This window comes from Bubalus kerabau, chromosome 16 (assembly GCF_029407905.1).
Source record: "Bubalus kerabau isolate K-KA32 ecotype Philippines breed swamp buffalo chromosome 16, PCC_UOA_SB_1v2, whole genome shotgun sequence".
Taxonomy (NCBI): Eukaryota; Metazoa; Chordata; class Mammalia; order Artiodactyla; family Bovidae; genus Bubalus; species Bubalus kerabau.
This window is the reverse complement of record NC_073639.1, coordinates 67,692,641-67,753,588: the sequence shown is the minus strand read 5'-3', so window position 1 is coordinate 67,753,588 and position 60,948 is coordinate 67,692,641. Positions and strand designations below refer to the sequence as shown.

Here is a 60,948-nt window from a genome sequence, read left to right as displayed (position 1 = left end):
CAGACCTCTTCAGGTTGTACACAGACTGTGAACACCTGTGTGTCTGTGTCTATCCAGGGAGAAGGTGCACAGAGCCTTCATCCCAAGTCTCTGAATCTGGGGACTTCCTGGGTGGTCCAGTGGTTAAGACTTGTCTCTCCCCAATGCAGGGGACCCAGGTTCAATCCCTGCTCAGGGAACTAGACCTCGCATGCCACAGTGAAGATCAGAGATCCTGTGTGCTGCCACTGAGACCCAGCGCAGCCAAATAAATAAATGTTTAAAAGAAACTTATGAATCTGTGGATGGGTAAACACCAGGACACCCCCCAAAGTTCCTGGGTACCCCCCAACCTCCCAAATGCTATGTCCCCAGCCAGCACGTCTCCTGCTTCAGCTCACATCCAAGCACTGTCTCCCATGATGAACTCCCAGAGAAGAAAAGCGACAGGTCGAGGCAAATGAACCCCGCACCCTAGCTGGGCTGCAAAGGAGGCCTCGGTCCCCTCTGTAAGCAAGATCAGACCGGCCTGAAGGGAGGGATGAGGCACAAAGCCTCCCAGGCACTGATTTATATAGCGTTCATGTGGAATTTATTACACAAAGGATTTTATTCAATTAAACTTGAAACGCGTCTGGGTTCTTAAAGGTTCAGTAGTGATAACTGGGACAGAGGGATCATAAAACTGGATGGGTTGTCGGAGAAAGGTGTCAGGGCGGGGTAGGGAGGAGATGAGGGTGACATTGCAGCTGACGGGGGGGATTCAGTACCAGGGACGTTTGTCATTGGGATGTGTTACAAGTTCGGGCTGTGAAAATTACTCGGTGAAAAAAATGCACATTAACAATAGCCATGAAATATCAGTTAAGGGAAACTAGGTTGAGAAATGAGACAGCAGAATCTATTAGTGCCTGACATTGTTCTCTGCGGCCCAGGTCATGATCAAAATGACTGTCAAGTGGCGGCAGGGGGAGGGGCACCCGGCCAGGAGTCACAGGGCCACGTCCTGGGCCCACATCCTGGCATTGGACTCCCTGACACGAGTTGGTTCTCAAGTCTGTTTCCTCCACTGCTAGGAGGACACAGACGGTGCCTCCCTTGGGGCTGCTGGGTGATTTCAACAAGATGATGTCGGTGGAGCCCCCGGCCCGGGGCCTGGCATGTCAACCCTTCAGTGATGCCACCTGGTGGGCTTCTCGCCGCTGGTATATCCAACCACCTCCAGCTGTGGCACTAAATACATTCCTGAGAGCCAGACCAGGACCAGCAGGAGGCAGGTAGAGCACTTTCTTGGGTGCAAACTGTATGGAAATGCCTCCAAATCCAGGAAGCAAGAGAAATAATGCTTTCATGCCATAATTTTTTAAAAATCAAAATCATGCAAAAAAAACTATGATCGATAAGGTATCACAATTATAAATAAAAACTGCCTGCCCTTTCTCCCCCGACCCTTGTTACTGTGTGATGGAAACAATCATTTACGAGGGTTGACAGGGGCTGTAAACAGGCTCTGTTTACAATCATGTTTTGATTGTGGAGTTTTGTTAACTTTTCCCACTGGGTTCCAGACCCAGGAGGATCTTTTGAGGAGTGTTTGGGGGATGAACACATTCTTCCTTTTGCTTCTGGCTGCCACGTGGCTGTGTCAGGCACAGAACAAGCCTGCATCTGAACGTTTCTCGGGGATGTTTGTCTCTTCGAGTGTTTGTTTCTCAGAGATGTTCACAATGGAAGGGATGGTGTGGAGCGGTTGGGACTTGGGAACCTGGGGCTACCATCTGGCCTGTGACAGCCCTTCCCAGCAAGGGCTGGTGGGGCGTGGATTTGGCTACAGGCAAAAGGCCTTATTTCAAAGATTAGCCCTTGAGGACGCTATCTACTCAAACCACTTCTCTTGTCCTTTGTAGGATGGTCTACCATGGTAAGGAGTGCAGGACTGTTTATTATGTACAACCTGCTCCTTCTAGGATGATGCTGAGGTGCAGGAAAGATCAAGTGACTTGACGGATTCTAGGAGCTCCTGGAACATACCCCTCCCCAGCCCAGCCTGAGTGCCCACCCGCTCAGCCACAAACTGCCTTTAGCCTATTCTGTGCCATTCTCAGCTCTGTTCACACCAGCCAAGCCGCATGCTGCGCACCAGACCTGGTGCCAGCTGCTGGTCAGGGCCGCTTCCTGGAGGGATTTCGCTGTCACTCACGGTCGCCTGCACCTTACCCTTGCCCAAGTCCAGGAACAATAGGACCCAGAGGGGAGATGTGATGTTCCCTCCAGCGAAATGAGCAGGCAAGTTGGTTAAGAATGAAAGCAGGGGCAAGCACAAAACTCATCATTTTACTGTTTGCTGACTTGCTGGCAAGGATGGCTGGAGGGACCCGCCTTCCCGCCCTTCATGCTAATGACCGATGGCCGGATGGAGTTCACTGGACCTTTCCGCCCTGACTGTGCGAGCCTGCCCCTCCCAACTCGTTTCCTGCAATTAGCGGTGTGGAACCTTCAGGATCTCAGGGCTGCCGCCTCGCTCTTCATAAATATCTCCCTTCCCAAGGACACAGCTGGCGCGGGCCGTGTCGCTTCATAGCGGGAGGGAGCCGCGGTGACAACTGAAATAAAATACAGCCGTGGTCTGGATCTCAGAGGGATAAACCAGCCAAGTGCAACATCAGAGAAGTCGGTCTGGTCTGTGTCAGCCTCGCTGGAACCGTAAGAGCTTATTCTCTGAAGCTGAAGGCACTCCACCTCTGGCCCTGGACGCTGCCGCCCCGGGCAGGACATGCCCCCCTCAAAGCGGCAGTCTCCCTCTCTTGCGGGGGTCTCTGGCCCCTGATGCAGGGAGACTCCCTTTGAAAGAAGATTCCCCAGGTCACACCCCCGCCACGCACACACTTCAAGTCCAAGTGTTTCCGAGGCCTCGCCTGCCAGTCTGCAGCCATCCTCCGCCTGTGATGAGTGGCTCAGAGGTGACTAACCTCCAAATCCTGTCTGCCTTCCCCTTTATAAATGTGACATTTAAAGCCCCTTTGGCACAGGTAAATCACAATTACATTTCCAAAGCCCTCTGGTACCATTCCAAATCCTCGGACAGCCAGAGTTGCCAGTGGAAGGCCTCACGCGCGCTCTCTCTCTCTCTCTCTTTCTCACACACACACATACACACATACACGGTGCAAGCCTTTCCCACTTTTATTCTTTTTTTCTGCTTGGTTCCTCGATGAAGCAATCACTTTTTCTTTCCTGCAACACTGACTTCATTCCCACTTCCTCAAAGACCGAGGAGAGCCCAGGGGAGGAGGGTAGGATTCTCCACCAGCCACAGCTCCCAAAGGAAGGGACAGGGCTGTGAAGGAAGCCGGGTTTGCACAGAAGACCAGCTTCTGGTCCCTGTGGGTGAGATCTTCAGGGATCAGGATGCGAGGGCGAAGTCTTCCCTTCACCATTGTCACTTCCATTCTTTCCCAGAGCCTCAGGTGCGGTCCGACAGGTCATTTTTCTTGTATATCTTTTCTGGATTCCCTTCCTTCATGGCTGTGTATCTGGCTAATGTGAAGAGATAGTCGCTGAGTCTGGAGGGGCAGAAGCAGGCAAACAGAATGGACTGAAATGAGAGATCAATGCTAACCGGGTCCTCCCTAAATGAGCCTTCAAGGAGGAAATATCAATCACATGCCCCCAGGAGCATTGGGCAGGACAGCGGGTGCTCAGCCAACCCGGGCTTGATGGATGGCACGCGAGGCCAGCTTCCGTGCGAGCCTGGCACCCAGCTCTGGCGCCAGGGCTGGGGCGGTTTCCGCAGGAAGAGGCCGCTGGCCTGCCCGGCCTCACGGGGCTGGCGACTTTGGGCCCCGTCCCTGCTTTCTGCACCTTCCGACGACGAGGCCTGGTGCCTCCCAAACTGGGGCATGTACACAAGTCCCTCGGGGATCCTGGTGACACTCAGATCAGATTCTGATTGCAGAGGACCGGCTGGGCCAGGCCTGGATTTGGCAAGTGTAAGCGACGCCCAGGCGATGCTGGCACTGCTGACTGAGAAACTCACTTTGAGCTGAGGGGGCCTAGGGCCGGCTTCTCAACCTCAGCACAACTGAAGCGAATGAATGAGGGAGGCTAATGTGTGGTCGTCACTCCCCACAATGTGCCTGCGTTTTCTGGCAGGCTCTTCAGATCCCATCTGAGTACCTGTTTAAGAACTTGACCACGTTTGCATCGGTCTCACCCGTCTGGACAAGAGGCACCACGCTAGAAGAGGAGGAGGCACAGCGTTACGCTGGTGTTAGGGGCTCAACACGCTCGGGGCCCGGGGCTGCGTCCCGAGCCAGCATCTGCCTCCTGCCGCAGTCTGACCGGGCGTCCTCGCCAGCCTGTGCGCAGACGTTCTAAAGGGCGCTCACTGGGGATGAGGGCCAACGACATGGCAGCCCCTCCGGGGCCCATCACCTCTGCCGCATAACCCCTGCTGGGAGGTGCGCACCCCAAACCGAGGTCCCAGGTTTATGTCCCCTCCCCCAGGGGCTTTGTCACCTGGACACAGGTCTGGTGTCCTGAGGACCCTCCTCTGCTTGGCCAGTTCCCGCTGTCGGACCTTTCTTTGGACCGTCTCCACGTTTTTGCTACTATGAGCACTGCTGACGTGGACGGCTCTGGGCAAATGACTCTTTTCTCCTGAAGCTGAAGCTCTTCTGTGACCCAGCGTCCCTTTACAAACCACTTGGGTCCAAGAGCCTTTCATGAAAAGTGAAACTTTCATGACATGGGGCCATGGACAGTGCTCAGGTTTGGAGCAGACACACCTGGGCTCCAGCCTGGACTCTGCCATGGACCACCCAGGGGACCCTGGCCACGGTGTAACCTCTGAGCCCCCATTTCCTGACCCCGGCAGAGTGGGGACTGCCACCACCTCTCTTCCAAGCTTACCACAAGGAATCAATGAAATAATGAATACGAAGCTCCCAGCACGGCCTCGTCTGTTGTATACAGACATTTTATTGTCTTTATCGTCGTTTTTCTGTAAAGCTGGGTGGCAGCCTGGCCTATGGATCGTGTTAAATGGAGATTCTGCACAATCACTCTTTTATTTATTTCAATATTTATTTGACTGTGCTGGGTTTTAGATGGGCTCTTCAATCTTTGTTGTGGCATGCAGTATTTTTTTTTTTAATATTTATTTATTTTGCTGCTCTGGGTCTTAACTTGCAGCAGGTGGGATCTTTTTAGTGGTGGCACGTGAACTCTTAGTTGCGGCACGTGGGATCTAGTTCCCTGACCCGGAATCAAACCTGGGCCCCCTGTGTTGGGAACGTGAGTCTTAGCCACTGGACCCTCAGGGAAGTCCCTGCAATTGCTCCTTTAATGTTTCCTTAATAAGGCTGTCAGCAAGTTCTGGGAGGTTCCTTCCTCTCTGACTCTGAATTTGGGGACGGGGGCAGCAGGTGGCTGGCTGGTCTGGGCCCTTCTCCACCCAGCACCCAGAAGTCTCACCCCATGGCCTAGAGCCAGTCATCAGCTTTCAGGATAAAGGCAGAGCCCTTGGGTGCAGGAGACCCTGCCCGGCCTGGCCTCGGCTCAGCCTCCGGCCTCACTGTGCCCCACGCCCCTCACTCTGGACCAGACCTTCAGCCTCCTTTCTGTGCGTTCGGCGCAGGCTGCTGCCTCTGCCCTTGCTGCCCCTTCGCCCCGGGCACTCTGTCCACCATTCTCCCCCAGGCCCAGTCCGAGGCTGGGTCACTCTGGGGCCAAGCGCCCTCTATCACAGCTTTCATCGTGCTGTGGAGCTTTTCGATCTTTCTGCTCAGCAGAGGCCCCCTCCTGTTTAAATTAACCTGAAGAATGGGGAGCCTTCACTGAAGGCTGAATTTCACCCCACCTGAGTGGTATTATCATTATGATTAATCAACTAGACCCGCTGGGCCTCCCCTGCTCCCCAGTTGCTGAAGCTGTCCGCTTCAGCACCAGCTCTGATCTCACCAGGGACCACTGTGCTCCACCCACTCCCGGGGGCCCCGTACCGTCTCTCGGCTCGGCGACACACGGCCCGACAGAAGTGCAGCGCGGAGCTGCTCTTGCCTCCCGACTGAAAGAAGGAAGCGGGTGTTGGCTGGAGTGGGGATGGGGTTGAGGGGGCTGGGGGTGCCCACTGCAGACAGGAAGCTCGGACGGACTGACGGACATGCAGGCTCACCCTGCCCCTAACCCAGGGTAGTATTCTGCCTCCAGGGGCCCTACCGGGGCGTAGTCTCTGGGTGTTGTCACTCAGTCATGTCCGACTCTTTGTGACCCTATGGACTGCAGCCTGCCAGGCTCCTCTGTCCATGGGATTCTCTAGGCAAGAATACTGAAGTGGGTTGCCATGCTTTTCTCCAGGTGATCTTCCCGACCCAGGGATTGAACCCAGGTCTCCTGCACTGCAGGCAGATTCTTACTGTCTGAACCTCAAGGGAAGCTTCTGGGTACCCCTCTCTAAGGCGGGCAGGGGTGGGAATGGGACCAGTGAAGGTCTGGAGGGGACTCGGGGGCTGGGGGACAGCTTCTGTCACCGTTACACATTAAAGAGGGGGACTTCGTCACTGCTGGTGTGTTGGGGTCAACACATGCACCCACAGCCACCCTGCAGGCTGAGGCAGCCGGGTACCTACAGGCAGGATGAAAGCGGTGAGCGGGGGCAGCTGGCGAGAGTATCTGTCGATCCACTGCTCCAGCTCCAGGATGGGCCCCGCCTCGAACGTGGCGTGTTCTGCGGAGCCAAGGAGACCGGCACTGCGTGAGGCCACGGCCCCAGTATCACAGGAGCCTGCCTGTTCCTTTCCATCCAGGTGCCCCACAAACCACTCCACTGGCTCAGAGGCACCTTCCCTCTCAGGCTGCAAGGCCAGGCTGACAGGGGTCCCAGGTGCATCCCAGGAGAGGGTTCCCTGGGCCCCCACAGGGCCCTCTGAGCAGACACCCGGTGCATTCAGGGAGAGATTTACTTAAGTGAGCCTCCCTGGCTGAGGAGCGCGGAGTCGCCAGGGCAGAGCCAACATCCTGCAGGGAGCACTGGATCTGGGGGAGAAAAGGAGGGCGCAGATGAGAACCTCGTCATGCCCGTCACGCAAGGTCCCCTGCGTCCATGCGCAGAAGCTGCTGGGCTAGGGCTGGCAGATCGCTAAGGAGCCAGCATTTAAAGGCTATTAGCAAACTGTCTGAACCTGCAGAACATCTGCCCTGGTTGGCAAGGGACCTGGCTCCCTTGGGGACATCTGGGTGACGCAGACAGTGAGCATCAAAGGCCCGGGGTGGTTAGGAAGAATCCTCTTGCCCGAACTTCCTCTCCCACAGGCAGGGGCCCGGTGAGGTTTTTTTCTTTTCTCTAACCTGACGGCCTTGGTTTTCTAACCTAAAACACCTGGGCCGAGAGACCCAAGGTGGCAGTGCTTTTTATTTTGATCTATGTTCTTCTTCTTTTTCAATAATTTGTTTTTGGCTGTGCTGGGTCTTTGCTGCTGCGTGGGCTTTTCTCGAGCTGTGGCGAGTGGGGGCTACTCTCTAGTGGCGGGGTCTGGGCTTCTCATTGCCGTGGCTTCTCTTGTTGCGGAGCACGGGTTCTAGGGCTCCGGTTTCAGTAGTTGCGGCGCGCGGGCTCGAGAACGCAGGCTCAAGAAGTTGTGGTGCACAAGCTTAGTTGCTCTGTGGCATGTGGCACCTTCCCAGATCAGGGATCGAACCTGTGTCTCCGGCATCGGCAGACAGATTCTTTACCACTGAGCCACCAGGAAAGCCTGACAGTGCTTTTTAAACTGGACAGGACAGATCTGCCCTCTAATGAGAAGGCCACCATGGCAGAGTGCTGGAAGCAGGACAGAGCTCCTTGAGCCACCAGGCCGCAGACTGTGCTTCAGTTATATGACCATGTGGTGTCTCCATGGCTTCCGGCTTCTGGTGCAAAGTGACTTCACAGTCCCACCCTGCCGTTGGCCACATGCAGCGTTCATGCTGGGGCTGGAGAGAGGTGACCGCTGCCTGGGAATCAGACCCCAGCCCCGCTGGGATTCCTGGCTGCAGGGCCTCGGCCTGAGCCTTGCTTTTGTCCTCTGTAAGATGTGAAAGCTGGCCTCCACCTCACGGGCTTCTGCAGGGAACGCTGGGAACAGGCTGCCTGGCCTTCTATAGGCCCTGGGGCAGCCTAGGAGAATAAGTCACAGTCCATACCCTCAGGGCGCCCAGGCCATACGCCTGGTGATTCGTATCTGTGGTAGCTCAGATGGTAAAGCGTCTGCCTGCAATGTGGGAGGCCTGGGTTCGATCCCTGGGTTGGGAAGATCCCTGAGTCGGGAGGATCCTCTGGAGAAGGAACTGGCAATCCACTCCAGTATTCTTGCCTGGAAGATCCCATGGACAGTGGAGGTTGGCGGGCTACAGTCAATGGGGTCGCAAAGAGTTGGACACGACTGAGCGACTAACACTTTCACTTTCACTTCAGAGGCAGAAGCGCAGGAGCTGTGGGAGCCTGGGAGAGGCACCAGCTGGAGGCTGGGGTGGGTGACCTGAGCAGCGCTGGAGAAGATGATGTCGAAAGTGTCACTCAAAGTATGTGGCCTAAAGTAAGGGGGGCTCATCATGTCATTGCACCCCCCTGCCCCCAGGCAAACCCTGCTCAGAGGTGGGCACAGCAGACCAGAAACGACTGCTGTGGGTGCCAACACTTCCTCACAATGAGGCTGAAGACCAGCCTCCCTCACACAGGAGGTGCCGCGTTCATAAAGCGTTCCAGCTTTTAGGCCTCCCAACCTTGGGCAGCCCCTCATTGCCCTGCGTCTGCTCCCGGGGGCCCCCTTGTGCTCCAGTCTGGCCTGGAGAACTGAAGCGGGCCGAGGGCTGACCCTCCAGGGAGCAGCAGACTCAGGTCAGCATGTAGACTGAAACCTGGGGTGTCTTTCGTCCTCTAGGGGTGGCAGCCCTGCCTCCATTTCTGAAGTCCTCTCTGAGGGCCAAAGCCTGGCTGCCTCTTAAGGAACAGAGCAGTCATTCTAAGAACCCTACTAACCCCCCTACCCAGGGCTCCCCGTGGCTGGGCCTCCCGCGTTTCTCAACCTCACAGCCACTGACACTTTGGCCCAGGTCATCCTCTGGGGTGGGGATTGGGGGGTGTCCTGTGCGTTGTACGATGTTTAGCTGCTTCCCTGCCTCCACCCACCAGACCCCAACAGCACTTCCACCTCCAGTCGTGATGACTGAAAACATCACCGGAAATTGCCCCATGTGCCCTGAGGGGCAGAACTGGGCTGAGACCGCTGACCTCACATTTCCCTCTGAGAGCAAGCCTCCTCACTCACCTGTGAGGGAGGGTGATCTCTGTGTGTTCCCATCTTATAGATGAAGAAACTGAAGCTTACAGAGGGAAAGTGACTAGTCCCAGGTGACACAGAGAGGAAGTGATGGTCAGATGGCAATTCCAGTTATGGCCACCAGGCCTCGGGGTTGAAAAAAATCCCAGCTCCCGGTAAGAGAATGTTACTCACTTTCTGAAGCTCTTCCACAAACGGGTGGCCCTTTTCTGCAATTAATTCCATAGCAAACCTACAAGGAAAAAGGAAAAAGAATTTGCCTCAAATATAACATCCCTAGGCCCTGTCTTGAGGGTTAGTCGCTTAGTATTTGAGCTCTGTAGCCTACCAGGCTGCTCTGTCCATGGAATTCTCCAGGCAAGAATACTGGAGTGAGTAGAGATTCCCTTCTCCAGGGGAGCTTCCCCATCTAGGGATCGAACCTGCAGGCAGGTTCTTTATCATCTGAGACACCAGGGAAGCCCTGTCTTGCTGGAAGGTAATACCTTCTCAGGTGACAGACCATTTTGCTAACTGAGCTATCACAGGAAAGGGGTTATTTTTTTGTTGACAATGTTTTTATAACATCATAACCTTACATATGATTGGGGGTATTTGTTTTTCGTATCACTCATCCAGCCAACAACTCTTTCAGTGCCTCCTCTGACCGGGTCCAGGTGATTCATATGAACAGAGCTGACACAGGCAGAAGAATCCATAGCTGAGTTTTGGCCAGGCCCCGGCCCCATGTCACCTGAAGGATGATGGGCTGCTGATTGGCTAATTCTGAACAGCCAGTGATGCCAGAATCCACCTTCCCAGCCCTCTGCCTGCTTCATCTCGTGTCTACCTCTCCTTTTCCACACTCTTCCCACATGCACCAAGGGGTCTGCCCTCTACTCTGCGGGCAGTCTAGCTCCACCTCCCATTATCCATCCTGAAAACCTTATTTAGTCAGGCCTGTCATTGAGAACTGGCAGCCCTGAACAAGTAGGTCTTAATAATTAATAATAATGATAATAGCTAGCATTGTGATTAGTGCTAGCTACCTAAAGGGGGGGACCATGGAACTCTCTCATTCCATCCTCACAAGAGCCCAATGAGATTGGATACTTTTACTATGATCATTTGACAGAACAGGAAACTGAGGCTCAGAGAGGCCAGGTGATCTGCCTGAAGTCACACAGCCAGTCAGAAGTGTGTGAGAATTTGAACCCAGGTCCATCTGATTACCGTGACCTTCACCCGCAAGGCCTCAGCAGAGCTGAAGAACAAGCACTGACAGTAACTGCAGCTCACACTGCCAACAGCCTCCTGAGTGGCTTGTACCTTGTTCTCTAATATTTGCTGCCCCTCCCACCCCACCGCTGGCAGGTGTGTCCACGTGCCTGACTCTGGCCAATGAAACATGAGCAGAGATGGCGTGTCACTTCATGGAAGCCTTAAGAACCAGCATGGGCATTGCCTTGATCTCTCTTCCCCTCTGTTGTGATTACTGGCCAATGCCAGTAATCGTGTTCCAGACAGAAGCTGTCCCACGAGCCTGAGTCCCAGAGTGAAGGCCATGCAGAGAAACACACCCAACCCAGGACAGGCTTGAAGTAAGAGGATGAAATATCTCTGGTGGTGCAAGTCATGAGACGTGGGCACTGTTACCCCAGCAAGGCCTGGCCAATCCTGATGACTTCCCCAAGTCCATCTTCTAAGTCATGAGCACAGTGAGGGAGCAGGGAGGGAAGGGTGAGGCACACAGCCGGGGACAGAAGGCAGCACACGAGCAGACAGGAAGGGTGAAGGGGGTCCGCAGCCCGCAGCCTAGGAACTGACTGGCTGCCCCTGCGCCTCCAGGTTCATCGAGGGCAAGCAGCCTCCAGGACTGGCTCTGGAGGGCCGCACCTCAGTCACACCTGCTAATGACCCACTCATACCCGACCTCAAGGTCAATCCTGTCCTCCTTACCCGATGGCTGAACTTAATTCATCTGTAGTTCCCACGGCTTCAAACACCTGGTCGTCTTTGGATCTTCTTTCTCCAGTGAAGGTGCTAGAAAACCCTGAGAGAAATATTTTGCTTCCCAAATTAAAGAGTTTTTTTAATCTTGATATACTCTTTTTTCCCCCTCAATATTTATTGATTTATTTGGCTGCACTGAGTCTTAGTTGCAGCATGTGGGTTCTAGTTCCCTGATCAGGGATTGGACCTAGGCCCTCTGCATTGAGAGTGCAGAGTCTTAGCCACTGGACCACCAGGGAAATCCCGTTCTGACAGATTTTAAATTATCAAAACAATATACACTTGTTACAAAAGATAACAGGATAGGATAAAAATATGTACAGGAAACAATGAAAGCCTGCCTGTTCATTCCTCTCTCTCACTATTCAATCTCTCTCTCAGGTAACAGTCCAAGGTGTAACCTTTCACATTGCCTTTCTGAACACACATATAAACACACACACACACACACACACACACACACTTTTATCCAATGCATCCCAACTCTGGATTGTTCTGCAACTTGCTTTTGTCATTTAATTTATCTGGGGCATCTTTCGTTTCGCATCACACTTGGGTGATGCCTACTGAGATCTGTCACATACTTTTTAATGTCTGCAAAGAATATGGAAGAACTTTAAGATGGAATCTGCCATCTCTTCCTTTGCATTTTTCACCTGTCCCCACCCTACCTTTGTCTCCTGTTTTGGTGTAGATCTTGGGGACCTTGGGAGTCTTCGAGGAAGGCTGTGGCCTAAGGAGAAATACACATCAAGAGCTGGTGAGTGAGGATATATGAAATACCCAGGGAGACACCTTCTTCAGTGGGTCACAGTTTGCTACCTGTACCTTAGTGTAAGAACTTACCCCTTCAGCTTGGATCTCTTGAAATCTTTCCCCTCTGTTCCTCTTAGTTTTAAGCCCTTTGTGGGCCAGTTCTGTGTCTTGTCACACCTGTACCTGCAGAGTAGCTGATGTACTACATTGCTCAATGAAGACACTCAATAAATATTTGCTGAAAGAATTGATTGACCACTTTCCTAGTCTCTGCACTGTGCTAAGTGAATTATTGGCATTATCTCTTGGTATTATCCCTGGAATATTCCCAAGCCCCAAAGGGAGGCACTATCTATGACGTTCATTTTATGTTTAATGAATCTGTAGCTCACAGGATAAGACTCACCTTTCTAGGTCACCCAGGGAAGAAGCAGTAGGGCTGGATTCTGGCCCAAGACTTATTCTGCAACCCCAAACCATCACTTCCGTTCTACCAAGCCAGGGACTCTCTTTTTAAAAAATATTTACTTTTATTTATTTGCATGAACTGGATCTTTAGTTGGGCACATGGTTTCTTTCATCTTCACTGTAGCATGTGGAATCTTTGGTTGCAGCATGTGGGATCTAGGGATGGAACCCAGGCCCCCTGCATTGGGAGATTGGTCAGCTACTGGTAAAGAATCCTCCTGCAATGCTGGAGACCTGGGTTCAATCCTGGGGTTGGGAAGATCCCTTGGAGAAGGGAAAGGCTACCCACTCCAGTAGTCTGGCCTGGAGAATTCCATGGACTGCATAGTCCATGGGGTCGCAAAGAGTCAGACACGACTGAGTGACTTTCACTTTCACTGGAAAACCAGGGAAGTCCCAAGACAAGGGCTCTTGAAAGGGGAAAAAAACCCCTTCATACTATGAAGCTTCAAGTATACTCTGAAATGGAGAATTGCCAAAATAGGGTTCAAAAAGAGGCATTTTCAAATAGCAACACCTTTAATACAGACTTCAACATTAAAATGTGACATTAAAAGGTTATTCAGAGGTTGAATTACTGGATCTATAAAACATATTAATTCAGTACTAAGTCAGATTCTGAGGTCCGGGATGGGATGCTAGTTTCAAGGTATGTGATGAGAGCCATCTTTACAACGCGCTGGTGTCTCTCTGTGTCTTGACTGCTTTGCAGACAGGTTAAGATCCGAACTGAGGACCCCTACTGATTGTGAGGCCAAGCAAGATGACCCTCCTGGTTCACGTGGGCTATGCCCGGTCCTGATGGATGCTGGGTTCCGTTTGGACTTGTCTCGTGCTAAGAAATCTTGGTCTCTGGTTTCCCCCGAGGCCACGTTGCCATGCTGACGTCAGGATTAAAGAGGACGTCACCTGGCGATTGCTGCGGTGACCTCCCATCGGTGTGACGGAAACACGGCGACGACAACACAAGTCAGGTCAGGTGTCTGAGTTAACTTCTCAGCCAGATACTCACCTGTCCCCGTCTTCCACGCCCTGGGGGCCGCGGCTCTGGAAACGGGGACACAATAGCTTGCGGGCTCCAAGGCACCCGCGCAAGCCAAGGCGACCTCCCGCGCCCCAGACGGCCATGCCCCAGGGATCTAGTCGAGGGCTGACCCCACCAGCTTCCCGTCCAGGTTCCGAGGTGACTCCACCTACCGCCGGCCGCGCCACCGCTCAGCCATCGTCTTCTATTGGTCCGGGGCTCTCTCCCCAGGGCGGGACACTCCCAGGGACTTGCTTCCCATTGGTCCAGGGAAGGAGTTGGGCGGGGAAATCCGTGAGGTCTTGGTGAACGGCAGCTATTGGCCAATGCTCAAGCCAATTGGTAAAGGGAACTCTCAGCTCGCGCGCTCTGATTGGCTTGGCGGAAGGAAGAAGCCGCCTCTCCTCCGTACCCGCGAGCTCGCGTATGGAGTCTTGGAGCGGCTCGGCTTCGGGAGCAGAGCATCTGAGGCGACAGGTGAGAGGTTGGGGTTACGAGGCGGGGTGGAGCGAGGTTCGAGGCCGAGACCCAGAACGACCCCGGACTGGGCTCCCGGCCTCTCAGGCTCAGTTTCCTCAGCTCTGAGAATCCGGCTTTTTCAGGAGCCGGCGACCTGAAAACTGACAGGATTTTGAATTTCGGACAAGCAGTAGGTCTCCTCACTCGGAGTCTGAGTTTCCCTCCCTGAGGAACTGGGGTCATAATAGCACTTAGCTCATAGTTCGGTTCAGGTCTCACGCTATTGAAGTAAAGCCTTAAATAGATAGTTTTTTTCTTTTCTGTTTTGTAAGTAGCTCAGTCGTGTCCTACCCTTTGCGACCCCATGGACTGTAGCCTGCCAGGCTCCTCTATCCATGGGATTCTCCAGGGAAGAATACTGGAGTGGGTAGCCAGTCCCTTCTCTGGGGGATCTTCCTGACCCAGGGATCGAACCCGGGTCTCTTGCATTCAGGCGGATTCCTTACCGTCTGAGCCATCAGAGTAGCTTTGCATTATTCATAAAAATCTAAAATGTGCACACGCACACCCAGCAAGTCACTTTCTAGGACTCTGTCTTGCAGAGATCCTGACTTGAGTGTGCAAAAAAAGGGGGGGTGGGGTGGGGAGGTGTAACAGTTGTTTTTCTGCAGCTTGTTTCTAATTGTGAAACGTTAGAAACAGCCTGGAAATGCCCAGGAAAAATTTTCTTTCCAGTCCATGATTTCATTTAAATTTCTACCTTTAATAGTAGTAATAATAAAAGCTGGAACCAAAAACAGAGTCAGTAATACAGAGCTATCAGTAACTGACTGTGGTGTGCCAGACACTGCTAAGTGTTTTGCTTGTGTTATTTAGTTTAACTTTCTCAAAACCCTTTAAGGTGAATAGTTACTGTCCCGTGTAACTTTTAAGGTTCGTGGCTATTTGATGGCTATGTGGCTAGCTAAGATGACATCACTGGGGAGCAGTGGGTTCAAACCCAGATTTTTTGGTGTGTCAGGCTGACTGCTGCCCCGCGCTGCTTTTGGGGCACACAGCAAGTGCTGAATGGTAGCTGCCTTTTTTGTTATAATGGGGTGCTTGAATTAGGCGTTCTCTGAGGTCTGGGGACCTTCCATCCTCTCTCTGTCTTTCCTTTTCAGGACTCCCAGGAGCCATGTTGTCAGAAGTCCTGCTGGTGTCCGCTCCAGGGAAAGTCATTCTGCATGGAGAGCATGCCGTGGTCCATGGCAAGGTACAAGGCCCCCTGAGCCTTTGAGGGTTGGGAGCTGCTGCTCCCGGACGCTAATCTTTTCTTTTTCTTAAGTTTACTTTTGGCTGCTCTGGGTCTTCGTTGCTGCATGAGGGCTTTCTCTAGTTGTAGCAAGTGCAGGCTTCTCGTTGCAATGCTTCTCTTGTTGTGGAGCACAGGCTGTAGACAAGATAGCTACAGTCGTCGTGGTTCGTGGGCTCAGTAGTTGCAGCTCTCGGGCCTGGAGCACAGGCTTTGTTGCTCCACAGCATGTGAGATCTTCCTGGACCAGGAATCAAACTTGTGTCTCCTGCATTGGCAGACAGATTCTTAACCACTGGACCACCAGGGAAGTCCCCTGATGCTAATATATTTTTTTTAATATTTTATTTGTTTATTTGACTGTGCTGGGTTGCAGTTGCGGCATGTGGGATCTAGTTTCCTGACCAGGAACCAAACCCAGACCCCCTGCATTGGGAGCATGGAGTCTTAGCCACTGGCAGCAGGGAAGTCCTCTGATGCTAATCTTAAAAGAAGCTGAAAGAAAGTCTTGAGGTGTAGCCTGGGAGATCAGAGAGGAGGTCAGTTTATTCTCAGCTGGGCAAAGAAAAGGCAGGTGTTAGGCTCTCTGAAGGCCTTCTCTGGCCCACCCAGTAAGAAAGCAAGAAAATGACACAGAAAGCCATGTGGGCGGAATTAAGTCACTTAGGAAGTAAGCTTCAGTGGAGAAGAGATGAAGTTTAAGGACTAAACTCTTGGGGAAAATGAATAGGATCCTGCAGAGGTGTCTGAGACATGCATATCTCGTTTAACTCTTATAACTGTCCTCAGAGGTTACACTTTTATTGTCCTGTTTTACAGTTGTGGAAGCTGAGGCTTAGGAGAGCGTTGGCAACTTGTTCAAGGTCCCGCACACCTTGGTAGAGTTAGAAGTGACCCTGTCTGCTTGAACCTAAAGCCATGCTTTCTCTGCTCCTCCCTGCTGTCATTTTTCATGTTCTTATATTAATCTTTGAAAACATGGTGATTAGGGAAGCCATCCCTTGGTGTTGAGAAATTCTGAAGTTTTACGTGGGAAGGGAAAAGACATGTAGATATTAACTCCTAACTGATTGGTAGTGGTTGTTCCTGTGAAGAAGGTGCCAAGGTTGATGAGAAGTGTCTGCCAAGGGCATAGTTCAGAGTGGCCCACGTGCTAGTTTCTAAATCAGAAGCCATGCATGTTGCCAGCGACCCCCAGGCTAACTGCTGGTATCGTGCGCTTTGTTCTATAGGTAGCACTAGCAGTGGCCTTGAACTTGAGAACATTTCTCCGGCTTCAGCCCCACAGCAGTGGGAGAGTGGGCCTCAACTTACCAAACATTGGCGTCAGGAGGGCCTGGGATGTGGCCAGCCTTCAGCTGCTGGACACCAGCTTTCTGGGTAAGTGCAGGGAGCAGGAACCAGCTGCGGGAAGAGGCTGGGCCCTGAGGAGAAGGGGAAGGAGGACAGCTGGGCTGTCATCCCAGGCTGTCCCCGAGGGACCCAAGACACGTCACCCTGGAGGTGTCTTCCCTCCTGTCCCCCCTAAGAATAGCTTTACTTATTTACTAATATATTAATTTATTTAAAATTTAAAAGCCTTCTCCACACACCGGCCTTTCCCTTCCACCCAAGCAAATCTCCACCTTTCATATTCGCTTGATGTACTTGTCCTGTTCTCACTAATTATGTTTTGGGAGAGGGCAATATTGGGGAAGTAATATGGCCTTTACTTTGTGTGTGTGTGTTTTTAATATTTTGTAGCAATTTTTAAATTACTGGGCAATCTTTTGAAAATGTATCTACATACTTATTTGGCTGCGCTGGGTTCTTAGTTGCAGCACACAGGATATCTAGTTGCCGCATGCAGGGTCGTTTAGTTGTGACACGTGAACTCTTACCTGCAGCCTGTGAGATCTAGTTCCCTGACCAAGGATCGAATCTGGGCCGCCTGCCCTGGGACCCTGGAATCTTAGCCTTTAGACCACCAGGAAAGCCTCGTGGCCTCTAGTTTTGATATTGTACCATGGAGGTCAAACCCAGGCCTCTGAGTGATATGTGTGTGTGTGTGTTTGAAAACTACTAGCAATTAAGCCCTTACTACATGCCAGGAGCAGTGCTAAGGGTTTTCTGTACCTTTTTTATTACTCTGCAACAATCCTGGGAGGAGATAGCCCTTTTACCTGTTTACCCCTCAGGGAAACTTAGGTGCAGACAGATTAAGTCCCCTACTCAAGGTCGGAAAACCAGTCTTTGGCACAGTCAGGACCCACCCAAACCCAGGCCTGCCTGCCTCCCAAGCCTGCAGTCCACCGACAGCCTCGGCTGTGGAGCTTGGGCCCTGAGCCCACGTCTCTCCAGATTCTGATGCCTGGAATGTCTCAATTTTTTTGTATTCTGGTGTCTGTAAAACCACCGAGGCCTTCTCATCCACCCGCGTACGCTTGTTTGCCTGTGTGACAGGGCACGGTGACGGTGCAGCGCTCACCGCGGAGCACATGGAGAAGCTGAAGGAGGTGGCGGGCTTCCCCGAGGACTGTGTGGATCCTCAGTGCCTGGCTGTGCTGGCCTTCCTCTACTTGTACCTGTCTATCTGCCGGAGTCAAAGGTATGTGCGCCGCTGGGGCAGGGAGTGCAGGTACAGCCTGCCCCTGAGATTGAGCCGAGGTTTTGGCTGCTAGACAGCACGTGGGCTCCCTTCCAGGCTCTGAATACCCATCAGCTGTCCTTGCTGCGTTCCAGGCACCATACTGGTGGTCGTTTAGTTGGTGGTTTAGTCGCTTAGTTGTGTACGACTCTTGCAACCCCGTGGACTGTAGCCCTCCAGGCTCCTCTGTGCATGGGATTCTCCAGGCAAGAATACTGGAGTGGGTTGCCATTTTCTTCTCCAGGGGATCTTCCTGACCCAGGAGTCTAACCCAGATCTCCTGCATTGTAGGCAGATTCTTTACTGACTGAGTTACAAGGGAAGTCCACCATACTAGACCCTGTGTGTGTGTGTATACATATATGGTCTGCTTTCAGTATTCACAGCAACGTCACGAGAAGGACACCCTCTCCATTTTGCACAGAGAGAAACTGGGACCCAGAGAGTTAGAGACTCTCTGGGCCACATAGCTAGTTAGTAAGTGTTGAGAGCTGGGAAATCAGTTCCGTTCTCCTCAGTTCAACACCTGCCTTTTTAACTCATGCTGCCTCCTTTGGCCTTTCAGTTCAGCTGAACCAAAGCCAGAGTCCATTCTCGGATCTGCTGGGTGGCTTCTGTGTGCTATGGCCCGGGAGGCATGCTTGTGCCATGTCCCACGGGCTCCAAGGGAGCTCTGTGATTAACAGAGTGAAGCCTGTGTTTCGTTAAGATCTGGGTTGTCTGCCCTTGGGGAAGCCAGCTCCTAGAGAGGGACATTCCTGGTTGAGGTGGTGTCACGGAGTGATACAGGGCACAGGCTGCGTGTGGCTGAGGATCAGACAGTGTGGGTTCAAACCTCGGGTCACTTTCTAGCTTGTATGAGGTTCTTAGCCTTCCCGAGCCTCAGTTTCCTCATCTGTAAAATGGGGGTGGTGACAGCACCTACCTCCAAGGGGTCCTGTGGAGAGTCAGAGCTCTGCCGCCTGGTGTGTTTCAGAGCCCTGCCCAGCCTGGACGTCACCATGTGGTCGGAGCTGCCCACCGGGGCCGGGCTGGGCTCCAGTGCCGCCTACTGCGTGTGTTTGGCAGCTGCCTTCCTGACCGCGTGCGAGGAGATCCCAAACCCGCTGAAGGATGGGGAGGCTGCTGGCAGGTAATCAGGCCCTCCCCCTGCTCCTTGTCCTTCCTGGGCACTACACCCCAAGCTGACATCTGTCCCGTGGGCCCCTTACAGCTGGGCATGCTGAGGCGCAGGGCGGCCACACAGCTTGTGGTGGTGGAGTGGGATCTGGACCCGGTGGTCTGAATCTAGAACTTGAGCTCTTTGCCACTGCCCCCCGCCACCTCATCCCGACCTTGCCTCCTTTGGGTTCAGATGCTGTGGTTTTTTAGAAAGAACCTGAGCCCACATGTAGGGCAGTGGATGGATGAGCCATCATGCTTGTCATTAGCTCACTGTGGGACCCTGACCAGCCCACTCCCCCCACTGGGAGCCTCACTCATACCCAGGGGGACATTGCCAGGTCGTACCAAATGGTTATGACAAACAGCATGCTGAGAAGGAAACACGGGAGCGTCTGTCTGGTCAGGACGTCTCCCCTCCTGTTGATCTTCATGCCCACAAGGTCGTAGCGTCTCCTCTGCGGTTCTCACTGTGAGTCACTGAGGCTTATCCTGACAGGGCTGTGGGCGGGCCGTTTCTGTTACTTGGGGAAACTTGAGAAACTGGCACAAGCACGGATAATGCAGTTTGTCCTGGGAGTCGGGAATGAGGCCGCAGCATCCAGCCTGGCAGCTTCTTGCTGAGGCCTGTCCTCATGGCTCCAGGGAGCCCTTTAGCTGGGGGGCTTCCAGTCCAGCCGTGTGGGCCCAGCTGTGCTGTGTCAGGGAGGGTGTGCTGCTTGCCAAGGCCCAAAGCTCAATTTGGTCCCTGTGGCCACAGTGGGTCCGGGGGCTGTTGATAGTATTCCCAGTCTGAATTCTCCAAGGCTGCTCTGAAGGGCTCACATGTCGGGGGATGGGGGCCGGCGGAGACGGCCTTGGGAAGCATCTGACAGGTAATGAGCGATTGCAGCTGCGGGGGGCCCGTTTTTCAGGAATTGCAGTCACGTTCGCCTGTTAACTTGCTTCTCTCTGGGGCTCTGTTTCTTCATCTGAAAAGGAGTGGCTACACCTGATGAACTCTGGGGTTGGGGAGCTTCCAGCCTTGACGTGCTGATTCCAGGGTAAGAGGGTGACGCAGGACAGAGGCGACAGGACCACCACTCAGTACCACATGCTGATCGCTGTTTGTAGCGCAGAGCAGTGAAGGCCAGGTTGCCTGGGCCCCCCAAACAGACATCTGCCCACGAACCGGCGGACCGGCTCCACCTTTCAAAAGACAAAGGTGGTGTGGGTATGTGCACGCATGTGCACGCCTGTGGGTGTCCAAGTATGCGTGTGGTCTTTCCTGTCCTGCTTCTTTCCACCTGGTTCCCCCACCTCCTGTGAAGACCCATCACTGCTGAGAACCTGTAGGGAGAGCAGACCTGGCCCCCACCCACCATGCCCCCAGCGTCTCCCAATCAGAAGAAAGAGTCAATTTTGCTGAGCGGACTGGACCCTGGGCCGTGTTCAGGTGCCCCTTCCGCACCCCACTCTGGCTCATCTGTGGCCCTGGAAAGGGCCAGCTCTTGTCCAGTCCCAGTCACGGCACAGGCTGCACAGCCTCAGGCTGGACTTCTTTGCCCCCACCTCCTGCCTCCCTGACCACACCACCTAGTCCCACCCCACCTAGTCCCTCAGGCTGCCCACCCCTTTCAGAATGGGGTACACTTTGTCCAGTCGGCATTGCACTTCTCGGAGGCTATAGTTAAATATTGGTGACTTCCTGACATCCATTCTGCATTAGACTCCAAGGCTGCAAGCAGTCAGGGACCATGTCTGTGCTCTTAGTCACAGGCTCATAGTAGATGCTCAGTGTATACTGAACAAGTGAGCGAGTGAGTCTCGTCGGCACCCCAAAGGTCAGCAGTTATGAGCTTAGGCTCCAGTGAGCGTATGTGGTTCTGACATCACCATGAGTGGCACCGTGGTCTTGGGGATGCTGTTTCACCCGGCAGAGCCTCAGTGTCCTCTTCTGTAAGAAAGGGAGTGGTGACTGTGGTAACCTCCCTGAGAGGTTATTGTGGGGATTAGGGGAAGCCTGTAGCACAGTGCTTGGCCCTGGGTAATCAGTAGCTCTGAGCAGTGTTGACTATTAATCATAGCTTCACAACCACTGGGTGAGTTTCAGGTCCATAAGATCCTCCTCTGACCCTTGAGGAAAGAGGCTCAGAGAGAGTGATTGACTTGCCCAAGGCACCACAGCAAAGGAGTGGGTGGACCGGGCTTGGAGTGACTTCAGGACAGAGACCCCAGGTGGAATACACACCGTTCCCTGGGCGTTTTGCAGAACACTGGTGTGCTTTTCCATCCCACAATGTCCTCTGTGATTTGACACCTTTATCCCTGTTTCCTGAAGGAGGACACTGAGGGTCAGAGGTGACACGGCTGCTCAGGGATGCCCAGTGAGTCGGCGGCAGAATGGGTTCAGACCAGCTCCCTGCTTAGTCCACGGCTCAACCCACAGCAGCTTCTGTTGGGTCTCGGGGCAGGGACTAGACAGAAGGGAAATGAGCTGAGAGAGAGGGCGGGGTGGTGGGGCTGAGCACGTGTCCTCATGTGGTCCTCGCAGGCTTTCAAGTGATACTCACTCACTGTCATAGTGAGTCCACACCCCTTCTGGGGAGGAATCCAGAGAGGGCTGGATTCCAACGGGCCCACACGCCTGCTGAGCCTGTGCGGAGGCAGGAGTTACGTTCCTCCAGAGTGGGAGAGTAGGGCTCAGAGAGGGCAGGCAAGGGGCCCAGAGTCCTTCAGCTCATGAGAGACAAAGCAGAGCCCCGTGAACTCCAAGCCTCGGGTCTCTCTGCTACACTGGGCAGGAGCGCTCTGCAGGGCCTGTTCTGTAGCCGGGGAGGCTCAGAGCTGTCTATCTGTCTTCTTTCTGAGTTTGGGGGCCCAAACCACTTCACCTTTTGGTCTCCAGCGAGCCCCGCCTGTGACCCTGGCCCTCTGCTGCCCTCAGTGACCCCCAGCTCCCCATTCACCACCGTGGATGGTAAAGACGAATCTCTGTGTCTCCTTCAGGTGGACCGAGGAGAACTTGGAGTTAATTAACAAGTGGGCCTTCCAGGGGGAGAAGGTGATTCACGGGAACCCGTCCGGAGTGGACAACGCCGTCAGCACCTGGGGTAGGTGCTGCCTCGGGCCCACGTGCTCAGCTTTTATTCGTTTAGGAATTCTTGTGACAGGCGTAGCTGCCCAGACTGTGGTTTTGGGATGTACGTAGAGTCCATGTGTTCTGAGGAAGATAGCATTTTCCTGATAGGAGGGGGACAGGGGGAACCTCAGGGTTTCCCACCTTCCCGATCCAAATCTCTGGGAGTGGGCCAGGGCCTGGGAAGCTGTAGTTTCAGTGAGACCCCCACCCCCTTGGATCCAGAGGGCGCAGCTGCGGAACCACTGCCATGGGGGCTGCAGACCACACGAGTCAGGCTCCCCTCTGGGGAGGATGCCTGCTCACTGCAGCTGGATGCCCTCTGGCCCCACCTCCACCGCATCACCGTGCGGCCTGTCCAGGGAAGCCTGGACGGAAGGAAGGGACCCTCGGCCCTGGGCACGGAGCACCTCCACGCCCTCCTGGGCCTTTGGTCCTTGAAGCTGAGATGCCTCGTTACGGGGCTGAGTCTGTTATGGTGACACTCTGCCCCACCCCAATCCCACCCCTTTCCCAGGAGGCCCAGATACAGAGCTTTTCCTGTGACTAACCCACCCATTCTTCTCTTTAGGAGGAGCACTCCGATACCAGCAAGGGAAGATTTCATCTTTAAAGAGGTAATTCTGGGGGAGCTGCAGCTTCTGCATCTGGTGGGGGATGCATTTCTTTGTGAAAAGGGGGAGCCCCATTTCTTTGTGAAGGAACCCGGGGCAGGTGCCCCTGGGCATTCCCCTCCCGCATGTGGCCCCACAGGCCATGGGCATGAGGAAGCCTGCTCTTTCCTCTCCACTTTAGCTCTGAAGTTGGCAAGAGATCAGAGCGGGTGGTCAGGTGAGGCTGGGCCATTCCCCTTCCAGAATGCGGCTGTTCCCCCAGACCCTCCTTCAGTTACCAGTTCATCCGCCCATCCATTTAGTAAACAAGGAGTGATTCCTTCTTGTGTTCCAGCTGACCCTCTCCTAGGACCCTTGGTATAAAAATGGATCTCAGACATAGTTCTGGGTGGTTAGAGACAGACGTGCACACGTGAGCCACCAAAAGACTCCGTGGTGGTTGCCGCAGTGAAGGCACCACATCCGAGCAGGACTGGAGCCCACAGGAGGCTCGTGGCAGGCCGAGTGGAGGGACATTGGGCAACTTTCAGCCTGTTCTGGTTTCCTTCCTTCCTCCTTCCAGACGCACTGGAATTACAGATGTGTGTATTAAATTCCAGTATCCTCTGTTCTGTTGGCTTTCAGTGTGGGACCGTCAGGGGTAAGGCGTGGGCCTGCGGCCAGGGGAGCAGGTGCCTCCTGGATGTCCCCTGAGCCCTCCCCCATCAAATGGAGGCGGGGGAATGATGGTTGTCCCAGGGCACTCTGCTGCCTTGCAGGGGCCTTTCCACACTCTGAGGGTCCCGGGGCCTGCTCTCTCCTTCTGCAGCCAGGGTGGTCTTCTTGGCGTCCAGACAGCCGGTCCTGGACCTCTGCTGCCTCCAGTCAGGGTGCTGCATTCGGGGCTCAGGGGCCTGGCAGGCCGTGGTGTGGACCCCTTCTCTCTACACCTGTAGCTTCTTCTCACGCCTGCTCTGTCGGCTTCCATAAGCCAGACCTGCCTTTCTGAGGGCTCCAGGTCAGCATTCCTTTAGCCTCAGCACTGTGGACATTTGGGGCTGGAGAATTCCTTGTGGGTGGACCGTTCCTGGGCAGCGTGGGATGTTTAGTAGCTTCCCTGGGCTCTGCCCACGAGAGGCCTGTAGCCCCTCCCCCGTCTCCAGTGCAACAATCAAAGATAGCTCCAGATGTTGTCACACGGGCCCTGGAGGGCAAGTCCCCCGAGTGACAACCCCTGCACCACAGAGAGGAGGGAGCAGGGCCATTCAGGAGGGTGGAGTAGCTTCTTCTGGCTGCTTATGGAAGCGATGGCGGGGAGGAAATGAGAGGTCTGGCCCCCAGGGGTCGGTGGCTCTGCCGGCTGGCCTGAACCGGCATGCAGTGAGATCAGGAGCAAGGGTGGGAGGCTGAGTGTCTGGGCCCAGTCCACCCGCAGCCCACGATCTCTCAGAGGAGACAGTCATGATGTCGATCTGAAACAAAGGTGTTCTTAGGGCTCTAAGTTGTTGGGGCTGACAGCAGGGAGGTCACCATCGGGCTGCAGATCTGGGGAGTCCTTCACGGGGCAGGGGCAGGTCTCTTTCCTGTGAGCCTGTTGTATCCTAAGCCCTGAGCTGGGCCCTGGGCACAGAAGGCCAGTGCAGATGTGGCTGGGCAGGTGATTAAGAGTGAACAATGGAGGATCTCCCAGGCACGGGAGGCGGGGGAGAGGCCCAAAAGTGTGTGCAGTTGCAGGGGGCAGGGGGCAGCGGGTGCTCTGGGGTCCCAGGGTCCACTTGGAGCCTGGCTCTGCCATTTGCCTGCTGTGGGCCCTTAGGTGAGTTACTTCCCCTGGGGCCTCTGTTTATTCTCATTTATAGAATGGGACTCCTAGGCATGGGAGTCCATGGCAGAAACGGTATCTGCCAAGTGCTTTTTATTCTTTCCTGATGGAGTTCATCCATCCAGTCCATAAGTATCTCTGAACAACCACCGGGTGCTGAGGTTTCAGCAGGGAACCCAAAGTCCCACCTTCACAGAGCTCCTACTTTGTGGGAGGAGACGATCCCTGGACAGTCATCTCTGTAAGGGCATGGCAGGCCATCCCCACGGCCTTAGTACACAAAAGGAGAATAAGGGCTGGGATGTGAAGGAGGGAACTGGAGCCCTCTGCCTGGATGGCATTTGAGCAGAGTGCCAAGGCCAGGGGGCAGGTCCCTGGCAGCAGAGATGCATGTGCAAAGGCCCTGAGGCAGGAGTGGGGCTGAAATGTTGAACAGCAGCTAGGAGCCAGGGTGGCTGAGTGGAGTGAGCTCCAGGGAGGGGGGAGATGAGATGAGCTTAGCGATGTCACCCGGCCCAGATCACACAGCAGTTAGAGGATGTGGCCCTGGGGGGTGGTCACTGGATGTCACAGGAGTCCTGAGTTTTGTGGGGCTGGCAGGGCTGGCAGCAGGCCCGTTGGCAAAGGACTTTATTTGAGAGAGATGAAGACATGATACCCAGACTCCTCCCACCCCGATAGATGGGGACACAGAGCCAGCGACCGACCTTCGTTGCTGGCTGCAGGGCGCTGCGGTGAGCAGATGGCAGGTTCTCTGAGAAGCCGGGAGGCCCGACTCCACATTAATCCCGCCCGTGGCTTAAGGAGAAGCCCTTTACCCCCAAACCACGCATGGTGCTTCACAATTAAGAAAAAAAAATGCATTGTTTGCCAAGTGGATCAAGACACAGCCTCCCAGAGCGCTGCCCTTTTGAGGAATGGCTTCTCTTTAAAGGGAAGAGAAAAGCCAAATAGAATGTTCATCTTTGGTAAAGTGGGAAAAAAAAGCCAGCCTCCAAAGCTGAGAATCGATATTAATTTCATGGGCTTATGGGCGGTGAGATCAAGCAGATTTCTGTCAGCCTTTCCCAGCCCTGCTGGATTTTACAGTCTCGATCAGTGAAAAGAAAAGCAAATAAAGGTATCGGGGCCTGTCTGTCTGCAGCTGTCTCTAGCCAAAGCTCATTCAGGTCCTCCACCCCTGTCCCCAGCCTTGGGGCAGTGCTCTGAAAGGCAGACGAGATGACAAGAAACAGTGGCTTAAGTCCCCAAAGACAGCCAACCACAAGGACCACTGGGGCTGTGGTTTTAGGAGGGATGGTGGCTCAGATGGTAAAGCATCTGTCTGCAATGCAGGAGACCTGGGTTCAATCCCTGGGTTGGGAAGGTCCGCTGGAGAAGGAAATGGCAGCCCACTCCAGTATTCTTGCCTGGAAAATCCCATGGACGGCGGAACCTGGTAGGCTACGGTCTGTGGGGTCGCAAAGAGTCGGACACAAGTGAGTGACTTCACTTTCACTTTCATAGAGCCCAGAGGGCAGGTGAGGACCACGTGGTGGTGCTGGCGGGCCAGCTGGGCGTGGCTGCCCTGGGACATCCGCTCTCCTACCTGGGCGTGACTGACTCCCTCTGACCACACCTGGGGTCCTGCCAGGTCTGGGCACCAATGAGGCAGGGCACGAACGGGCTCAGAACACTGGGACCTGACTCTCCCCATGCGTGACTCACCCCTGGTCCCAGGGCTTTTTGATTCTCCAGCGCCCTCCCCTCCAGCTCCGTGGGGCAGCCCATAGGACAGAGCCTCAGCCCCTTCTTGTACCCTTGATGGTGGCGCCTTTGAACTTCTAACTCCACACATGCCGGGCCCTTTGTCTGCACATTCACTCGAGGTTGAAACGACTGAACGGAGGAGTGAGTCACAAGCCAAAGGAAAACAATTGTCTGCCCAGGGGCCAAAGCAGGGATGCGGCTGTGGGCACCTGCAACTGGGCATCAAGAACCCTGCTTCCCAGACCTGTCTCCAGCTCACTTCCCCAGGCCTCCACTTCTGCCCTGAGTCAGGGTGGGGCGGAGTCCAGGGGGCCCCCAGCCCTGGCCCAGCTGCACCGTCCTGGGCTCACCTTGGCCCCTCTTTGCCCCACAGGCTACCGATTCTGAAGATCCTGCTGAGCAACACCAAAGTGCCTCGCAGCACCAAGGTCCTGGTGGCCAATGTCAGGAGCCGGCTGCTGAAGGTGCTGCTGGTTCCACTCCCGGGAGTGTTCCCGGCGGGGCCACGACACTCACGTTTGGGTGTCAGAGCCCGCCCTCTGCCTCCTGGGTTAGTGGGGGGAGGGGGCAGGGGGAGCAGGGACTTGGGGAGGCTCTGTGCATCCACAGCCCAGCAAGGAGGCAGAACAGGAATCCTTAAACACGCTGCCTTTGCAGTGAGAACCTCCTCTCTGCTTGGGTCCGTAGTGGCCGGGCAAGGCAGGGACCGGGCCCAAAGGAGAGGGATTCACTCAAAGGATGGGTGTAGGCTGTGGGGACACCTTCCCCCTCCACCAGGTGTCTGCCGACCCCTAGGCCTCACGGGCCCTCACTTTCTTTCCCTGCAGTTCCCTGAGATCGTGGCCCCTCTCCTGACCTCCATAGACGCCATCTCCCTGGAGTGCGAGCGGGTGCTGGGGGAGATGGCGGCGGCCCCCACCCCGGAGCACTACCTTGTGCTGGAGGTAAGAGCCCACCTGCAGGCTCGGGGTCCCCCACCCACGGCGCTGTCCAGGGCAGGGCCTCCCCATCTGCACTCGGAATCCCCGGGAACTAAAGCACAGGGGCTGGACCTGGAGCCTGTGTATGCACCCGTGAACAAGTGGGTCTTCTCTTGAAGCCTCTTCCCAAGTGACTGGGAGCAATCAAGGGAACACAGACAGCCCTGAGTGTGGTGTCTAGTGTGTGATAAGTGCAGTGGGCCAGGTTTGGGTCGTGCGTGTAAAGACATAGTCCTCCATAATTCCAGGAGCGATTTCTCCCCTGGCCACTTCTTTCCTGCTCTGTTTGCTAAGTACATCTAGTTAGTACTAAATACATCAAGTTCACACAGTGGCTATCTCTCGCTCGTGTGCTGTGGGTCAGGCATGGTCTGAAATCCTTCATCAATCCTCCAGCCCCCACCCTCTGCCTAATTCTAGCTTAGCAGTTGAGACCTCACACTTGGGATTTCATCAGGCCCACGTCTGAATCCTGGCCTCACTGGAGTGTCTTAAGAATGAAGTGAGATCCCATGAGCAACATAGGAGCACAGTGCCTGATGAACCACCAGCTTAGCCAGAGGGCATGGGCTCATTCCCAGAACCGGCCCATCTGGCCCAGTGAGTGTGCACTGGCATTAAAAAGCCACCTGGCTTCCATGGAAGATCCAGAGGATCCGGCAGGCCCAGCCAACATGGCTGTGCAGCAGTGGGTCAGCTGGAGGTGCCCAGGGAGCCGCCTCAAGTGAGGCCCTGGGGTCTCCGTTTCTCCACATTCCCCACCACTTCCTAATCTTCGCCCACAGCCGCCGTGCCCTGGGCCTAGGGCCTCCTGTCCTGCTGTAGGCGCTTGAGTCTGCAGCCCCTGTAATGAGTGGGCGCTGGTGCTCTCCAAGCCTCTTCACAGATGACCCCTCACTTAATCCTCCAGCAACCTACCTGTGAAGTGGGTACGTTGCCACCCTGTTACAGATATAAACACCAAGACCTAAAGAAAGTGATTTTCTCTGGGGTGTTTCATCAAGGAGTGGCTGAGCTGGGAGTCACTGACTTGTTTATTCCTTTAGTCAACTTTTCTTTTTTTTTTTTTTTGGTCTCATTGCACAGCTTGCAGGATCTTAGTTCCCTGACCAGGGATTGAACCTCGTCCAGGGCACTGAAAGCACCAAGTCCTAACCATGGGACCACCAGGGAATCCCCCCCCCCAAAATTTTTAAGAAGTGTGTACTCCAGGCTCAGTGCACGGACTCCATCTAATTCATTTCCAGGCTTTTGCCCTTGATCCCCCAGCCATCTCCTTCCATCCCTCCAGCCTTTTCCCGCTGGTTCTCGACTTGCTTCACATAGAAAGGAAGGGAACACAGTCCTCCCGTGGAGGAAATTAATAATGATGGAGTGCTGCCTAAAATACACCCCGTTGAGTCCCTGGAGAATGCCTCAGAACAGCACGTCGATTATACAGTGTGTATATTTTTGGCTGCGGCAGCCGCTGAAATGTGCAGCTCGCCTCCCGGACAGCTCTGCACTCATACCAGCGAGCTGTTCTCCTGTGTCACAGCCTGTCATCCTATCCTTGACAGATTTTGGATCAGAATGTGACAGGTGTCTGGAACCTGCCTTCGCAACATGACACCTGGTGCTCAGGCACCGAGAGAGGCCCCAGAAGTTTCCCCTCCCCTCCAGCCCCCAGGACCGGTGAAAGACACCCAGGGCTGCCACAGGGCCATCACGCATGTCTGCTCGTTTGTCACAAGTGCTGGGGTGTGGGAGGCAGGCTGCCGGGAAGAGGCAGACACAACCCTGCCCGACGGCCCCGGGCAGGAGAACCAGGTGGGCCTTGGCACACAGCCCTGTGATGGGCATCCTCCCGGCACACAGGTCCTCCCGGGACCCCGGGGTAGAGCTGCGCGTTGTGCAGCTGCACAGAGCAAGGAGAGGGCCAGGGGTGCTCTCCGAGGCAAGAGATGCACTTCACATCAGGCAGAGCCAGCTTCCGGTGCTGGCTCAGCCCTAACAAGCTCAGCAGCCTTAAGCACATCCCTCTCCCCTCTGAGCCTCAGTTTTCCCCTTTGAAAAATGGGTATACTGGAAATGCAGCATAAAAGTACTAACAGCAGCTGATGTTTGCTGAGCACTTACCTTGTGCCAGGCTTCATGGGAAAGACGCCTAATTCCATCCTCCTGGTAACAAGGCAGATACTCTTAGAAATCCTGTTTTACAAGGGGGAGCCTGGGGGCTTTCCAGGTAGCACAGTGATAAAGAATCCACCTGCCAATGCAGGAGACTCAAGAAACTCGGGTTCGATCCCAGGAAGATCCCATAGAGGAGGAAATGGCAGTCCGCTCCAGTATTCTTGCCTGGGGAATCCCATGGACAGAAGAGCCTGGAGGGCTACAATCCACGGGGTCCCAAGGAGTCAGATACGACTCAGCACACAAACTGAAGCTCAGCTGAAAGACTTCATTCCAAGACACGCAATCAAGAAGTGTCTGAGCCAGAATTCAAACCCAGGCTCGCCTGCCTTCAAATCCCACATTCATAACTGCCCAACAGCAGGGACTGGAGCTCATTCTTAGAGCCCCAGCATCTAGCAAGTTGCCTGGCATTTTGATGGGATTTGCTGACACCACTGGAGTAAATGAAATATAAATAGGGAATGCCTGGGCAGTGGAGACTGTAAGCTTTTTTATTCCATCAACCTGCCTCTTGTTTGATCTGCAGGAGAGCAGGAATTTTATTATCCATAATCAGAGAAATCTGAACAAACTTAGCAGTTCCCCCAACTCGTGACCTAGTTAGAACTATACACACCCATTCTTCTGAAAGTTGGTTCCTAAGGAAGCAGTAGGATAGCACGTTACTTGAGACTTCTTCTGCAAATGCCCCAAATCCACCTCAACCAGGCTTTCACAGCAAAGGAATTTATTGGCTTCTAAATGAGACGACCAGAGGAGACAGCTTCAGGCATAGCTGGATCCGGGGGCCAAGACAACCTAGTTTGAAATGTCTCTGTCTTCAGTGTAATCTCTGAGACCATATGCAGGGAACATAACTCCAATGGCATGTCTCTGAGGTTGGCCAGTTTTAGCAGCTCCAGTGGAAAGAGGCAGAGTAAACCCTGGGAGGGCTCTCATTGTCTGTCCAGTTCCCATGGCCAGAGCCTTCCGTGGCCAGACCTGACATGTGCTCACCGCCAGCTCCATCCCAGCCCCACTGGGAGTCCTGTAGGAAGGAGAGGGTCTCTTTTATCAGTGGAGAAGGACAGTGTGCTGGGCAGTCAAAGCCTTTTGAGGTCCCAAACCAGCAGCTGTCAGATGGATGGGGCGAGCCCAGGACCTCAGCCTCAGGCAGGCCAAGCTGGAACAGAGAACTTTCTCCCCAGGAGCTTATCGACATGAACCAGCACCATCTGAATGCCCTCGGTGTGGGCCATGCCTCTCTGGACCAGCTGTGCCAGGTGACCACGGCCCACGGACTGCACAGCAAGCTCACTGGTGCGGGCGGCGGGGGCTGTGGCATCACGCTCCTCAGGCCAGGTACCCAGGGGGTGGGCAGGGCTGCCAGCCTGGGCCCACACAAAGCGCCCACACAGGCAGTTCCTGGGGGAGGAGGAAGAAGCCTGTGAATAGTGTCACCTCTGCTGTGTGGCCTCAGTCAAGGGAATTAACTGGTCTGGGCCTACATAACATTTGGTTTATGTAAAACCATTGGCTAGATTCAAGGAGGCGAAACGTATGTAGAGAGCCTGGCACAGGGCTTGTTCCTCCCGTCTCCTTACCTGCCAAGCTAAGCACAAGCTTGAGGAGTAACCAAGGCATTGTCACCATCTGCCGTCACTGGCACTACCGGCCTTGCATCCCTGCTGTCACCTCCTGATGTGGCCAGGACTGGGACTGACCTTGCTACAAGAGAAATGTGTCTCTCCCCTCTTTGGTCTTTGGGGAAAGAGCAGGGCCAAGGAGTGGGCTTACAGCAGCATGCCCTGTGCTGGGGCGTTGAGTCACTGTTGCTTCGGTCGGCTTCCTCTCCGTCTCCTCCTTCCTTTTCTCGTCCTGCTCTCCCCCTTGCTTTGCTGTGAGCCCACAGGGGTCCCCTTACCCTCAGTAGGACTCCCAGGCCTCAAGGAGTTGCTGTGTCCCAACTTTGGCCGAGCACGACTGTGGGGGCCTAGTTTGGGGCGGTGACGATGGCGGGAGAACATTCCTGGAGAGTGTGTGGTGCGCTGGGCCAGGCCCTCCAGCTGTAGTAGCCTGTGTCAGCCTCTCCGTAAGCCTCGAGGGGCAGGTCTCATCGTCAGCCCTACCCCCAGATGAGGAGATGAGGCTCAGAGAGGGGCGTCATTTGAGGACCCATGGCCAGGTTCCACATGACTCGGGGGTCCATAACCTTCCCGTGGAGGATGCCAGGCTTGGTGTTCCAACAGGAAGACTGGTCCCCTGCCTGTGCCACAAGCAGGGCTGAACGCTCTCCAAGGGAGAATGTTCCTCGAGGGAGCCGATGGTCAGAGTGACCTGCTGCCCTTCCTCCCCGCAGATGTGGAGCAGCCGGAGGTAGAGGCCACGAAGCAGGCACTGAGCGGCTGTGGCTTTGACTGCTGGGAAACCAGCATTGGTGCCCCCGGTGTCTCTGTCCACGCGGCCGCCTCCCTGGATGCCTCTGTCCAGCAAGGCCTGGATAGCCTCTGAGAGGAGCCCATGCAGCTGCAGCCCCACCACGAAGCCCTCTCCCAGATTATTCCAGGCGCTGGAGTTGGCTTCTGTGCTGGCCAGTGGGCGCCCAGCTCCTGACGCTGACGGGAGGCCCCCAGCCCCTCTGTGACACCCCTCCTGCTGGCCATGCCCCACATTCTGCACCATGAGCCAGGCTGCCCGGAAGCCATGGTCTGTGTTCTACAACATTCTCTTGAGCCAGGCCATCAGTGGAGTGTGTGTGGTTGTCTGAGACAAGAGGGCCTCTTTCCCGGCCTCCCGGAAGCTTCCACGGACCCACAGACTCCCTGGCCGAGCTGCTTGGATGCCACATGCAGGGGTCTGGTTCCCAGAGCAGTGGACCTTCTCCTTCCCTCCACTTCTGTACTCCTGCCTGTCTGTCCCACCTCCCCCAGGAAGCCTTCCTGGGGTGTTCCGGTGATGGTCTTTGCCTTCTGTCTTCCATCTGGCCTGAGGGTTGGCCAAAGGCAGGGTCGATGTGCAATACCTTCTGGTCTGTATCTGAAGGGGTTGCAGAAAAGATGGCAAAGGGGAAATAAAAAGATCTTGAGTAAACAGTGCTTCACTCACTTCTTTCCATGTCTAGAAAGATGGGAGAGTCTGGTAGTCTCCATTGCCCATACCTGCCCCCTTTCTCCTGTCCCTTCTTCAGCCACTTTCTTAGTGGAAAGAAGGACTTTGGGTCATTTGGTTGTCTGTGTCCATGGGATAGGGCAGGGTTTCTCCAGATGGCCCTAGTGGACAGGATGGATGCCCGAACATCAAACTCTCAGCCTGTCAGCACAGCTTCAGCCCGCTTTTCCAGAAAGGGGGATTTTAAACTTCCTAGCTCAGGAGGATGGAGAACGCAATGGCACCCCACTCCAGTACTCTTGCCTGGAAAATCCCATGGATGGAGGAGCCTGGTAGGCTGCAGTCCATGGGGTCGCTAAGAGTCATACACGACTGAGCGACTTTACTTTCCCTTTTCACTTTCATGCATTGGAGAAGGAAATGGCAACCCACTCCAGTGTTCTTGCCTGGAGAATCCCAGGGACAGGGGAGCCTGGTGGGCTGACGTCTATGGGGTCACACAGAGTTGGACACGACTTAGCAGCAGCAGCAGCAGCTCAGGAAGAACTTCCTAACTCATATATACCTACAGCTGATTCATGTTGTTGTATGGCAGAAACTAACAACATGGTAAAGCAATTATACTCCAATTAAAAAGCAGAGACATTACTTTACCAACAAAGGTCCATCTAGTCAAAGCTGTGGTTTTTCCAGTAGTCATGTATGGATGTGAGATTTGGAGTATAAAGAAAACCGAGAGCTGAAGAATTGATGCTTTTGAACTGTGGTGTTGGAGAAGACTCTTGAGAGTCCCTTGGACTGCAAGGAGATCCAACAGTCCATCCTAAAGGAGATCAGTCCTGAATATTCATTGGAAGGACTGATGCTGAAGCTGAAACTCCAATACTTTGACCACCTGATGCAAAGAACCAACTCGTGGGAAAAGACCCTGATGCTGGGAAAGATTGAAGGTGGGAGGAGAAGGGTACGACAGAGGATGAGATGGTTGGATGGCTTCACCGATATGATGGACATGAGTTTGAGTAGGCTCCGGGAGTTGGTGATGGACAGGGAAGCCTGGCATGCTGCAGTCCATGGGGTCACAAAAAGTCAGACATGACTAAGCGACTGAACTGAACTGAAAAAGTAAAAAATAAAAAAATAAACTTCCTAACTTCTCAAATCGTGAGCACACACTAATTCGCAGATTTTTGTAAGAAATGGAAACATGGGGAGGGAGGTGGGAGGTGGGAGGGGGGTTCAGGATGGGGAACACATGTACACCCGTGGCGGATTCATGTCAATGTATGGCAAAACCACTATAATATTGTAAAGTAGCCTCCAATTAAAAAAATTTATATTGAAAAAAATAAATAAACTAATGGTTAAATTAAGAAAGGAAAAAAAAAATGGAAACAAAACCTGCTGGCATTGGGTTGTGGAATATTCCTTCCTGTCTAAAATTGACTGGGTGGGGAAAAGAGACTTGAGTGCCGGTAGCCAGTGTCTGGCACCCACCGAGCCCTATTGGAACTTTATATTGCAAGTCAAAGCTCTTTATGAAATGTCAGAATCCACCCAAAACCTCTAGTAGCCAGCACATTGCCACCCGCAGCTCTGGGAGCCCCTAGTCGACAAGAAGGTGGGGGTGCTGGGGCATAGTGCAGAATTTGGTTTAAATGGCTCTGCGCGTCTGCCCTTGGCCACTAGGGGGCAGCTGGCTTCTTTCCCAGTGTCTTCAGGGGAGGGTCAGGAAGATCCCTGGGTCAGGAAGATCCCCTGGAGAAGGAAATGGCAACCCACTCCAATACACTTGCCTGGAAAATCCCATGGACAGAGAAGCCTGGTAGACTACAGTCCATGGGATCACAAAGAGTTGGACACGACTGAGGGACATCACTTTCACTTTCAGGGGAGGGTGGGTAAGAGCGGCCTTAGAGCAGCCTCTCTATCCTCCCACACATATCAGGGTTCTGTCTCTCTAGGTTCTGCCTGGGGTCACTGCCAGGAATCAGGGCACTGGGAAGAACGTCTGCCTCAGCTTAACGTGTGAAAATGACCCCGGCATCACTGACCTGTCTCCAGCCTTCAAAACAATACATAAAATGATATCAATACCGGGTCTTACTACGTGTGGGGCACTGTCCTAAGTACTGTTCATCAGTCATCTCTTTTTATCTACTCCCAATCTTGGAGAATAATTAATTGCTAGTCCCATTTTACAGATCGGGAAACTGAAGAGAGTTCGAGAAACTCGTCCAAGGCCACACAGCTAAGCAGCATCCAAAGCAGGATTCCATGTCAGACGGTCTGACTCCAACACCAGCCCCCTGCCCCTTTGTGCTTCTGCCTGAACACAGGTTTGTTGTGATTCTTGCTGTTTTCCACGCTCGGGCTCCTGATTTCCTGCGAATGCTGATGTACTTGGTCAGAGTGGACCTGGGCCTGGGTGTTTTTCACAAGCTCCCCACACAATTTGAATGAGCAGTCAGGGCTACACTATGCCTTCTCAGGGCTGATGCTGGTTGACAGCATTCCCGCACTGCGGGACGTGGGCCTGCGAGGAGGGTGTCCAGAGGCCGAGGCCCCAGAACCTATCTGCTCCTTGAGACCTTCCCTCTTCCTCCCTGGGGACCAGGTGTCTCTCTTGGAGCATGAGCCAACCCGTTACCCTTGCCCCACTGAAGCCGCCACCTGGCACGCCTTGGCCTGCAGCCTCACCCCAGCCATCACCATCACTGGCCACCATATGGGCCTGGGGGCCCCCACTCTTGGCCACCTGTCTTTGATGTCACATTTGCAGGCAATTTGCATTTGTAGCCTTGCCCTTCTCGTTTTGCCTGGTGTGGCATTCTCACTCCCAGCCGCGCCTAGAAACCACCCCCGAATGCCTCCCCCCACCCCCAGCTCTTCTGATTTAACACATCTCAAAGGGCTCAATCGTGAGTGGTCTTCACAAGTTCCCAGGTGATTTTAATGTGCAGCCAGGACTGACGTCACTGAACTAGATGTTGCCTAAAGCTGCCAAGGGCTCACCTCTACCTGGGTCCCCATTTCGCTCTGCCAGCCACTCGCCACTTGACCTCTACTCTCGGGGCTGCAGGCTCCCCATCAGAAAGATGGAAATAATAGTAACGCCCACCTTATAGAGTTTCCTGAAGATTGAATGAGAAAACGCACGTACACCCTTGGCACGGTGCCTGGCACATTGTAAGCACTCAGGAAACACTCACTATTACGATTAGTATAATTGTTGGCTGCACCACGTGGCACACAGAACTTCCCCAACCAGGGGTCAGACCTGCACCTTCCGCAGTAGAAGCCAGGAGTCCTAACCACTGGACCCCCAGGGAAGTCCAATGCACCTTATAACTGTCCTGAACTGAGAAACAAGGGTGTTTCTCAGGGTCCAGAAGTTTCAGAATGGTGCACAGAGCTAATAAGAAGCGCCCAGTCCTGTTGACTCAAACCCCCTAGGTGGAGACCCCCAGGATTGCTGTTCGGGAAACCCAAGAGAATGCCAACTGGCTTTCCAGCCTCCTGGCTTCCTCCTCAAAGATGCGGTGGCACAGCCCCGTGCCCTGTCCGCCAGCCCGAGGACAGCAATTTCTCAAGTCAGCATCCGGAGCAGCTCCCAGCCTCTGCAGCCGATTTACCCGCACAGCCTGAAGTTCACAGGAAATTTCTCCACTCTGCCAGAGGTCTCGCCTTGGGAGACGGGCAGCAGACACTGTGATCCCTGCTGACAGAGGAGCTGCTGCGGTTGCACCCTTGTTCTTCCTGTCAGTGAGAATGCCTTCTCTCTCAGACTGGCTCCTGTGGACCACTGGCAGCCACGCTGCCCGTCTGAGTGGTCTTGGCCCCGCCCCTTTGCCTCTCAAGGTCCCTCTTTTCATCCTTGTTCTCTGGCCAAAGCTTTTTCTTTTTAAAAAAAGAAAGCTAGCACACACCCCCTTCTGCAGTGCTGCCTGCCTTTCCAGCTCATTTTGGACCACTCCTGGGCTGTCTCTTAGCACCTACTCTGTGCCAAGCTCAATCATCAGCTTAGGTGAGGAAGGTGAGGCCCAGAGGAGCATAGCAACATGCTTACAATACGTTTTCATCTCCAATGCCCAGAGCATAGGCACATTTCCTCCTAATTGTCTCCTAAATGTCCAGAATCCTGTCCAGGACCATGCATCTGACTGTTACAGCCCTGAATTCTCTCTTAAGCTAGCACCGCTGTCCTGCACACACACACACACACACACACACACACACACACACACACCCCTTTTCATTACATGCCATCCTGCGGAATGTCCCATCTTCTGCACTGGTCATTGCGAGTTACACCCCTCCCCGTGGCTCTGTCAGCTCCCAAGAGGCCAAAAGCAGCCGTCCCAAGCACCTGCTCCATGCCTAGCACGGTGCCTAGCACTTGAGGTGACTTCTGCCTGTGAATCCCCTCAGGGAGGTGAGACAGAGAGGTTCTCATCCATTGATGAGTAAACTGAGGCCCAGCAGAGGGAAATGAGTTGCCTGAGGTCCCAAGGCAAGCAAGTGGCAGAGTGGAAGTTGAACTCAGGTCTGCGTGACCCCCGAGCCCTGCTCTTAGCTGCTGTGTGGACTGTTTGTCCGGGAGGTGACCCTCCCCAAGTCCCCCTCCAGTCCCTGCTCCGCTGTTGTCACACTTGCCCCAGAAACGCCGCCTCAGCCCACCCCGCCAGCCCCCTTGGCCCTCGGTGCTGCACACACACCTTGGACCCCCCACCCCCCCATCCATGCTCCTGCCAACACCAGCTCCTGGGCCACCCCCACCTCCCTCCAAGCAACAGAAAGGGATGGGGAGGCCTGAACGCATGCATTCTCCCACCCTCGTGGGCTCACCGAGCGGGAGGCTGCCTAATCACACACACAGGGGAAGAGATGGGAACTGGGCCTCTTTGGCAGGCTGCTCTGCCAAACCCCCCTGGCACAGGAGATTAACTGGGTCTGTTCTCGCACAATGTTTTAAATCTGATAGGGAAAACATCCATTTCGACGCATTTGCATAATGCATTGGCTGAGGAGGTGTCCCCCCACCCGCAGTTGCTTTCCTGGGATGAGGGCATCCTCCCTGCCCGGAGAGAATGGGGCTGCCCTCCTCCCCATGGCTGCCCAGGGCTGTCGGCGGATTCTGGTCCCTGAGCTCCTGGACGCTGTTCATCCAGCAGATATCAAATGTGCACCTACATGTGCCAAGGGGGCTTCCCAGGTGGCTCAGTGGAAAGAACCCGCCTGCCAACGCAGGAGACACGGGATTGATCCCTGGGTCGGGAAGATCCCCTGGAGAAGGAAATGGCAGCCCACTCCAGCGTTCTTACCTGGAGAATCCCATGGACAGAGGAGCCTGACAGCTACAATCCATGGGGTCGCAAAAGATTCAGACACGACTGAGCACGCACACACGTACGCACGTGTATATATATGTGCCAGGAACTGGGCGGAGCCCCGGGGAAGCTGGGTGATCAATACGGGCTGCTCCTCCTCTTGTCGGCTCGCTGGTCTGTGGCTCTGGATACTTTCACGTTCATTCTCTCCACCTGTATCCGTGAGGCATAAGAAGCCTATGAGGAAAGTAGGGTGAGCCCCACTTTACAGATGAATAAACTGAGGCCCCCAGAGGGAGTCCCTGCTCCAGGCAATGAAGTCAACAAGTGCAGAAGCTAGGCCTTGAGATGGGTCTCTAGACACCAAGGACCGTGATCTTCCTAAGATGTTCTGGCTGTGAAGAGAAAACCAAAAGGCAGCTTACTGTGTGAACTGAGGCAGTTTCTTGCCTTCTCTGGGCCTGAGTTTTTCCATCCGTGGAAATCACAGGGCTCATTCACTCTGCCAGGAGCTTGCCCTCATGCCCTGGTTTCATCTTCCCAGTGATTACCGTTTTGTGGTCTCTGAGCTCGGACAGGTCTGGCCTTGTTCTGTGGCTGGATCACCTCCAGCTGTGGGGCTTGCAGTGGTCACGTCACCTGTCTGGGCATCCGATTCCTCGTCTGTAAAGTGGGGATGCTAGGTCACAGTGTACATCAAACACTTGGCCTGGAGCCTAGTACCTGGAGTGAGCATCCAAGATGCATCAGCTCTTGTTGTTATTAGAGGTGGGGAAACTAAGGCTCAGAGAGGTGACGGGACAGCTCCGAGGTGGCCGAGCTGGGACTGGGACCCGGAAGCATCTGACTCCAAAGCCTGGGGTTTCTTCCACTTTCCTTGCCTGGCGTGGCTGGGTTTTGCCAATGGGACGTCCTGCTCCAGGAGAGAGAAGACGGGATGCTGGTACATCCTCTGACGCCCTTAGGGGGCTTGGAGCAGAGCCTGCTCCCAGGAGGGGTGATGGGACAGCACACACATGCAGGCGTCTTTACTGCTTTGCTGGGGAGCAGGGACAGGGAAGGATGGGGGGCATCCCCCCATCTCTCCACCTGCCTCATGTGGTTGAGGAGAGTGCTACCCACGACCTGGGAGATTTATGAAATGCTGTGTGACTTAACCCTGTGGCTTTCCCTCTCTGGGCTTTGGTTGAGTATTTCTAAGGATATTATTTTCAGTCTCATGAAAAGTGCCCCGGGGTCTTCCATGGGCCCCTCAGCCCCACTCTGAGGGACCCTACCCACCCAGGGGTCTCAAGTTCACAGCCTCCAGGGGCCAGCCAGGCGACACCAACCAGCCAGGCCCCGGGGAGGGGGCAGCACCCCCACCCCAAAGCTCCAGACAGTTGTTGCCCTGCGGGGTGGTCGGTCCACAGTCACCCAACCTTTCTATTTAGTTTTTAAAGAGAATTCAGAAATCTGGAAATTTTGGAGGGTATAATAATAAAATAATAAAGACTGTAAATCAATTTTTAAAACCCCCAAGGGTCAAATCCTACTCTTCTGCAGCTGGAAAACTGCCCGGGGTTGAGACCTCTTTCAGAGCCCGTCCCCCCAGCTCGGCTGAGCTCCGGAGAGTGAGCTGGGGAGCAGGGGGCCCACCTGTGGGCGGGCACCCCGCCCCCGCGGAATCTGATTACCCCGGGCGCCCCCTCGAATGGCAGTCGGGCGGGTGGAGGGGCGGGCGGGGGCGCCAGAGGTTGGGCTGAGAGCGCTTCCCCATCAGGCACAGATGGTATTTTTTTTTTTTTTATCAGTGTCAGCATTGGCTTCTTTCTGCTCTGATGAATAGATTCTAAAGAGGCAGTGACATTATTCGAGATAACAGAGGGAACAGAAAAAGGGTCAGCGATGGAGAGAAAATGGCAGAGCCAGCAGATAAAGGGGAGGCCGGAGGGGGCGGGGTACCGCGGCTGGGGCGCGGCCCCCCGCCCTCGCCACCGCGATGCCCTCCAAGCCCGGCTCCCTACGGCGGGGGCTGCGGTGCCGCCCGGCCCGGGCAGGGGAGGCCCCCGGCAGCTGCGCGCGCCGCCCCCTCCCAGCATCGCGGCCGCCCATTCCGCCTTTTCAATTCGATTCAATTAGGCCTCCCCGCTCGGAAGCTTGTCTCCTCTGATATCCAGTTTAACTGACAGGGGATTAGAGCTGTTTGTAATACACACACACACTCTCCGCGGCTAAACCACAGGCAGGGCCCAGGGACCCGGGTTATTTATGGAGCCTGCAGCACTGTTCTTCATGACCTGCTGCCTTTGCGGGGGACGGGGTGGAGGGGGGGTGCCGGTGGACGGGGGCGGTGGGGATGGGGGGATAGGGGCCTGCTACCCTGCCACACTCCCCATGCCCCTCTCACGCCCTCTCCGGGCCTGCACAGGGGAGCAAAAGAGCCCAGGGGGAACTAAGTTTAAATCCCAGCTCTGCCCCGTGCAAGCCTCAGTTTAGTCATCTGGCAAATGGGAGACAAGCGACTCCATCGTCTTCATGAAGGTGGGGAGGAGGGATGACCTGCGGGGACAGGTGTGGGCCATTTAACCCAGTACCTGTGCGTTCCCTTGGCATGCATGCATGCATGCTCAGTCATGCTCAGTCACGTCTGACTCAGTGACCCCGTGGGCTAGCCCACTAGGCTCCACTGCTCATGGGATTATCCCGGCAAAGATATGGAGTGGGTTGCTATTTCCTACTCCAGGGGATCTTCCCAACCCAGGGATCGAACCCATGTCTCCTTTACCTCCTGCAATTGCAGGCGGATTCTTTACCATTGTGAGCCACCTGGGAAGCTCACCTCCCTTGGCATATCACTCAACAAATACGACTATTTTTTTTTTTTTTTGCTACAGGATCTTAGTTTCTCAACCAGGGATCCAGCCTGTGCCCCCTGTGGTAGAGGCGCAGAGTCTTAACCACTGGACTGCCAGAGAAGTCCCAACAAATATGATGGAGGGACGGACAGCTCTGTGCCAGGTGCTGGTCTGTATCACTGAGGACGTAAGGCCCTGGGCCTGCCTTCAGGAAGCTTACATTCCAGAGCAAGACTTGGAAGTAAACGAGGATTCCCTCCCAGTGTGACATGGGAGGACCAGACGGGTGAGAAGGAGAATGGGGATGATGACGGTGATGGAGCGAGTCCCACTGCAGTGCCTCTGCCTCTGCTGTGCCCTCTGCCTGGAACGACCCCACCCCACCCCATGTCTCCCTTTGTTTTCTCTCCAAACTGCTATCACCTGCCGTGACATCACCCGAGTCGATTGCCATCTCCCCAGGCAATTGCCAGCTCTCCAAGCGCAGTCACCTTAGCTGTCTTCTCAGCTGCCACCTCCTCCCCAAGTTAGCACGGTACCCGATAGGAGCGAAGGGTGAATGAATGGGGACTTCCCTGGTGGTCCGGTGGCTAAGACTTCACACTCCCTAGCAGGGGGCCCAGGTTCCATCCCTGGTCAGGGAGCTAGATCCCACATCCTGCAACTGAAAATCCCGCGTGTTACAAGGAAGATCAGAGAGCTGTGTGCCACAGCTAAGCTCCAGCACAGTCAGAAAAAAGTGTCAGCAGGGCCACGCTCCCTCTGAGACTCTAGGTAGAGACTCCTTGCCTCTTCCAGCTTCTGGTGGTGGCCAGCAGTCCTTGGCATTCCTGGGCATGATCACAGCCACCTGCCTCGGATCTCTGCCTCTGTCGTTCCCTTGGCCGTCTCCTCTCTGTGTGTCTCTGTCTTCTCAGACATTTCCAGGGACTTCCCTGGTGGTGCGCTGGTTAAGACTCTGCTTTCCAGTGCAGGGAGCATGGGCTCAGTCCCTGGCTGGGGAACTGAGACCCCCACATGCCGTGCAGTGTGGCCACAAAACCCCAAAAATCACTCTGCAAAGCGTACAACATTTCCTCTTCTCATAAACATACCAGTCACACTGGATTCGGGCCCACTCTCATGACCTCCTCTTACTTGATGACACCTGCAAAAACCCCATTTGCAAATAAGGTCTCATCTTCAGAGGTACTTCATCTGTCTGGTGGTGAGGGGGATGCATGAACTCATGATATGCTTCAGGCCAGCAGTCTTCCCGGTTTCTTTCTGCGTCTGTGGTCCCTGGCACAGAGCCTGGTGTTACGTCGTAGCTTGCAGGAGAGTCGTGGGGTGAACACAAGAGCGGACAGAGTCCGGACATCCAGCTTCTCCTCCGTGGTTGACCCCGGCTCCTCTGGCAACCGCAGCCACCCCAGGCCGAACAGCCCCCCGGGCCGGGCAGATTTCCGGGGCGATCTCTCCCGGGAAGCGCTGTCGATGTCAGCAGATGCCTATCAACGTTCCCTCCCCAACAGTCTCAGCTGTCAGAGGAAGTGAAACAGTTGTCGCTTAGCTTTGCGTTTGAGATTTTATTGACAGTTTCATTGTCATCCAAAAAAAAAAAAGAAAAACCTCCTTTTCTCTGGTTGCATTTTCATCAGCAGAGCCTGGGGGCAGAAGGGGAGTCAGGGCTGGTTCCCCAAAACTGGTTTTGGCAGGCGGTGGGCGCTGGTTCCGCTGGGCTGGGGACAGCAGTGGCAGATTTCTGTTGTGTGATCTGCCTTGCCTGGGCTTCAGGCCTGCATGGCATCCCTCATCTAGGCGGCAAGAGGGAAGGAGAGGGAGGCACCCTGAGGGCCCCTGGAAATAGCCACAGTGGCCAAATGGGTAGCCCAGACCCCACGGCAGGTCCTCGCGCCCTCCTCCAGTCCTACCCGATGGGCATTTGGTGGCCTCAGTGGTGGGTGAGAGCCCAGGCTATACAATCAAGCCCACTGGGATGTGGTTCTCAGCCCAGCCTTGCACTTCAGGGCAAGTCTTTCACCCTGCAAAGGCTCAACAGCCCCGTCTGTCCAATGGGGTAGTAACATGCAGCCTCAACGTCCGAGGCGTCATCTGAGCCAAGCGCCCCTTATCCCAGTCAGTTCTCACAAGAACCCTGAGAGCTGGTGCCGTCAGGAGCCTCACCGTCATGATGTGGGCCTGAGACTCAGAGGGGGGAAGCCTGGCCGTGCCTCCACGGCTGGGACGTGTTGGAGGCTGCGTCTGAACCCAGGCTGAGGTGCCAAGCCTGACTGTGGACCTCCTCTTCGGGTCAGTGGGAGGGTGCAGGCGTCAAAAGTGTTGTGATGCCTGCACGCTGGGCAAGCTGGCTGCTATTACCATGGTTGTTGTTTGCATAGGGTGGGATGGGCCCATCAGCAGCCACTCTGCCCCCAGGACTCTCTTGACGTCGCTGGGAGGCATTGGCCACATGGCGAGGTGAGCTCAGGCCACAGAGTGAACTCAGAGGCTGAGGGTCCGATCAAGGGGTCCTGTTCTCCTCCATGCCATGGCTCCTCTGTGCTCCCCTTTCCTGGCCCCCAGCAGGGCTCCAGGCAGGGCTGTCAGTTACCTGGTGGGCAAGGGCAAGGTCAGCTGGCCACAGCATCAGCCTGAGACCTTGAAAGGCTGCTTCCCCAAGTCCATGCCTCACAGATGGGGAACAAGGGCTGGACAGCCACCCCTGCTCAGGACCACCCAGTGAGGCAGGTGGATGCTCTAGGTAAAACACGGAGTCCATGAGCTTCTGGTGTGGCCACCTGCTGGCCAGCAAAAGTTGCCGAATGTCACTGAGTCTACATTTCATCCTCTGTAGGATGAGATAATAAAAGGTCTCCCTCGTGAGGTCCAGGGGCTAAATAATGCTCACGGAGTACGCTTAACACAGGGTCTGGCACACAGTGAAAAGAAGACAGGATTTTATAACCTAAAGGCTTCATTTTTTTAATATTTATTTTAATTTACTTATCTGACTGCTTTGGGTCTTAGTTGTGGCATGAGGGATCTTAGTCTCCTCACCAGGGATTGGACCCAGGCCCCCTGCATTGGGAGCATGGAGTCTTAGCCACTGGTGCTGCTAAGTCGCTTTAGTCGTGTCCAACTCTTTGTGACCCCATGGACTGTAGCCTGCCAGGCTCCTCTGTCCCTGGGATTCTCCAGGCAAGAATACTGAATTGGGTTGCCGTGCCCTTCTCCAGGGGATCTTCCCCACCCAGAGATTGAACTCGCGTCTCTTAGGACTCTTGCATTGGCAAGCAGGTTCTTTACCACTCGTCCACCTGGGAAGCCCCTTAGCCACTGGACCACTAGGGAAATCTTGCACCTAAAAGCATCGTAAAGGATCTCAGGCTGTCAGCCCCTCCACGAAGAAGAATCAGAAGCCCAGAAAGGAAGGGGTTTCCTCGTATAGCTGGTCTCCAGAGCAGGGCTTGCACCTTGGGCACTGGACTCCCAGTTCAGTGCTCCGCCACCACCCCACTCAGCGCTCGGGCCCCCGCCCATCCTTCTCCCTGCGTCTCCGTCTCCCGTGGCTTTGAGAGCCCGAGCCGCAGGCCCCGCAGCGAGGCACGCCATTCTCCCTCTCCCTGGCACACGGAAGGTTTTGAAAGTTAAAGTATTACCGTCGGCTTTGTTGTTGCCTAACTACGACAGACAAATTGAAAACCAGTTGTCAAAATGTCAGCGCACAACAAATCAACATGCAGAACGAGTGGCGGCCCTCTGCGGTGTATAATTAAACAAAAAATCCCTTTTAGAAATTTCAGCGAGCGTTGGTTCCACTTTATATTTGTCTGTGTGATTAATAAAGGCAGCTAATTTTCAGACTTTAAAAACAGCTAGAAAATAGCTCCTAATTACATATTAGGTTCCTAGCGGCCCCCGCTGTGCTGCGCCGGCATTGGTGGGCCGAAGAATTTGGCAGAGCCTTAATTGCATTCTGAGCATCATCTAATTTTAGTTAAATGTAATGTAATCAGCAGCAGATGTCTGAAATAAAATATGAATTATGAATATGATGAAATTTCATTCTTGAATAAAAAAGTAATTTGCTATTTAGTTCATTAAAGTCTTAGAGGTTTATTAGGAGCAGGTATATACAGCCCGGCGAGGTGATGTATTAAACGATATCTGGGAGAAAGAGACCCCAAAGAGATGGGAAGTTTTATTCTGAAGTGTCCAGTTATGATTAATTACTGTGGGGCCTGGGGAAGGCCCCTGGGTTGTGGAGGGCTCCGATGGATCTCTCAGGCTCCTTGAGGTGGGCTAGAGTTTTAGGGCAAGGAACTTGGAGTGGGGAACCATGGGTGCCTCTAAGGCCTGTGCCACCCCTGGGATCCCACCCCATCTCCCTAGCACCCATGGCCGGTGTCCCCGGCTTCTGAGATGAGCACGTGGAGGGCTTGCTCCCAGTGACACTGCTCTATGGCGGGAACCTTGCTGGGTTTGGTGACGCCGTGTGGGGCAGTGAGGGGTGTCCCAGGCCGGATTCAGTCTCGGCCTCTCACTGTCAGTGTGATGTTACTTCAAGACCTCAGTTTCCTGTTCTAGAAAATGGGCACAATAATAGCACCTCTCAGACGCTCAGAACATGGCAAAGCTCCTGCTTTGCATTGGCTGTTGTTGTTGGAGTTATTATTGTTCAGAGAGGTCACAATCCATCAGTATAAAAATGCCTTCTTTGGCTTCATCTTTGAGAGCAGCCTGTGATGCAAATCGTACTCTTTTGCTTTTCAGCTGAGGCTCAGAGAGGTTAAGCAACTCGCCGGAAGTTGCACAGCTAGGAATCGCCAGAGTCAGGATTTGAATCTGGGACCATCACTGCTTGCAGAGTTTCCTGTGGCATCCCAGAGCGGTGTAAGTGCTAGCAGAGCTGACCTGGAGGGAGGCGGGGCTGAGGATTCGGATGGGGTCTGGGCAGGAGGGAGCAGGATTCATTTGCCCCAAATCTGAGGCAGAGAGAAGCAGGCAAGGGCCGGGAGGCTGGGCAGAGGGTCCAGGAGGGCATCCTGGCCTCTGCCCAGAGGCCACTCTGGGCAGGTGGGGAAAGAGTCTGCCTCTCCACCCCCACTTCACACCGACCAATAATTTCCTGCAATTATCTGGAAAAGATTAATTAGCAAAGTGCACTGCGTTGACTCGAGGCTGCCCTGGCAATCGATACACTTGGGGCTGACTCCTGGGCGCCTGGAGGAAGAACCAGAACTTGAAAGCAGGGAGGAAGGCCAGGTCTGAGCCTCGCTTTCCAGCCCCGGGAGGGGTGGGGCTTGCTGCTCAACTTCCTGGGTGGGGGCCGAGCTCTGTGTGACTTCCTGGTGGCTTTGAGCAAGTCCCTTTACCTCTCTGAACCTCAGTTTCTCCACCTGTAAAATGGGGATCTGGGCTGCCCCCAGTCAGGGACCTTCCTTCTTCTGTAAGCTTTGGGAGGTGTCGGGGAAAAGGGGTGTAGAGGCTAGTGAGGCAGCAGCTGTGGAGGGACCCCTCTTCTCACGGCCTCAGCTTCCCCCTGCTGACGTGGAGGCCTGCTGGGGGCCAAGGAAACAGAAAACGTTCCCCGAAACGGCCTTTTAAGAACAAAGTTGAACATCTGGTATTTCCGAGAAATCATCAGCGTAGGGCTCCAAGAGGCCTCTGCTGCCCCAGGTTCTGGTCACATGAAGAGGTGAGTATGTGCAGCCCTGGGGAGAAGGTGACAGGTCGGTTGAAGGATGGCTCAGGTCCCTACTCCCCCGCCTCCCTGCCAGGTGCCCCAGCCAGTCTCCTGACCCCTTTAAGCCCCAGCGCTCCCCTCTGAAAATCACACACCCCACTGAGCCCATTGGGAGTTTCCAATGGGCCAGGGGATGCCCAAGGCCCAGCCCAGTGTCAGCACAGAGCAGCCGTGGGCAGGATTCCCACCCGCATCCTGCAGCATCCCACAGCATCTGGCGGTGGGACCCGCCGTCTCACTTGGGTGTACCAATGAGGAGAGTTCAGTGCATGGATTTATGTATGTAGAGGTGCAAGCCAGCCAGGGAATGAGGCCCCAGGCTCAAAGGGACACAGAATGCTGCCCCGAGGCAGGCAGAGTGAGGCAGATGTACCCTGAATTCGCCCTCTCCCCCGACCCCCAGCTTCTGATCCTTCCTGGAAGCCAGGGGGTGGGGAAGCCCATGGAGCTTCCCAGGGCACAGAGCTGGGCCAGGAAAGCAGAGAATGGACAGGTGGTAAAAGGAAAGAAGCCACCACACCACAGCCCCTCTTCCCAGGGCTTTGGATAAGTATTGTGGGGAGGGGAGGTTTTGGATGCGAGTTGGGACAAGGGGGTCCACAAGCAGGCATGGTGTTCACCCCATGTTTCCAACAATGAGTTCCACGCGACCTCTGCCAAGGGTTCTCCCCTCTCCCCGTTCACCCTCATCTTGCCCATCAGCCTCACTTCGCACCAGTGCTCCCAAATCAGTGCTCCCTGGGGAGTCAGAGAGGATGGCTGGACAGCCCTGGGTCCTCCAGTTCCCCATGGGCTTGTGCCCCGGGCGTAGGGCCTCCATCTCCCTGAAATTAACTGAGGCCGCATCAGCCAGAGCACCTCGCACAGCGCCTGACACACAGCAGGTGGTCCCCACAGCATCCCCTTCCTTCGCTCAGCACCCTCTTCCTAATCAGCCGCCGTGGCCTCACCCACTCATCGAGAGCAGCTGGACTCCTGCCATGAGCTGGGCCTATGCCAGACTCGGCCCAGACTGCAGCGAAGCGAGAGCCATTTGTCCCGTGGTGAACACTTGCCCTCCGAGCTGGACTCTGGGGACACAGTAGGGACAGGGCAGCACTGGACTCTGCTCCCGTGAGGTCCATGGCGTCCTGAGGAAGCAGACTCAAAGCCAGAGTTTCTAAAGTCTGAGCTGCTGTGGCAGGGGGTCCCCAGAGGGCTGGAGGGTGGAGCCCTGGAGGTCAGGTGGTGACATGCTTCTAGGAGACCCCCCACCCGCCACCCGGGTCCTCAGCCTGGGGCCCGGGGGTCGCTCATATGCAGAGCCCCAGTCGGTGGGTCCAAACAGCCCTATATCCTGTGCCTGGAGGGGCCCTGGAAGGCTGGATGGCTCTGGTGTCTCCCCTGCACCTCACCTCCCGCCAGGCCCCAGCCGAGGCCGCCGGCCTGCCTGCCGCCCCCTGGCCACTCCCAGGCCCAGGTCAGCCGCCTGTCCCTGCTCTATTCATCAAGGGCATGACAGCTAAAATTCATTTGAAGATGAAGAAAGTGCCCGCTAATCCGTTCTGCAAGACATTGATAGACTAGCAGCTCAGGGAGAATTGCACAGCAGTAATGAAATTAGGCTAAAACTGCTGGCGGATTGCAGATAATTGCCCTTGTCTGTCACTAGGAATAACATCTCCCAAATCCAACACAAGGATTGTTCAACTTGCAGGAATTTCTTTCTTTTTTTTTTTTAAATAAGAGAGGCAGGAGAGGCAAAGCCAATCAGAGCTTGGAATCTTTGGGCAGTGGCCTGGGGCGAGGGAGCGGGCATCCTTGTGGTGACTGTCTCCTCTGCCCCTAGAGGCCCCCCGGGAGCCCCAACTCCAGCCAGAGAGATGAAGGGGCTGAGCCACCGCCCCGGAACATTCCTCCTGGAACAGCTCTTTGAGGGTCCCCTCCCCCCCGAACCTTGGTTTCTCCTCGATGCCCACCAGCATGGTCCGGCTGGCAAGGCCCTGGGTAGAGATCAGGGAGAGGGAAATCCTAGGGGACTGTGGCCACAGCACCGATGGCTCCAGGCTCTGGGGGGAGCAGGATCCTGTTGGAAGAGGCCATAGGACTTGTCTGGAAGTCGCTTTGCGTTGTTGTTTAGTTGCTAAATTGTGTCCCACTCTGTGACCCCATTGACTGCAGCATACCAAGAGCCCCTGTCCTTCACTATCTCCTGGAGTTTGCTCACATTCATGTCCATTGAGTCAGTGATGCCATCCAACCATCTCATCTTCTGCTGCTCCCTTCTCCTTTTGCCTTCGATCTTTCCTGACATCACGATCTTTTCCAGTGAGTCGACTCTTTGCATCAGGTGGCCAAAGTATCATAGCTTCAGCTTTAGCATCAGTCCTTCCAATGAATATTCAGGGTTGATATCCTTTTGGATTGACTGGTTTGATCTCCCTGCAGTTCAAGGGACTCTCAAGAGTCTTCTCCAGCACCACAGTTCGAAGGCATCAATTCTTTAGCGCTCAGTCTTTTTTATGGTCCAGCTCTCACTTCCGTACATGACTATTGGAAAAACCACAGGTTTGACTACATGGCCTTTGCCTCTGCTTTTAAATACGCTGCTTGGTTTGTCATAGCTTTTGTGTTATGTTTAGATAAATCAATCCTTTGTATAAGTGCATGGACCATGGGAGATGGGGACAGCCAATATCTCTGGAAGCCATTCTCTGGTGCCATCTTGAGGGTCTAGATTCCTGGAAAGGAAAGTTCTGAGAAGTGACAGTTTATGGATTCACAGCTTTCCTCAGGCTGTTGGCGAGACCAGCACACAGCTGGCATTCAATTCACACTGATGTCATAGAGCATTCAATGTCAGCCACCACCCTTGTGAATGTCAGAGTACTGTCTTTTACCGTGTTAGCATTGTAGACTGTTTGATGTCGATCTCACTGGGTGATGTCACAGAACATTTGAATGTCATTGCCACGCTATGTTCAAATGTCAGTGCCCAGAAAGCTTGATTCACTTCTCATGGGAAGTTGGGGTGTCAAACAACATCATGGAGTGTTAGCACTGAAGTATCATGGACTCAGAGAATTTGGGAGCTGTAGGACTCTTAGAGATTGATCCATACTCTTCATTTGACAGATGAGGACACTGTGGCCCAGAGAGGTTAAGTGATTCGCCAAAGGTCACATAGCGAGAAGGACCCCAAATGTAAGTTTCATCAAGGTCTCAGTTGTCTCTGTCTCAGCCATCAGAGAACTTGTAACCCCTTCATCTCTTCCAAGCCCTACCCATCCCACTCTCCCCCAGGGTGCTGGGGGGCTCTGCTCCCTGGTGCTCAGCTCTTGGGGTTACACCCGTGTTCTGGGATTCATAGCAGAGCTTCCCGGGGTCCTCTGGCTGCTGTTAACTGGTATCGCTGATTAGCCCCAGCCACTGGCCAAGTCACACTTGCCATCTCATTTCTTTGGATCAACTTCTTTCTGTTGAGAGCTTATTGTGTCCAGTGCAGATGCTGAGAGTGAGGTGAGGCTGAAAGGGAGATGCTGAGAGGACTGAAGGTTCAGAGGAGGGAGACATGATCCCCACTGAGGGCTTGTTTCAGGAAGAACTTGACTTTGAACAAAGTCTCGAAAGACCCAAAAGTTTTCCTTTAGCAGCTTCATTTAGACTTGGGATTAAGGGGGGACACTTTCCCCCCTGAATGCAGACGTGGCCCCTGATGATGAAGGCAGGGATGGTGGTACCTGATTGATGAATAGCTGCTCGTTAGGGACCATTTGCCCACCCTACTTCATCTGCATTTTCCAACAGCCCTGGTGGCCCTGGGATAATCACCCTAGATCAGTGGTTCTCAAAATGTGCTCCACAGACCTCCTGGGCCACCTTTCAGGGAGCCTGGGTGATCAAGACCGTTTTCACAATAATCCTAGGTCCTTCCTTGCCCCTTTTCACCGTGTTGATGGTGTAGACGTGCTGGGCAGATAAAACCCACTGGCTTCATAGCACGAAGAAGCACGGCAGTGACACCAGTGTGGAACAGCGACGGGTGCGTTCTTTATCCTGAACACTCCCTTTGCTAAAAATACAAAAGCCAGTTTCACTTACGAATATTCTTCATGAAAAATAAAAATTATTAATTTTTAAAAATCTCAACTTTTGAGTACACATCATTTGAATACTCCATGTGACAAAATAGGAAACACACCAGGAAGGGCCTGGAAAAATGCCATGTGACTGTCCGAGTCGTGAGCTGCACTAGCCACGTGTTTCATGGAACATCATTTTCACTCTAAATAATGACTCACGGACCAAACTATAGCCTTGCAGGCTCGACGATTTGGCAGACATTTTCTCGAAAATGTACAAAGTTGCCTGTCAGCTGACAGTACTTGTTGCCAATGATGAAATTTGACTTTCAAGCAAAAAATCTGAATTTTGGAGAACTTGTACCTGCCACTCTGGGTTTGACAGCTTCCTAAGGAAAAGACTTCTCGAAGAGCTGGGTGGTGATAGTGAATGTGACTTTTTTTTGGATATTGTATAATGAAATATGTCAACATTTGGAAGAGCTACATAATTTAGTAAACCAGTACATTCCTGATGACCAATGCAGAATGTTACAAAGCGAGTAAAAAGATCCATTCAAAGTGCAGAATAGACCAATGGGGTTTTTTTTTTCATATTCAGAATTTGTGTTATTTATTTTTAATATAAATTTATTTATTTTAATTGGAGGCTAATTACTTTACAATATTGCAGTGGTTTTGCCATACATTGACATGAATCTGCCACGGGTGTACATGTGTTCCCCATCCTGAACCCCCCTCCCACCTCCCTCCCCATCCCATCCCTCTGGGTCATCCAAGTGCACCAGTCCTGAGCACCCTGAATGGAACTGGAGAATTAATGCCTGTCGTTTCAGGTGTCATGTTACGGCTAACCTTTAGCGAACGGTCACAGAAGGGCTTTTGGTTTAATATCAAAGAAGAATATCCATAATCATCTGAGATGGCTGTTAGAATACTCGTTTTTCTAGCACACACCTGTGACAGGTCAGATGTTCTTCCTCTGCCTCAACCGAAGCCAAACATCGTGACATTGAAACGCAGAGGCCCATGCGGGAACCCAGCTGTTTCGGTTGGCCAGATGTTAAAGGGATCTGCAACACTGTGAAACAATGAATGAACCATTCCATTTTACAGATGCAGAAACTGAGGCTCAGAAGGCAACGGAGCCAAGCCTTGGACCAAATCTCTGTCCCTGTCTGGGCCTCTGTCGCCCCATCTGGTCAACGACCTCCAAAAATCCTCTAAGAATCCAAGGCCAAGAGTCCTCCCAGGGCTCCTGCCCCAGCCTCAGGGAGGTAAGGCAGAGCAATGCGAAGTCATACCCTCCCCACCCTGCTCCCATCCCTCCTCCAGCCCACCAGTCACCCTGCTGCCCAAGGTGGGCGGGGGCCCAGGCCCAGGTAGCTGGCAACTGGCTCCACGTCCCTCGAGTTGGTGAGGAGGTGACCAGGGCCATTTGCGGTAATGAATTGCGGGCGGGTGGCGGCTGGGTGAAGGAGTGCGCCGGCCATGGCCCGTAATGCCTCACGAGCCAGCTCTGGCACGGGTAATTTACTGCTGCCGACAATAACATATTTCACTTCCCGTCGCCCCGATGAAGATTAGTTGTGTTTGAAAGTGGCTGAGTACACAGTCAATTCCGCTTAAACGTTTACAGTCAACTGAGCACAGATAATGCCCCCTCCAACATGTGTCTGAGCCTCCTGTGGCTTGGGGAGGGGCCCGGAGCGGGGGTGCCGGGGGTCCCCGCCCCTGGAAGGGGCCGCAGCTGCACAGAGGGAGGGATTTGGGAGCTGGGGGCTGGGCGGAGGTCTACAGCTTCCTCTGGGCCCCACTTTTCAGATAGTCTTTTAAAATCGTCCGTTCAACAGACGTTCAACTGGGACTGGTCAAGGACATCTATATAGATGGGTACAGGAAGGATGCAAAGCCGTGATTGCCTTTCATCCTGACAGCATCCCTGGGAGGCAGGTCTTATCTCCAGTCTCCAAAAGAATGGAAACTAAGACTCAGAGAGGCTCGTTCGTTTTCCAGATGTCACACAGTGGACACCACCTGGGACCCTGATTTAAACCCAAGCCTGATGGAATGTCTAAGTCTTGAGCTGTTCCTGGTGACCTGGATTCTACCAGCTTGAGTCCTGGGCTGGTGGGATCGTCTGCTCAGGTCTGCTGGGTGACTGTACACTTGCATCCTCTGTGCACCCGTGTTTGGGTCGACGAGCAAGCTCCCGGGCTCCAGTTTATAATCCCTTGGTCATATGGCAGGTCCCATGGCAGGGCTGGAGTGTCGTGAGCCTGATGGGATGGGGGGCTACAGAGCCCCAGACCCAGAATCTCAATTGTTGGGGAGGGGAAGGCTCCTTGCAACAAGAAGGCTTCCTGCCGTCTTTGTGAGCAGAGTAGTTTGAGGGTTGGGTGCAGCTCCCACCAGGCCTACCTGTGACAGTCGCGGGGTCTGGATCGGGTACATACGGATGCCCAGCGCCAGTGCCTTCAGGCTTCTCTTCCCATCATGGGCCATGTCTGGAACTGGAGGGGCCTCATTCCCTCACTGGGGGATACCAGCCCGCCCAGGTCCATGTGGCCTGCTCAAACAGCCTCCCCTTGACCACCCCCGGGCCTAGGGGTGCTCATATCGGTGTTGGGAGGATGGTCCTCAGATGGACCTCAGGAGAGGCCCTCCAGGCTTGGAAGCGGGCTCAGGGCTCTTAGAGGGGGGATTTCACGATGCCTCCTTCCTGAGTGTGGTCTGCAGAGCACAGTCTCCGGTGGGCTTGTCTCCTGGGCCTGTAGAGATTTCACCCGGTGAGAAAGGGCATGGTCAGCCCTGTAAGATACAGGTGTCCCCACCCAAGGTGGTGCGGCCACCCAGCCAGCCTTGATCACAGAGGGGTGGGGGTGTGAGTATGGGTGGCCAGGCTCCTCCCCTCTGTACTGCTTCCCACCCCAGGCCAGGGGATCCCCGAGGGGCATCCATGCACAGGCATCCTGCAGACACTGCACCCACTCGAGTCCCTGTGTGACAGATGGGGTGTGTCCCCTGCCGAGTGTGATTCTGTGTCTGGTAGGAGACGCCCGGGGGTGCTGTGGGCACTGCTTTGACTGTGGTGACGCTGGCTCCGTTGCACTGTCTCTCCGTGTCTCAGGACATGGCCACGTGACCTCAGTTGTTTGTGTGGCACCATCTCTCCGTGGCTCATGACACTGTCAGGTGACCTCGTTGTGTCTGGGTGCTGCCATCTCTATGAGGAACTGTAACTGGCTAATTCCCAGGCTTGAAAGCCCGTGCTGGGCTCTGGGTGCTGGCAGAGCCTGGTGGTTGCTGGACCCAGAGGTGCAGCCCCGGCCACCCCACCCCCCCTACCCAGCCATGCGTGGACTCTGAGGCCTGGGCCCCCGAGTGGGGGAAGTGGTCACAGAGGCTGTGGTCCTTGGCCACACGGAGCAGAGTGCCTGCTACTGGGCAGGGCTGACCCCACGGCATCTTGTCATCCCTCCATACCAGGGGGCACCTCTCACCAGCAACTGTGTCCTCAGCAGCAACGGCAGCAGAGCCCTCCATGCCAGCCCCTCTGTGGCGCCCCCACAGGATACTCCCCCCATCCACTTCTCCGGCTCCCATGAGCCAAGCCCGTTCGACACTAGGGATTCAGTCAATTGCCTGCCCTCACCAAGCACAATGAATAAATGTGCCCAGGCCAGGAGCGCCCCCATTCGACCACCCTCAGACGCTGAGCCCCTGCCTACCTTCTGCCCCCACGGTGCCCACAGCACAGATGAAGCCTCCTAAGGAACTCAGGACAGGATCCATGAGCCTGCCCATTGTCCGCTTGCTATGTGTCCCTAGATAGATTGCTTAACTTCTCTGGTCTGAGCATGAGATGACCTAAGAAAGGTCTCGACGGTTTGGAAGGGCAGCAGAAACGGTAGCCTGCCCTGCGTGGCAGAGAGCTCTGCGGTGTTCAGAGGGCTGCTGCCGCCACCTCCATGCTGATGGAGATGTCAGTTTCTGTCTCAGTGCAAGCCCGGGGCCAAGCTCCTAGTGTACTGGGTCTCCTCGAGGGCAGGCCCTCTTTTATTTTTCACTTTGCAGATGTAGAAACAGATTCAGAGAGAGCAAGTAACTTGCTCACAGCCACAGCAAAGACCAAATCTGAGTTAGACCAAATCTGTACTCAGAAAAACCTCTGTGAAGCCTACCGTTGTCTCCAAAATGGATGGATCATGGCAGCAATGATTATCCCTTTTAAAAATTTTATCTTTTATTTTATTTTTTAGTATTTATTTTGTTATTTATTCATTTTCTTCATTTGGCTGCACCGGGTCTTATTTGCGGCACGCAGGATCTTTGATCATCCTTGCGGCATGCGAGATCTTTAGTTGCAACACCTGAACTCTTAGTTGTGGTATGTGGGATCTGGTTTCTGGTTCAGTTCAGTTCAGTTGCTCAGTTGTGTCTGACTCTTTGCGACCCCATGGACTGCAGCACACCAGGCTTCCTTGTCCATCCCAACTCCCGGAGTTTGCTCAAACTCATGACCATTGAGTCGGTGATGGCATCCAACCATCTCATCCTCTATCATCCCCTTCTCCTCTTGCCTTCAATCTTTCCCAACATCAGGGTCTTTTCTGATAAGTCAGTTCTTTGCATCAGGTGGCCAAAGTATTGGACTTTCAGCTTTAGCATCAGTCCTTCCAATGAATATTCAGGACTGATTTCCTTTAGGATGGACTGGTTGAATCTCCTTGCAGTCCAAGGGACTCTCAAGAATCTTCTCCAACACCACAGTTCAAAGGCATCAATTCTTCGGCACTCAGCTTTCTTTATATTCCAACTCTTACATCCATACACGACTACTGGAAAAACCACAGCTTTGACTAGACGGACCTTTGTTGGTAAAGTAATATCTCTGCTTTTTAATATGGTATCTAGGTTGGTGGACCAGGGATCAAACCCAGGCCCCCTGCATTGGGAACATGGAGTCTTACCCTCTGAGCCACCAGGGAAGTCCCATGATTATCCCTTTTACAGATGGGGAAACTGAGGCTCAGAGAGAGGATGTGACATTTTGAGGTCTCTGAACTCCCAAGCCAGTGCTCTCTCCCACCCTCCTCAATCTCTCTACCCTCCTGAGTGCAAATCCCCATGGTGGGGTAGGGGAGGGCTGGGAGACAAAGAGAGAAATGCTGTCAGAGACAAAGCGCTGCTGTGGCCGCACAATGGTGACAACCCAAGCCAGATGACAGACACTGGGCTTCAGGAGCAGCCTGGAGCCCACCTGCAGCTCCCTCCAGACAATGAGAAGCCTGTGCTCCTGGGGGCACAATAGACACCCTGTGTTCAGGGGCCTGCCTTTCGCTGCACCACTCTGGGGATGAGAGATGGCCCTGGCAGCCACCGCCTGGCCTAAGAGCAAGGGGCAAGAGACTGGTGAGCTCATACATGGTGGTGGTGGGAGAGGAGAGTGGGCAGCCCACCCACATGGCAGGAGCTGGAAGGTCTCTCTTGCCTGGCCTAAACACTCCACCATCATCATGCTCTTACCTTGCCTGAAAGTGTATTAGTAGCTTTCCATTCCCTCTAGGCAAGCAACTTAAACATCTCAGAGCTTCTGTTTCTCCATCTGTAAAATGAAGGGGATAGATTTCACTCAGCAGAGATGCTGTTAGTATTAGATGAGGGAGGCATACTGAATGACACATAGTGCTGGCTTGAGATGTGTCAGTTCCTTTTCATGATGGGTGAAAGGATGGATGGTTGGTGGGTAGTAAGATGGGTGGATAGGATGGGTGAGGGGGTGGATGGATGGATGAGTGAATGGAGAGGAGATGAGTGGAAGCCTGGCTGGATGGATGGAAGGAAGAATGGATAGATGGGTGGGTGGATGGATAGATGGGTGGGAGATTAGATGAGTGGGAGGATGGCTGGCCAGATGGATGGATAGATGGATGGATCGGTGGATGAGTGGATAGATGGATGGGAGGTTAGATGAGTGGAAGGATGGCTGGCTGGCTGGCTGGATAGATGGATGGATCAGTGGATGAGTGGATGGATGGATGAGAGATTAGATGAGTGGAAGGATGGGAGGATGGAAGGATGGATGATGGATGGAAGGGTGAATGAGTAGATGAATGGATGAATGGATGTGAGATTAGATCAGTGCAAGGACAGGTGGATGGATGGAAGGGTAGATGGGTAGATGGATGGATGAAGAAGACAATAGATGAGTGGAAGGATGGGTGGGTGAATATCAGATGAGGGTCCAGGTAGCAGGTGCATGGAGGAATGGCAGATGGAAGGAGGGATGATGGCTGGGAAAGTGAGAGGAACAGAGAGGAGGGTGCTGTGTGTTCCTCAAGGGCAAGCTATGTGCATCTCCCAGCCTGCATCTCCTGGCCTGCTCTCCCCCCACCCCCCCACCCCCACCCCAAGAACAGATGCTCAGAGATCCTGTCTCCCTGGATCTCGAGTCTGTGCTGATCAAGGTCCCAGAGAGTCCCATCTCTCACCAGGCCCTTCCAGAGGCTGGGATGAAGACTCCAAGCCACTCTCCATCATTGCTGGAGGTGACCAAGGCAGGAACTTGGAGTCAGTTGGACCTGGTCCAAGTTCCAGCTCTACCTCCTGCTTGCTGTGTGACTTTAGGCCTGTCCCTTCCCGTCTCTGAGACTCAGCTTCTTCTTTTTGCACTAGGCATCCTGATCACAACCTCACTGGTATTGTGGGCAGCAAGAGAGATGGAACACTCAACAGTGGCCCCAGGACTAGAAAAGGTCAGGTTTCATTCCAATCCCAAAGAAGGGCAATGCCAAAGAATGTTCAGACTACAGAACAATTGCACTCATTTCACTTGCTAGTAAGATTATGCTCAAAATCCTTCAAGCTAGGCTTCAGCAGTATGTGAACTTAGAACTTCCAGATGTACAAGCTGAGTTTAGAAAAGGTAGAGGAACCAGAGATCAAATTGCCAACATTCGTTGGCTCATAGAGAAAGCAAGAGAATTCCAGAAGAACATCTATTTCTGCTTCATTGACTATGCTATAACCTTTGACTGTGTGGATCACAACAAACTGTGGAAACTACTTAAAGAGGTGGGAATACCAGACAACCTTACCTGTCTCCTAAGAAACCTGCATGCAGTTCAAGAAGCAATAGTTAGAACCAGACATGGAACAATGGACTGGCTCAAAATTGGGAAAAGAGTACAACAAAGTATTTTATCACTTTGCTTATTTAACTTCTATTCAGAGTACATCATTTGAAATGCTGGGCTGGATGAAGCACAAGCTGGAATCAAGATTGCCAGAAGAAATATCAATAACCTCAGATATGCAGATGACACCACTCCAATGTCAGAAAGTGAATAGGAACTAAAGAGCCTCTTGATGAAGGTGAAAGAGGAGAGTGAAAGGCTGGCTTGAAACTCAACATACCAAAAACTAAGATAGTGGCATCTGGTCCCATCAGTTCATGGCAAATAGAAGGGGAGAAAGTGGAAACAGTGACACTTTTTGTTTTCACTGCAGATGGTGACTGCAACCATGAAATTAAAAGACGCTTGCTCCTTGGAAGGAAAGCTATGACAAACCTATTCAGCTTATTAAAAAGCAGAGATACCACTTTGCTGACAAAGGTCCGTCTTGTCAAAGCTATGGTTTTTTCAGTAGTTATGTACAGATGTGAGAGTTGGACCATAAAGAAGGCTGAGCACTGAAGAATTGATGCTTTCAAACTGTGGTGTTGGAGAATACTCTTGAGAGTCCCTTGGACTGCAAGGAGATCAAACCAGTCAATCCTAAATGAACTCAACCCTGAATATTCATTAGAAGGACTGATGACAAAGATGAAGCTCCAATACCTTGGCCACCTGATGCGAAGAGCGAACTCACTGAAAAAGACTCTGACGCTGGGAAAGATTGAGGGCAGGAGGAGAAGGGAGCAACAGAGGATGGGATGGTTGGATGGCATCAACGACTCAGTGAACATGAATTTGAGCAAACTCCAGGAGATAGTGGAAGACCGAGGATCCAGGTGTGCTACAGTCCTGAGCGACTGAACAAGAGATGATGGACAGGGAAGCTTCCAGCACATAGCAGGTGGGCAGTCACCAGTCTGGCTGAGAGGTAGGGCAGGGGAGAAGCAGATGGCAGTGAGGAGACTCAGGACTCAGTGCCCCACCAGCCCTGACCCGTTCCCTCCTTAATCCCAATGGTCCCATCTCCTGTTCTCTGATCCCTGAAACAGGAAGGAGCCAAAGGGACATTTCATACTTAAAGAGAACAAGCAAGAGACTCTTGAGCCACAGCCACCTCTTTGGAATTACCCAAAAGGGTTTTTTAATTAAAAACAAGAAGTTGGGGACAGGTTCCTATCCATAATTCAGGGCCTGGGGCTGTGACCACCCATGGTTTTATTCCCCTTTATATGCATCTCACTCGTGGCGTGATCTATATTGTTAAAATCCTGCATGAAAAACATGCCCAGCTTTTCAGGTGGAGCTGTAAGTATTTATCCTGCCAAACATGGGTTCCCCTGTCACGGAAACTTTGGGGCTTTTAAATGCAACTTAAGACATCCCGGAGCTGTCTCATTAAAATTTAGTCTTGCCTTTTCCATCTGCTATGATTAACACTCAGGGCATGGGAGAGGCGGCTGGGGACGGGGACATAGAAGTTGAGAGGGGAGGGGGTTAGGGGATTCTAGCTATGCGGGCCTGTCATCCTCCCCCCGTGGGGTCTCAGGCACCCGAGCCCGGAAGGTTCGACAGGGAGGTGATGTGGTTGGGAGCTCGTTCTGCCTCTGGGAAGGGGCTTCTCAGGGCCGGTCTGTGGGCTGCTCCATCTCTACCCTTCCAGCCCCCTCCTCACAGAGGCAGGGGTCCCCCCTCACATCTCCCCTTCTTCTTCTGAATACATGCTCTTTCTCTCTCTTTTTTTTCCCCTTTTTTCTTTTGGCAGCACTCTGCGCACCATGTGGGATCTTAGTTCCCCAACAGGGATTGAACCCATGCTCCCTGCAGTGGAAATCTGGAGACCTAACCACTGGACTACCAGGGAAGGCCTCTTTTTCTTTGCCACACTCTCTTGAGCCTCTAGGCCTTCGCATCTGCTGTTCCCTCTGACTGGAATACTTTTCCACCTGGAGTTTCTTCCCATCTCTGCCTGCATGTCTGCTCCTTGGGAGATGGTCCCGGTACCAGGCTAGAGGAGGGGCCCTCTTCTCTGTGTTTGCCGGGGTTGTAACCGTGTCACACCAGACTTTTGTTTCTGCGTGCTTGTCAGCCCCACTCTGTCAGCTTCCTGGAGGAAGGGAGAGTTTCTTGTTTTCCACCAAGCCTCCAGCTCCAGCACCGAGCCTGGAATGTGGAATGAAGATTAAATGGCCGCGTGGGTTCGGGGACGGGCCCAGAGCATCCCCACTGGAGGTTCCTTGTGTTACCTCCTGGGCTGGACGTTATGGCCCTACCCAGCTCTGGGGGGAAGCTTGAAGGCCTGAGGGTACGCTGGCTGGGCCCTCCCTCCAGCCCAGGTACGGGGGCTGAATCACAGAGACTGTGGGCAGGGGTCTGCTCACCAGGGTTTTGGGGGAACAGCTTCTGTGAGAGATAAATCATACGTTCAAAGTGTATCATTTGATGGTTTGCAGTATCTGCACACGGAGAAGGCAATGGCACTCCAGTACTCTTGCCTGGAAAATCCCATGGACAGAGGAGCCTGGTAGGCTGCAGTCCATGGGGTCGCTAAGAGTCAGGCACGACTGAGCGACTTCACTTTCACTTTTCACTTCCATGCATTGGAGAAGGAAATGGCAACCTACTCCAGTATTCTTGCCTGGAGAATCCCGGGGACAGAGGAGCCTAGTGGGCTGCCGTCTATGGGGTTGCACAGAGTCGGACACAACTGAAGCAACTTACCAGCAGCAGCAGCAGCAGTATCTGCACAGAGTTTTGCAAACAGTAGGACCATTTTAGAACATTTTCATCATTTTCCCCAAAAGGGAACTCCTCGATTGTTAACAGACACACACATATGTGCACACACACGCACACAGATACACCGCCCCTGGCAACCGCTCCTCTTTCTGACTCGTGAATTTGTCTCTTCTGGGCTTTCCATGTAAATGGGGTCATATAGCACGTGGTCTCTGTGACCGGCTTCCTTCACTCGGCGTCACGTTTTCAAGGTTCGTCCACACTGTAGCGTGTGTCGGGGCGTCGTTCCTTTTTCAAGGCTGAATACTATTCCCCGTTTGGATGGACCATGTTTTGTTTGTCCCTCCCTCAGCCGATGGACATCTGAGTTGTTTCTGCCTTTTGTCTGTTGTGAATAATGCCGCTTTGTGCATTCAGGCACAAGTTCTTGGTGTGGACACATGTTTTCATTTCTTGGGGGTAGAAATTGGGGAGG

General features: G+C 53.9%; 2 protein-coding genes, 1 long non-coding RNA gene and 1 other non-coding gene across 5 annotated transcripts; 2 read left to right on the top strand and 2 right to left on the bottom strand.

Moving 5' to 3' along the window:
- Positions 1-3,148: 3,148 nt before the first annotated feature.
- On the bottom strand, positions 3,149-13,758 carry MMAB (metabolism of cobalamin associated B). Of its 2 annotated transcripts, XR_008703324.1 has the most exons (10): positions 13,525-13,758; positions 11,960-12,021; positions 11,235-11,328; positions 9,471-9,528; positions 6,942-7,014; positions 6,609-6,706; positions 5,982-6,046; positions 4,498-4,698; positions 4,156-4,215; positions 3,466-3,542 (listed from the first exon to the last, which is right to left on the bottom strand). XR_008703324.1 is itself a non-coding variant. In XM_055549934.1 (9 exons), exons 1-9 carry the CDS (start codon positions 13,638-13,640, stop codon positions 3,443-3,445), a joined length of 726 nt encoding a protein of 241 aa, XP_055405909.1. In that variant the 5' UTR covers positions 13,641-13,747; the 3' UTR covers positions 3,149-3,442. The 2 variants fall into 2 exon arrangements, 1 of the variants encoding a protein (XP_055405909.1); XM_055549934.1 differs by lacking the exon at positions 4,498-4,698 and having other exon boundaries at positions 3,149-3,542; positions 13,525-13,747.
- Positions 7,942-11,227, top strand: LOC129629726 (uncharacterized). Its single transcript, XR_008703325.1, has 3 exons — positions 7,942-8,538; positions 10,650-10,876; positions 11,124-11,227. It is a non-coding gene; the product is annotated as an uncharacterized LOC129629726 (long non-coding RNA).
- TRNAE-CUC (transfer RNA glutamic acid (anticodon CUC)) lies at positions 11,455-11,527 on the bottom strand. Its single transcript has one exon. It is a non-coding gene; the product is annotated as a tRNA-Glu (tRNA).
- Positions 13,759-13,760: 2 nt separating the features above from the next.
- On the top strand, positions 13,761-32,582 carry MVK (mevalonate kinase). The gene is given in 12 exon segments (XM_055549933.1): positions 13,761-14,013; positions 15,159-15,250; positions 16,522-16,669; positions 17,732-17,876; positions 18,892-19,047; positions 22,065-22,168; positions 22,766-22,811; positions 26,732-26,822; positions 27,186-27,302; positions 30,701-30,854; positions 31,852-31,949; positions 31,951-32,582. Coding segments are annotated over 12 exon segments (1,488 nt in total). The 5' UTR covers positions 13,761-13,862; the 3' UTR covers positions 32,137-32,582.
- Positions 32,583-60,948: the final 28,366 nt, after the last annotated feature.

What these genes read in the sequence shown, in the direction of transcription:
- MMAB (XM_055549934.1), bottom strand. Translation starts at nt 13,640, where the DNA reads ATGGCCGTCTGGGGCGCGGGAGGTCGCCTTGGCTTGCGCGGGTGCCTT. An exon ending in CACCAAAACAGGAGACAAAG is followed by an intron (nt 11,329 to 11,959) that starts GTAGGGTGGGGA and finishes TATTTCTCTCAG; the next exon opens with GGTTTTCTAGCACCTTCACT. An exon ending in AGCCAGGGAGGCTCACTTAA is followed by an intron (nt 6,707 to 6,941) that starts GTAAATCTCTCC and finishes TTGGCTCCGCAG; the next exon opens with AACACGCCACGTTCGAGGCG.